The following is a 72,089-nucleotide window of genomic DNA, read 5'->3' as shown; positions in this document are numbered from 1 at the left end:
TATAATAGGATGAGTGGATATAATATTAGTCAAACAATCCAATTTTCGGCCGTTGCATTAAGAAAATTTAGAGGCGATGTCACATTCAAATCAATCAAAGTATTTCTGACGCCAAGAAGATCTTCCGCTGTTGGATATGGTGTTGGTGTAAACACTCCGATCCATCTAATCCCTGAAAAATTTGAGACTATGTTGTAATTAACGTTGTATTATGAAAATAATTACTATAGTGAATATTGGTAAGAACTGATCAAAACTAAGTATACCAAGGTATCCGTTTTGGTATCAAATTTTACACACTTTGGATTTTATTTCATTTTATTAGATTATGACATCTGTTATTTTGTGCGCGTCTGATTGCGCTGGAAACACAATGCTACTATGTTTTTTTGTCTCATTTAACGCATTTGATGTTTCTCGAAACGGGGACTTGAAATATAAGATTTCTACTCACGTTTACTTTCACGCAAAGTAAAAACTAATTTGTTCCCTGCAATTGTTACACTTCAAAAATTACCTTCAAATTTATTACAATCAACAGCAAGAATATATGTTAAATAATCTGATGCAAATAAGATCTTTGTGTTGCTATTCGAATGAGATTCAACTGTAAGAATAAACACATAAGTTATACAAATGTTTGTGTTACAAGTGGTCACGATGGAAAGTAATGTACAAATATTGAATAAATCAGATCATAAAATAGGATTTCCATTAGATTTCTTCTGTTTACTAATGGGTTACTTGGTATATTTTATACCACAGTATCGCATATCGCCTTTTTGTTATGGCGATAGTTTGCAACAGTGCTTAGTTTGTTTTATTAAAAAGGCATAAGTTTCGGTATTTTGTCAAATCTATGACTTTCTATTTTTTAAAACTTTTCCTTAAAGACGCTAAGCTATTATAGAATATCACAAAAACTGTGTTGACGTGCAATATATAGTAAAACTTTTTCAAGATATTTTCTTCAAGATATATTATCGCATGAGGTTTGCAAATTCTCCTTGTAGAACTTAGGTTCATTTGTGTATATCATGTGTCCATGTCCATTTGATTTCGATTGAAAAAGCCTTGGCATCGAAATTTTCTGAAAAAGTTCTTACGCGCAAACCTAAATTCTTCCAACCAAGAGTTAGTTATCGTACAATTACATCCTCACGTAAGTTCGTTTTGGCAATTGAGCAAACGTTCGTTGTTGCAAGACTATATTGGCGAAAAAATTCGGGTTGTCAGTTGTTTTATTTTGGGAAATGTAATTCGTGCTCGCGAAACCATATTCTCGCTTTTCGCATAAAGCTAAAATTTCGCGTAAAATTACATCCTCACGTAAGTTCGTTTCGGCAATTGAGCAAACGTTCGTTGTTGCAAGTAGTTAGGTTGACAGTAGTTTTATTTTGGGAAATGTAATTCGTGCTTGCGAAACCATATTCTCGCTTTTTGCATAAAGCTATATTTTCAAAATCTGGCAGCTACATTTGCCCACGGCCTGCGAACCTGAATTTCGCGAGCCTATCAGTAATGCATTGTGATAAATATTTGTTGTGCAGGCGAATCCTTTTCTTATCGGAGTTGGATCGATAACACAGACACATTGGTGTGGCATGTGAATAGAGTACAAGCATTTAAAATACATTGACTGTTTATGTAAATCATTCGAATGACTCTCTCTATATATATATACATATACATACGCTATATTTTGCTGCAGTTGGGCCACTCGTTTTTTGTGGCATATAATGAGCTACTCGCAGCGTTATTTTTAGCGGTTTTTAATAAAAAAAGGTATGACAAAATGTCACGCAAGTAATACAGTTCGTTTAATATAGTCGAGTTGGTGCCCAATCGTGGCCGGAGTGATTTCAATTACATATTTGACCTTTGACCCCCAAATAAATAAAAATTGTTCTGTTGAAGCTGTACTGAAAATTCTAGTATTCTTGAATATATTTTAATGAAACACAACTGAAAATAGTATTATAATCAAAATTTATTGAATAGTTTTCGAGAAAATTGGGTTCAACATTTTTTTATTCATCGTTTTTTTGTCATAACTTTTGATATAATTAAAACAAACCAAAAATATTGTTATCATTCAATTGGTATTCGAGAGACGCATTCATCGATATATTACTAAATGATTGGATAGCTAGAGAAAAATTTAAAATTTTGAAATTTGCAAATAAATGGGGTTGGGAAACTTATTATCGCATGTCGAATTAAGTTACTAGGGTTTTATTGATTATAATTTAATTTTCCACCTTTGATGTTCGTTTTTGTTGTTGTTGTATTCAAATAAATTGTGCATTGCACGTGCTTTTCATCAACTTTAGGCAAAAAACTCTAAATATCGCTTCAAGATGGATGGTGATGTTATCAAAAGCGCAATTTTCGCCCTAATTATTAGGTTTTCTAGGTATAATAAAATGTATTAGCAATTAAAAGTATGTATATGAGCAAGTTAAAACTAAACCTAGTATTTTGGTACTTCACATCATTAAATCGAACCTTCACCTGATTAATTAACCATTTTTCAAACAAATATAGTTACCATTTTGGTAACGGGAAGAAGAATCGGCGATGTATGAAAACTCGAATTCCCGCAGAATTGAATCCAATAGCCCGGTCTAGGAAGGCAATTAACTTTTCCTTTCCCATTGAATGCAAAGTTTCGTGTTCTGATGACCGTGAGTTTGCCTAATCATATAATTCAAACTGGAGAACAAAGGAAATAAAAGTGGGAAGCGAAATAACTTGGTATCGGCATGAGCGACTTAGACTTGTGGTATAGAAAGTTGTCCTAATTCCTACATTTCCACGAGTCTCAATAACAAGTTGTATCCCATTTGTTAATTAGGAATACAGCCGCTGAAAGGTCACAGAGCTTTCAAATATGCCACGGTTCGTTAGAATAGATTTTAGGGCTAATTACCTCATTGTAATTTGAATTTCAACTGTGCAGCGTTCAATTTCCGATTTTCAGGTAATGTATTTTTCCGAGTGGGATTCGTCCAAAATAGCCGCTGAACTGAAAATATATGGAACGATCTTCTCTCTCGTTTTACGCCGCCGTCTTGGCATCTATGTTCCAAAGTTTCTTCATGTTGCATATGGTTTTGGCTAGTTTTCTTCTATTTTACTACCTAGTGCGCCGCAAATGCATGTATATGCGATACTTCGTGGGTATTCAAATACAATTGTATTCGAGTTGTATTTTTATAGCCTGATGAGATCTCGTTCTTGAAAAAATTTGCTTGTTTAGGTTTAGGCGATTGTCCACGGGGAAGATTTCACCTAAGTCTCCAGTATAGCACGAATAGAAGTTTAGTTGATACAGCCGTGGTCTGCGTACTAGGTTAAGGTTAGGCCATAACTTTATTCCGACTTTTCTTATTTTAGTTCCATTACGAGTTCGGGTACTGTGTGTGTTACCCAAGTGAATATACCCTTCAGTCCCTTTACACAACCTGATGTAAAGTAGGCGAACAATATTAGTTACCTCCATATTGGACAATTTAAATATATATCTCGGGTAGGCCACTACGGCGCCAGGCCACGCAAAATACTTACGGCAATAAAATATGGCCAAATATAGGCAAATGGGGAATCGATTCCGATAAGCTATCTTGGCTGATGTTCTGTGGTCGTTTTTGTTCGCGTTTGACTGATACGTTGGCCATATTAGTAACCACGACTTACGCATATTCATATAACTGCCAAAATTAGACCGTGTGGTGGGCTGGGGTATATTAGCGTTTGGTATATAATGAGAAACGAATCAAGAACATGCGAATATGCAAAAAAAAATCGACGCAAATAATTAATTTCTGTAAAACCCCATAAGATTTGCATTGCGCGCATCGGAAAATTTGGAAGCATATCGTCAAAACGAGAGAAGCTTCAAATGATCCCGCGAAAACGAGAGAGAAGCACACTCTATATTTATATATCTCTGTGAAAATAGCTCACAACGTACTAGAGGTTACCATAATTCATTTGATTATGGATAGTTGGAAATAAGTTACGCCAGTTAATGTAATTAGTATCATGTATTTCCAACAATGCGAAAAATCATAGTGACGTCATATGGTTTTCTGAGTGAAATAATTTTGGCGTCATAACAAAGATGTTCATGTAATATGATGTCATAAATTAATATAAAAATTTCCGTTGTACGGAAGATCTGTATGTTAATCACGCAAGTATAATAAATACTAAGTTGAATATAGAAAACTAATAAACCGCATTACCAGTAAACTTGAAGTCAGAGTAGCTATTTCTATTTGTGCCAAGGGAGCAGGGACTTGACCCAAATCATACCCTTTTTGTATTTTTTATGAAATCGCTCATCTGGGACTTCAAAGAGAGGGGTGCAGGAGTATTATTAAAACGTATCTGGGCATTATTTAATATGTACGATAGAGATGATATGGCAATATTGTTATCAGCGCAATGCAGATCGTGGCTTTTTATAGAAGTATGTTTGGGCAGCAAAAATCGCCCAGCTTTACAAAACTGCCCAAATTATCAAACCAAATGGAAACGTCACAGTAATTACAAGTAAAAAAGCTCTTGTACAAGACCAATCCATCTTTTCAACTGTTGGCACGTCGCCCATCAAGATCCGTCTGTCAAAATCGGTGACAGCAAAATGACTTTCGCTGACCATGCAGTTTAGAGCAGTGCTCTTCAACAGGGGTTCCGCGGAACCCTAGGGTTCCCCAACACATGCAATGGGGTTCCGTGAGTTAATAGGGTTCCTTACGGGTTCCGCGTAAAGGAAAAATTGACTGCTGGGCTAGTAAAGTTGCAAAAAATGATTATTCTTTGTTTCCGTTTTTGGATGAATTTCTAAGTGCGCAACAGCAAGAAGGACTCTTAGATATCCGTAATGATATTAATTCGGAGGAAACTTTCGAAAATCTTGGGAAGGAATATTTTTGGATTTTTTTTCACAAAGAGGGTACAGCCATTGCAAAAGAAGCATTTAAACTTCTGTGTCAATTTCCCAATACCTATTTGTGTAAATCAGCATTTTCTGCTTTAACAACTATTAAAAACAAAAAAGAAGTTGTTTAAAGAGTGTATACATGAGTATGAGAATTGCTTTGAGCGCCGTGGAGCCACGATTCAAGAAGATTGCAAAGGAAATGCAAGAACAACCTAGTCATTGAATTTCACGCTTGTTACCTTCTTTCTGTTTCGTTTGTTGAAGTAGAAATATTTGAATTACATGTATTTCGTGTTTAATTTTTATTTTTGTTATTTGGGGTTCCATAAAAAACGAAAAATGATATCAGGGGTTCCGCAATAACAAAATGGTTGAAGAGCACTGGTTTAGAGTGACTGTTCTGTACCATTGACCGACAAACAATTCCATTGTGACAAGATATTACAAGTCATCGTTGTATTTAAATCTCCTGTTTGCTGTATCAAATAGACACGGTGGTAAGTACCGCACGATTTGGGCACAGATAGCAAACGTCAGCTTCAATAACAGATGCGTCGTATGCAATGAAAATTACAAGATTGCAAAAAAATCTTAGCCCGCTGCTTCAGGCAAATACTTGCTTCACCTATGTTTGAATATTGTGACAAATGCCCACGTCTAGGCAAAAAACAAACGTGGGTGGAAATATGTTAGAAATCTTTCACGTTCATTATTATTCTGGTAATTGTAAATAAAATTGCAAGCTGGTTCATATTCCTACACATTGCCATAAGTTTATTGGATAAATATTCCCGTAGTATGTGAACTGGGTTAGGGTTAATAAGCCATAACTTTATTCAGATTTTCCCTCATTTTTGTTATATTTTGAAATTGGACTGCCTGTGTTGGCCAAGTAAATATACCCCTTACCGTAGGATTCAGTCCTTGATGTAAAGTTGGCAACAAAATTAGTTACCTCCATATTTGTACACACACTTCTGGAGCGCCGTTTATGGGGCTTGAGCTGTCATTTTCAAACCTTGCAAGCTTTGAATGACTGACTTTGGGTTAAATACCTATCTTAAGCAGAGACTTAAATTAATTAATTAACGACGTAACATGTTACAGACAAAGTTTGTTTGTTTTATTTTGTATATATTTGACCGTGTTTATTTTAAGAGATATCGGTCATTGAGCTTTGTTATATGGTTGACCGCTCATAAATGACTCCCTTTTTAAAACAATTTCACCATCTGTCCGTGGGCAGGAATAGGCATGTCGGCGTAAACAAAACCCTTCATCAGTCTTTTCATTTTCTTGTTTATTTATTATTTCGAATCATTGCCAGTTGGCTGTTTACTATTTATTTAGTGTTAGGAGTTTGCCGTTTAGTAGTGCTAATTTACTACGCAATGAGCGGATATGTTTGCTTGTTTTTAGGTCAAATGATGAGGTTTGATTTGTTTTGCCTAATTTAATGTTGCTATTGTTTGCATATTTTAGAATAAAGTATGTTAATAACCTGCCTGTTGGGTTTGCCGTAAACTTTAGCAACCCTCAACATTACTATATATTTATTTGGACCTCTACATTGCAAGAATTATTTACACGTCTATATCTACGATACTGAAATCATTTGTTTTTGTCACCACACAATTTCGTCGTTTCATTCATCACATTTACATATTCAAAGTGGTGAAGTTGTTAATTATCGTGAAACCTGGCAGGGATACATCAAAGGAAGTTAATAGCCCGAAGTGTCACCGCCCAACACGTTATAGGCTTATTGTAGTGCCTCATCATTAATACTAAGTCGCTTATATTCTACATAACATATTGACACACGCTGTTGTATTAGCTTAACATATATGTACAAAACTGCGTGACGAAACTATGGATTGGCTGGTACAAATTGTCACGTTTTTGGTTTAAATAGCAAGATCTTGGCCAAAGTGACCATAGAAAGAAAATTCTCTGTGCATGACATTACAAAGTAAACTGAATACGTGCATTCATGCATAACATTACAAAGTAAAACTGACTACGCTCACTCATGCATGACGTTACAAAGTAAAACTGACTACGCTCACCCATGCATGAGGTTAAAAAGTAAAACTGACTATGCTCACTCATGCATGAAGTTACAAAGTAAAACTGACTACGGTCACTCATGCATGTCGTTACAAAGTAAAACTGACTGCGCTCACTCATGCATAACATTACAAACTAAAACTGACTACGCTCACTCATGCATGACGTTACAAAGTAAAACTGACTACGCTCACCCATGCATGAAGTTAAAAAGTAAAACTGACTACGCTCACCCATTCATGACGTTACAAAGTAAAACTGACTACGCTCAGTCATGCATGATGTTACACAGTAAAACTGATTACGCTCATCAACGCATGAAGTTACAAAATAAAACTGATTGTGCTCACTCATGCATGAAGTTACAAAGTAAAACTGACTATGTGCTCACTCATGCATGAAGTCAGAGTAAAACTGGCTACGCTTACTCATGCATGGCGTTACAAAGTAACCCGACTACGCCCACTCATGCATGACGCATGAAGTTACAAAGTAAAACCGACTACGCTCACCCATGCATGACATTACAAAGTAAAACTGACTATGCTCACCCATGCAGGACGTTACAAAGTACAACCTCATGAATGAACTGACTACGCTCACTCATGCATGACATTACAAATTAAATGGAATTGCTAAGTAAAACTGCCTGTGCCCACCCATTCATAAGGTTGCAAAACTGCCATTCGAAGTTGCAAAGTAAACTGACTATGCTCATCCATGCATGAAGTTGCAAAGATAAACTGACCATGCTCACCGCCCATGCATGAAGTTTCTTGGTGGCCTCTCACTGCATTTCTTCTGGTGATAGTCTTTCGGCATATCTAATATCACTTATCACTTTAACTGTGGACTAGCTCTGCCATTTCGAAACGGAATAGAACAAGACAGTCAAAATCGATCAAAGCAAATAAATTCTTTTTATTATACAGATATATTTTCTCTATTTATTATATATATGCAAAATACAACTAAAACATATTGCAAAGTAAGTGGAGTAGTCACATATTTAATTAAATATTCTAAATAGATTTGTAAGTAATATATAATCAATTGCATATAGTAACATTTCATTTTTTATTAATTAAAATAAAAAAGTATTTTGTAAAATGTCAAAATATAATACCGAGCTTCCATGTGGACCCAAGGGGTGTCGGTTTTTCCACTCGTTAGGACTTGTTGATGGGGTCCTATCGCGCTCCAGAAAAATCTGAAACGCCCTATGCCCATATTTAAATGCCAAACGGATACATGACTATACCAATAAAACCACAGTTAACACTCAAAACGTTGACTCCCACAAATAGTGGCTTGTCAAAATTATAAAAACCCACCCAGTCATTATTAATGCATCATATTACACCTCATCGTGATTGTCTTCACAGATCTTGTTCGGCTTCTTCTATTTATCGGTAAGAAATCTTCTGAAAACAAAAACCATTTAATAAAAATTTTCGATAGAATCGAAATTATTAATAAAATTCCCTTAATTGAACTTCTTATCATTAAAAATATAAATTCGTAAAAATATTTACATGTAATGTGTAGATTTTCCTTGTATCTGTCTTTAATTTCTTCAGTGCCTTTGAAGTTCTGTGCCTGAGAAACTAGAATACCATTAAAAAAATCTTAAGCCTAATGGAAACCCTATTGTTCCTAATCGCGGGAATGGGTCCAAATCTATCTATACCGAATAAAATATTGAAAACAAAAAAGCCATGGCTAGACTTGTTAATACTTTTCTTCTTTTGTCGGTGTCACGATGTCCTGGTTCCTGTTGAAAATATCTTAAAAATAGAAGAGAAATTAATGACTATGACAAACACAGATAGGTAAATATGAATAAAGCATATTACTAAAAAAGCTTTATTAATAAATATTCAATATCAGCAATAAACATAATACTTCGTGCATTATTGTATCAGTATTAATGAACACCAGATGGCAAGAGTAATCCTGCCTAATGAAACACATATAACATATTTACCGGTATTTCAGATTTGTCTCTGGTTCCGTCTTTTTTAAATTTCTTCAGTGTCTTCATAATTTTGTGCCTGTGAAGCTAAGATAACATTAACAATATCTAAGCCTAATTAAAATTTGTAAGAATATTTACATTCAATTTGTAGATTTCCCTTGTATCAGTCTTTTCCTAAATTCCCCATTGCCGTCATAATTCTTTGCCTGAGAATCTAGAATACCATTAAAAATATCTGAGCCTAATAAAACCCTATTAATCCTAATGGCGGGTATTTCTAACGGTGGGAATGGGTCTAAATATCTCTCTAACAAAGAAAATATTAAAAAAAAAAATGCCATGGTTAGCCCTGTTAATACTTTTCTTCTTTGGCCGGTGTCACGAAATTCTGTTTCCTGTTGAAAATACCTCAAAAATAGAAGAGAAAATAATGATTAAGACAAATAAGATAGACAAATATGAATAAAGCATATTACTGAAAAAGCTTTATTATTAAGTATTCAATATCAGAAATGAACATAATACTTCGTGCGTTACTGTATCAGTATTAATATAATCAAAAAAGTATTATATCGAACTATAATCAAAATGAACACTAGATAGAAGGAGTAAGCCTGACTAATGAAACACTTGTAACATACTTACCGGAATTTCAGATTTGTCTCTGATTCCGTCTTTTTTCAATTTCTCCAGTGCCTTCAAAATTTTGAGCCTGAGAAGCTAAGATAATGTTAACAATATCTAAGCCTAATTAAAATTTATAAGAATATTTACATTCAATTTCTAGATTTCCCTTGTATCAGTCTTTTCCTATTTTCTTCATTGTTTCCTTGTATCAGTCTTTTCCTAAATTCCCCATTGCCGTCATAATTCTTTGCCTGAGAATCTAGAATACCATTAAAAATATCTAAGCCTAATAAAACCCTATTAATCCTAATGGCGGGTATTTCTAACGGTGGGAATGGGTCTAAATCTATCTCTAACAAAGAAAATATTAAAAACAAAAATGCCATGGCTAGCCCTGTTAATACTTTTCTTCTTTGGTCGGTGTCACGAAATTCTGTTTCCTGTTGAAAATACCTCAAAAATAGAAGAGAAAATAATGATTAAGACAAATAGGATAGGCAAATATGAATAAAGCATATTACTGAAAAAGCTTTATTATTAAGTATTCAATATCAGAAATGAACATAATACTTCGTGCATTACTGTATCAGTATTAATATAATCAAAAAAGTATTATATCGAACTATAATCAAAATAAACACTAGATAGAAGGAGTGAGCCTGACTAATGAAACACTTGTAACATACTTACTGGAATGTCAGATTTGTCTCTGATTCCGTCTTTTTTCAATTTCTCCAGTGCCTTCATAATTCTGAGCCTGAGAAGCTAAGATAATGTTAACAATATCTAAGCCTAATAAAATTCGTAAAAATATTTACATGTAATTTATAGATTTTCCTTGCATCCGTCTTTTCCTTTTTTTCTCAGTCCCTCCATAGTTCTGTGCCTAGGAAGCTAGAATAACATTAAAAGCATCTAAGCCTAATAGAAAACCCTATTATTCCTAATGGCGGGAATGGGTCTAAATCTATCTCTAACAAAGAAAATATTAAAAACAAAAATGCCATGGCTAGCCCTGTTAATACTTTTCTTCTTTGGTCGGTGTCACGAAATTCTGTTTCCTGTTGAAAATACCTCAAAAATAGAAGAGAAAATAATGATTAAGACAAATAGGATAGGCAAATATGAATAAAGCATATTACTGAAAAAGCTTTATTATTAAGTATTCAATATCAGAAATGAACATAATACTTCGTGCATTACTGTATCAGTATTAATATAATCAAAAAAGTATTATATCGAACTATAATCAAAATAAACACTAGATAGAAGGAGTGAGCCTGACTAATGAAACACTTGTAACATACTTACTGGAATGTCAGATTTGTCTCTGATTCCGTCTTTTTTCAATTTCTCCAGTGCCTTCATAATTCTGAGCCTGAGAAGCTAAGATAATGTTAACAATATCTAAGCCTAATAAAATTCGTAAAAATATTTACATGTAATTTGTAGATTTTCCTTGCATCCGTCTTTTCCTTTTTTTCTCAGTCCCTCCATAGTTCTGTGCCTAGGAAGCTAGAATAACATTAAAAGCATCTAAGCCTAATAGAAAACCCTATTATTCCTAATGGCGGGAATGGGTCCAAATCTATCTATACCAAATAGAATTAATAAAAACAAAAATGCCATGGCTATCCCTGTTAATACTTTTCTTCTTTGGCCGGTGTCACGAAATTCTGTTTCCTGTTGAAAATACCTCAAAAATTGAAGAGAAAATAATGATTAAGACAAATAGGATAGGCAAATATGAATAAAGCATATTACTGAAAAAGCTTTATTATTAAGTATTCAATATCAGAAATGAACATAATACTTCGTGCATTACTGTATCAGTATTAATATAATCAAAAAAGTATTAGATCGAACTATAATCAAAATGAACACTAGATAGAAGGAGTAAGCCTGACTAATGAAACACTTGTAACATACTGACCGGAATTTCAGATTTGTCTCTGATTCCGTCTTTTTTCAATTTCTCTAGTGCCTTCAAAATTTTGAGCCTGAGAAGCTAAGATAATGTTAACAATATCTAAGCCTAATTAAAATTTATAAGAATATTTACATTCAATTTCTAGATTTCCCTTGTATCAGTCTTTTCCTATTTTCTTCATTGTTTCCTTGTATCAGTCTTTTCCTAAATTCCCAATTGCCGTCATAATTCTTTGCCTGAGAATCTAGAATACCATTAAAAATATCTAAGCCTAATAAAACCCTATTAATCCTAATGGCGGGTATTTCTAACGGTGGGAATGGGTCTAAATCTATCTCTAACAAAGAAAATATTAAAAACAAAAATGCCATGGCTAGCCCTGTTAATACTTTTCTTCTTTGGTCGGTGTCACGAAATTCTGTTTCCTGTTGAAAATACCTCAAAAATAGAAGAGAAAATAATGATTAAGACAAATAGGATAGGCAAATATGAATAAAGCATATTACTGAAAAAGCTTTATTATTAAGTATTCAATATCAGAAATGAACATAATACTTCGTGCATTACTGTATCAGTATTAATATAATCAAAAAAGTATTATATCGAACTATAATCAAAGTAAACACTAGATAGAAGGAGTGAGCCTGACTAATGAAACACTTGTAACATACTTACTGGAATGTCAGATTTGTCTCTGATTCCGTCTTTTTTCAATTTCTCCAGTGCCTTCAAAATTCTGAGCCTGAGAAGCTAAGATAATGTTAACAATATCTAAGCCTAATTAAAATTTATAAGAATATTTACATTCAAATTGTAGATTTCCCTTGTATCAGTCTTTTCCTATTTTCTTCATTGTTTCCTTGTGTCAGTCTTTTCCTAAATTCCCCATTGCCGTCATAATTCTTTGCCTGAGAATCTAGAATACCATTAAAAATATCTGAGCCTAATAAAACCCTATTAATCCTAATGGCGGGTATTTCTAACGGTGGGAATGGGTCTAAATCTCTCTCTAACAAAGAAAATATTAAAAACAAAAATGCCATGGTTAGCCCTGTTAATACTTTTCTTCTTTGGCCGGTGTCACGAAATTCTGTTTCCTGTTGAAAATACCTCAAAAATAGAAGAGAAAATAATGATTAAGACAAATAAGATAGACAAATATGAATAAAAAAAGCTTTATTATTAAGTATTCAATATCAGAAATGAACATAATACTTCGTGCGTTACTGTATCAGTATTAATATAATCAAAAAAGTATTATATCGAACTATAATCAAAATGAACACTAGATAGAAGGAGTAAGCCTGACTAATGAAACACTTGTAACATACTTACCGGAATTTCAGATTTGTCTCTGATTCCGTCTTTTTTCAATTTCTCCAGTGCCTTCAAAATTTTGAGCCTGAGAAGCTAAGATAATGTTAACAATATCTAAGCCTAATTAAAATTTATAAGAATATTTACATTCAATTTCTAGATTTCCCTTGTATCAGTCTTTTCCTATTTTCTTCATTGTTTCCTTGTATCAGTCTTTTCCTAAATTCCCCATTGCCGTCATAATTCTTTGCCTGAGAATCTAGAATACCATTAAAAATATCTAAGCCTAATAAAACCCTATTAATCCTAATGGCGGGTATTTCTAACGGTGGGAATGGGTCTAAATCTATCTCTAACAAAGAAAATATTAAAAACAAAAATGCCATGGATAGCCCTGTTAATACTTTTCTTCTTTGGTCGGTGTCACGAAATTCTGTTTCCTGTTGAAAATACCTCAAAAATAGAAGAGAAAATAATGATTAAGACAAATAGGATAGGCAAATATGAATAAAGCATATTACTGAAAAAGCTTTATTATTAAGTATTCAATATCAGAAATGAACATAATACTTCGTGCATTACTGTATCAGTATTAATATAATCAAAAAAGTATTATATCGAACTATAATCAAAGTAAACACTAGATAGAAGGAGTGAGCCTGACTAATGAAACACTTGTAACATACTTACTGGAATGTCAGATTTGTCTCTGATTCCGTCTTTTTTCAATTTCTCTAGTGCCTTCAAAATTTTGAGCCTGAGAAGCTAAGATAATGTTAACAATATCTAAGCCTAATTAAAATTTATAAGAATATTTACATTCAATTTCTAGATTTCCCTTGTATCAGTCTTTTCCTATTTTCTTCATTGTTTCCTTGTATCAGTCTTTTCCTAAATTCCCAATTGCCGTCATAATTCTTTGCCTGAGAATCTAGAATACCATTAAAAATATCTAAGCCTAATAAAACCCTATTAATCCTAATGGCGGGTATTTCTAACGGTGGGAATGGGTCTAAATCTATCTCTAACAAAGAAAATATTAAAAACAAAAATGCCATGGCTAGCCCTGTTAATACTTTTCTTCTTTGGTCGGTGTCACGAAATTCTGTTTCCTGTTGAAAATACCTCAAAAATAGAAGAGAAAATAATGATTAAGACAAATAGGATAGGCAAATATGAATAAAGCATATTACTGAAAAAGCTTTATTATTAAGTATTCAATATCAGAAATGAACATAATACTTCGTGCATTACTGTATCAGTATTAATATAATCAAAAAAGTATTATATCGAACTATAATCAAAGTAAACACTAGATAGAAGGAGTGAGCCTGACTAATGAAACACTTGTAACATACTTACTGGAATGTCAGATTTGTCTCTGATTCCGTCTTTTTTCAATTTCTCCAGTGCCTTCAAAATTCTGAGCCTGAGAAGCTAAGATAATGTTAACAATATCTAAGCCTAATTAAAATTTATAAGAATATTTACATTCAAATTGTAGATTTCCCTTGTATCAGTCTTTTCCTATTTTCTTCATTGTTTCCTTGTGTCAGTCTTTTCCTAAATTCCCCATTGCCGTCATAATTCTTTGCCTGAGAATCTAGAATACCATTAAAAATATCTGAGCCTAATAAAACCCTATTAATCCTAATGGCGGGTATTTCTAACGGTGGGAATGGGTCTAAATCTCTCTCTAACAAAGAAAATATTAAAAACAAAAATGCCATGGTTAGCCCTGTTAATACTTTTCTTCTTTGGCCGGTGTCACGAAATTCTGTTTCCTGTTGAAAATACCTCAAAAATAGAAGAGAAAATAATGATTAAGACAAATAAGATAGACAAATATGAATAAAAAAAGCTTTATTATTAAGTATTCAATATCAGAAATGAACATAATACTTCGTGCGTTACTGTATCAGTATTAATATAATCAAAAAAGTATTATATCGAACTATAATCAAAATGAACACTAGATAGAAGGAGTAAGCCTGACTAATGAAACACTTGTAACATACTTACCGGAATTTCAGATTTGTCTCTGATTCCGTCTTTTTTCAATTTCTCCAGTGCCTTCAAAATTTTGAGCCTGAGAAGCTAAGATAATGTTAACAATATCTAAGCCTAATTAAAATTTATAAGAATATTTACATTCAATTTCTAGATTTCCCTTGTATCAGTCTTTTCCTATTTTCTTCATTGTTTCCTTGTATCAGTCTTTTCCTAAATTCCCCATTGCCGTCATAATTCTTTGCCTGAGAATCTAGAATACCATTAAAAATATCTAAGCCTAATAAAACCCTATTAATCCTAATGGCGGGTATTTCTAACGGTGGGAATGGGTCTAAATCTATCTCTAACAAAGAAAATATTAAAAACAAAAATGCCATGGATAGCCCTGTTAATACTTTTCTTCTTTGGTCGGTGTCACGAAATTCTGTTTCCTGTTGAAAATACCTCAAAAATAGAAGAGAAAATAATGATTAAGACAAATAGGATAGGCAAATATGAATAAAGCATATTACTGAAAAAGCTTTATTATTAAGTATTCAATATCAGAAATGAACATAATACTTCGTGCATTACTGTATCAGTATTAATATAATCAAAAAAGTATTATATCGAACTATAATCAAAATAAACACCAGATAGAAGGAGTGAGCCTGACTAATGAAACACTTGTAACATACTTACTGGAATGTCAGATTTGTCTCTGATTCCGTCTTTTTTCAATTTCTCCAGTGCCTTCATAATTCTGAGCCTGAGAAGCTAAGATAATGTTAACAATATCTAAGCCTAATAAAATTCGTAAAAATATTTACATGTAATTTGTAGATTTTCCTTGCATCCGTCTTTTCCTTTTTTTCTCAGTCCCTCCATAGTTCTGTGCCTAGGAAGCTAGAATAACATTAAAAGCATCTAAGCCTAATAGAAAACCCTATTATTTCTAATGGCGGGAATGGGTCCAAATCTATCTATACCAAATAAAATTAATAAAAACAAAAATGCCATGGCTATCCCTGTTAATGCTTTTCTTCTTTGGCCGGTGTCACGAAATTCTGTTTCCTGTTGAAAATACCTCAAAAATAGAAGAGAAAATAATGATTAAGACAAATAGGATAGGCAAATATGAATAAAGCATATTACTGAAAAAGCTTTATTATTAAGTAATCAATATCAGAAATGAACATAATACTTCGTGCATTACTGTATCAGTATTAATATAATCAAAAAAGTATTAGATCGAACTATAATCAAAATGAACACTAGATAGAAGGAGTAAGCCTGACTAATGAAACACTTGTAACATACTTACCGGAATTTCAGATTTGTCTCTGATTCCGTCTTTTTTCAATTTCTCCAGTGCCTTCAAAATTTTGAGCCTGAGAAGCTAAGATAATGTTAACAATATCTAAGCCTAATTAAAATTTATAAGAATATTTACATTCAATTTCTAGATTTCCCTTGTATCAGTCTTTTCCTATTTTCTTCATTGTTTCCTTGTATCAGTCTTTTCCTAAATTCCCAATTGCCGTCATAATTCTTTGCCTGAGAATCTAGAATACCATTAAAAATATCTAAGCCTAATAAAACCCTATTAATCCTAATGGCGGGTATTTCTAACGGTGGGAATGGGTCTAAATCTATCTCTAACAAAGAAAATATTAAAAACAAAAATGCCATGGCTAGCCCTGTTAATACTTTTCTTCTTTGGTCGGTGTCACGAAATTCTGTTTCCTGTTGAAAATACCTCAAAAATAGAAGAGAAAATAATGATTAAGACAAATAGGATAGGCAAATATGAATAAAGCATATTACTGAAAAAGCTTTATTATTAAGTATTCAATATCAGAAATGAACATAATACTTCGTGCATTACTGTATCAGTATTAATATAATCAAAAAAGAATTATATCGAACTATAATCAAAGTAAACACTAGATAGAAGGAGTGAGCCTGACTAATGAAACACTTGTAACATACTTACTGGAATGTCAGATTTGTCTCTGATTCCGTCTTTTTTCAATTTCTCCAGTGCCTTCAAAATTCTGAGCCTGAGAAGCTAAGATAATGTTAACAATATCTAAGCCTAATTAAAATTTGTAAGAATATTTACATTCAATTTGTAGATTTCCCTTGTATCAGTCTTTTCCTATTTTCTTCATTGTTTCCTTGTGTCAGTCTTTTCCTAAATTCCCCATTGCCGTCATAATTCTTTGCCTGAGAATCTAGAATACCATTAAAAATATCTGAGCCTAATAAAACCCTATTAATCCTAATGGCGGGTATTTCTAACGGTGGGAATGGGTCTAAATCTCTCTCTAACAAAGAAAATATTAAAAACAAAAATGCCATGGTTAGCCCTGTTAATACTTTTCTTCTTTGGCCGGTGTCACGAAATTCTGTTTCCTGTTGAAAATACCTCAAAAATAGAAGAGAAAATAATGATTAAGACAAATAAGATAGACAAATATGAATAAAAAAAGCTTTATTATTAAGTATTCAATATCAGAAATGAACATAATACTTCGTGCGTTACTGTATCAGTATTAATATAATCAAAAAAGTATTATATCGAACTATAATCAAAATGAACACTAGATAGAAGGAGTAAGCCTGACTAATGAAACACTTGTAACATACTTACCGGAATTTCAGATTTGTCTCTGATTCCGTCTTTTTTCAATTTCTCCAGTGCCTTCAAAATTTTGAGCCTGAGAAGCTAAGATAATGTTAACAATATCTAAGCCTAATTAAAATTTATAAGAATATTTACATTCAATTTCTAGATTTCCCTTGTATCAGTCTTTTCCTATTTTCTTCATTGTTTCCTTGTATCAGTCTTTTCCTAAATTCCCCATTGCCGTCATAATTCTTTGCCTGAGAATCTAGAATACCATTAAAAATATCTAAGCCTAATAAAACCCTATTAATCCTAATGGCGGGTATTTCTAATGGTGGGAATGGGTCTAAATCTATCTCTAACAAAGAAAATATTAAAAACAAAAATTCCATGGATAGCCCTGTTAATACTTTTCTTCTTTGGTCGGTGTCACGAAATTCTGTTTCCTGTTGAAAATACCTCAAAAATAGAAGAGAAAATAATGATTAAGACAAATAGGATAGGCAAATATGAATAAAGCATATTACTGAAAAAGCTTTATTATTAAGTATTCAATATCAGAAATGAACATAATACTTCGTGCATTACTGTATCAGTATTAATATAATCAAAAAAGTATTAAATCGAACTATAATCAAAATAAACACCAGATAGAAGGAGTGAGCCTGACTAATGAAACACTTGTAACATACTTACCGGAATTTCAGATTTGTCTCTGATTCCGTCTTTTTTCAATTTCTCCAGTGCCTTCAAAATTTTGAGCCTGAGAAGCTAAGATAATGTTAACAATATCTAAGCCTAATTAAAATTTATAAGAATATTTACATTCAATTTCTAGATTTCCCTTGTATCAGTCTTTTCCTATTTTCTTCATTGTTTCCTTGTATCAGTCTTTTCCTAAATTCCCAATTGCCGTCATAATTCTTTGCCTGAGAATCTAGAATACCATTAAAAATATCTAAGCCTAATAAAACCCTATCAATCCTAATGGCGGGTATTTCTAACGGTGGGAATGGGTCTAAATCTATCTCTAACAAAGAAAATATTAAAAACAAAAATGCCATGGCTAGCCCTGTTAATACTTTTCTTCTTTGGTCGGTGTCACGAAATTCTGTTTCCTGTTGAAAATACCTCAAAAATAGAAGAGAAAATAATGATTAAGACAAATAGGATAGGCAAATATGAATAAAGCATATTACTGAAAAAGGTTTATTATTAAGTATTCAATATCAGAAATGAACATAATACTTCGTGCATTACTGTATCAGTATTAATATAATCAAAAAAGTATTATATCGAACTATAATCAAAGTAAACACTAGATAGAAGGAGTGAGCCTGACTAATGAAACACTTGTAACATACTTACTGGAATGTCAGATTTGTCTCTGATTCCGTCTTTTTTCAATTTCTCCAGTGCCTTCAAAATTCTGAGCCTGAGAAGCTAAGATAATGTTAACAATATCTAAGCCTAATTAAAATTTGTAAGAATATTTACATTCAATTTGTAGATTTCCCTTGTATCAGTCTTTTCCTATTTTCTTCATTGTTTTCTTGTGTCAGTCTTTTCCTAAATTCCCCATTGCCGTCATAATTCTTTGCCTGAGAATCTAGAATACCATTAAAAATATCTGAGCCTAATAAAACTCTATTAATCCTAATGGCGGGTATTTCTAACGGTGGGAATGGGTCTAAATCTCTCTCTAACAAAGAAAATATTAAAAACAAAAATGCCATGGTTAGCCCTGTTAATACTTTTCTTCTTTGGCCGGTGTCACGAAATTCTGTTTCCTGTTGAAAATACCTCAAAAATAGAAGAGAAAATAATGATTAAGACAAATAAGATAGACAAATATGAATAAAGCATATTACTGAAAAAGCTTTATTATTAAGTATTCAATATCAGAAATGAACATAACACTTCGTGCGTTACTGTATCAGTATTAATATAATCAAAAAATTATTATATCGAACTATAATCAAAATGAACACTAGATAGATGGAGTAAGCCTGACTAATGAAACACTTGTAACATAATTACCGGAATTTCAGATTTGTCTCTGATTCCGTCTTTTTTCAATTTCTCCAGTGCCTTCAAAATTTTGAGCCTGAGAAGCTAAGATAATGTTAACAATATCTAAGCCTAATTAAAATTTATAAGAATATTTACATTCAATTTCTAGATTTCCCTTGTATCAGTCTTTTCCTATTTTCTTCATTGTTTCCTTGTATCAGTCTTTTCCTAAATTCCCCATTGCCGTCATAATTCTTTGCCTGAGAATCTAGAATACCATTAAAAATATCTAAGCCTAATAAAACCCTATTAATCCTAATGGCGGGTATTTCTAACGGTGGGAATGGGTCTAAATCTATCTCTAACAAAGAAAATATTAAAAACAAAAATGCCATGGTTAGCCCTGTTAATACTTTTCTTCTTTGGCCGGTGTCACGAAATTCTGTTTCCTGTTGAAAATACCTCAAAAATAGAAGAGAAAATAATGATTAAGACAAATAAGATAGACAAATATGAATAAAAAAAGCTTTATTATTAAGTATTCAATATCAGAAATGAACATAATACTTCGTGCGTTACTGTATCAGTATTAATATAATCAAAAAAGTATTATATCGAACTATAATCAAAATGAACACTAGATAGAAGGAGTAAGCCTGACTAATGAAACACTTGTAACATACTTACCGGAATTTCAGATTTGTCTCTGATTCCGTCTTTTTTCAATTTCTCCAGTGCCTTCAAAATTTTGAGCCTGAGAAGCTAAGATAATGTTAACAATATCTAAGCCTAATTAAAATTTATAAGAATATTTACATTCAATTTCTAGATTTCCCTTGTATCAGTCTTTTCCTATTTTCTTCATTGTTTCCTTGTATCAGTCTTTTCCTAAATTCCCCATTGCCGTCATAATTCTTTGCCTGAGAATCTAGAATACCATTAAAAATATCTAAGCCTAATAAAACCCTATTAATCCTAATGGCGGGTATTTCTAATGGTGGGAATGGGTCTAAATCTATCTCTAACAAAGAAAATATTAAAAACAAAAATTCCATGGATAGCCCTGTTAATACTTTTCTTCTTTGGTCGGTGTCACGAAATTCTGTTTCCTGTTGAAAATACCTCAAAAATAGAAGAGAAAATAATGATTAAGACAAATAGGATAGGCAAATATGAATAAAGCATATTACTGAAAAAGCTTTATTATTAAGTATTCAATATCAGAAATGAACATAATACTTCGTGCATTACTGTATCAGTATTAATATAATCAAAAAAGTATTAAATCGAACTATAATCAAAATAAACACCAGATAGAAGGAGTGAGCCTGACTAATGAAACACTTGTAACATACTTACCGGAATTTCAGATTTGTCTCTGATTCCGTCTTTTTTCAATTTCTCCAGTGCCTTCAAAATTTTGAGCCTGAGAAGCTAAGATAATGTTAACAATATCTAAGCCTAATTAAAATTTATAAGAATATTTACATTCAATTTCTAGATTTCCCTTGTATCAGTCTTTTCCTATTTTCTTCATTGTTTCCTTGTATCAGTCTTTTCCTAAATTCCCAATTGCCGTCATAATTCTTTGCCTGAGAATCTAGAATACCATTAAAAATATCTAAGCCTAATAAAACCCTATCAATCCTAATGGCGGGTATTTCTAACGGTGGGAATGGGTCTAAATCTATCTCTAACAAAGAAAATATTAAAAACAAAAATGCCATGGCTAGCCCTGTTAATACTTTTCTTCTTTGGTCGGTGTCACGAAATTCTGTTTCCTGTTGAAAATACCTCAAAAATAGAAGAGAAAATAATGATTAAGACAAATAGGATAGGCAAATATGAATAAAGCATATTACTGAAAAAGGTTTATTATTAAGTATTCAATATCAGAAATGAACATAATACTTCGTGCATTACTGTATCAGTATTAATATAATCAAAAAAGTATTATATCGAACTATAATCAAAGTAAACACTAGATAGAAGGAGTGAGCCTGACTAATGAAACACTTGTAACATACTTACTGGAATGTCAGATTTGTCTCTGATTCCGTCTTTTTTCAATTTCTCCAGTGCCTTCAAAATTCTGAGCCTGAGAAGCTAAGATAATGTTAACAATATCTAAGCCTAATTAAAATTTGTAAGAATATTTACATTCAATTTGTAGATTTCCCTTGTATCAGTCTTTTCCTATTTTCTTCATTGTTTTCTTGTGTCAGTCTTTTCCTAAATTCCCCATTGCCGTCATAATTCTTTGCCTGAGAATCTAGAATACCATTAAAAATATCTGAGCCTAATAAAACTCTATTAATCCTAATGGCGGGTATTTCTAACGGTGGGAATGGGTCTAAATCTCTCTCTAACAAAGAAAATATTAAAAACAAAAATGCCATGGTTAGCCCTGTTAATACTTTTCTTCTTTGGCCGGTGTCACGAAATTCTGTTTCCTGTTGAAAATACCTCAAAAATAGAAGAGAAAATAATGATTAAGACAAATAAGATAGACAAATATGAATAAAGCATATTACTGAAAAAGCTTTATTATTAAGTATTCAATATCAGAAATGAACATAACACTTCGTGCGTTACTGTATCAGTATTAATATAATCAAAAAATTATTATATCGAACTATAATCAAAATGAACACTAGATAGATGGAGTAAGCCTGACTAATGAAACACTTGTAACATAATTACCGGAATTTCAGATTTGTCTCTGATTCCGTCTTTTTTCAATTTCTCCAGTGCCTTCAAAATTTTGAGCCTGAGAAGCTAAGATAATGTTAACAATATCTAAGCCTAATTAAAATTTATAAGAATATTTACATTCAATTTCTAGATTTCCCTTGTATCAGTCTTTTCCTATTTTCTTCATTGTTTCCTTGTATCAGTCTTTTCCTAAATTCCCCATTGCCGTCATAATTCTTTGCCTGAGAATCTAGAATACCATTAAAAATATCTAAGCCTAATAAAACCCTATTAATCCTAATGGCGGGTATTTCTAACGGTGGGAATGGGTCTAAATCTATCTCTAACAAAGAAAATATTAAAAACAAAAATGCCATGGATAGCCCTGTTAATACTTTTCTTCTTTGGTCGGTGTCACGAAATTCTGTTTCCTGTTGAAAATACCTCAAAAATAGAAGAGAAAATAATGATTAAGACAAATAGGATAGGCAAATATGAATAAAGCATATTACTGAAAAAGCTTTATTATTAAGTATTCAATATCAGAAATGAACATAATACTTCGTGCATTACTGTATCAGTATTAATATAATCAAAAAAGTATTATATCGAACTATAATCAAAATAAACACCAGATAGAAGGAGTGAGCCTGACTAATGAAACACTTGTAACATACTTACTGGAATGTCAGATTTGTCTCTGATTCCGTCTTTTTTCAATTTCTCCAGTGCCTTCATAATTCTGAGCCTGAGAAGCTAAGATAATGTTAACAATATCTAAGCCTAATAAAATTCGTAAAAATATTTACATGTAATTTGTAGATTTTCCTTGCATCCGTCTTTTCCTTTTTTTCTCAGTCCCTCCATAGTTCTGTGCCTAGGAAGCTAGAATAACATTAAAAGCATCTAAGCCTAATAGAAAACCCTATTATTTCTAATGGCGGGAATGGGTCCAAATCTATCTATACCAAATAAAACTAATAATAAAAACAAAAAATAGTTCTGTGCCTAGGAAGCTAGAATAACATTAAAAGCATCTAAGCCTAATAGAAAACCCTATTATTTCTAATGGCGGGAATGGGTCCAAATCTATCTATACCAAATAAAATTAATAAAAACAAAAATGCCATGGCTATCCCTGTTAATGCTTTTCTTCTTTGGCCGGTGTCACGAAATTCTGTTTCCTGTTGAAAATACCTCAAAAATAGAAGAGAAAATAATGATTAAGACAAATAGGATAGGCAAATATGAATAAAGCATATTACTGAAAAAGCTTTATTATTAAGTAATCAATATCAGAAATGAACATAATACTTCGTGCATTACTGTATCAGTATTAATATAATCAAAAAAGTATTAGATCGAACTATAATCAAAATGAACACTAGATAGAAGGAGTAAGCCTGACTAATGAAACACTTGTAACATACTTACCGGAATTTCAGATTTGTCTCTGATTCCGTCTTTTTTCAATTTCTCCAGTGCCTTCAAAATTTTGAGCCTGAGAAGCTAAGATAATGTTAACAATATCTAAGCCTAATTAAAATTTATAAGAATATTTACATTCAATTTCTAGATTTCCCTTGTATCAGTCTTTTCCTATTTTCTTCATTGTTTCCTTGTATCAGTCTTTTCCTAAATTCCCAATTGCCGTCATAATTCTTTGCCTGAGAATCTAGAATACCATTAAAAATATCTAAGCCTAATAAAACCCTATTAATCCTAATGGCGGGTATTTCTAACGGTGGGAATGGGTCTAAATCTATCTCTAACAAAGAAAATATTAAAAACAAAAATGCCATGGCTAGCCCTGTTAATACTTTTCTTCTTTGGTCGGTGTCACGAAATTCTGTTTCCTGTTGAAAAAACCTCAAAAATAGAAGAGAAAATAATGTATAAGACAAATAGGATAGGCAAATATGAATAAAGCATATTACTGAAAAAGCTTTATTATTAAGTATTCAATATCAGAAATGAACATAATACTTCGTGCATTACTGTATCAGTATTAATATAATCAAAAAAGTATTATATCGAACTATAATCAAAGTAAACACTAGATAGAAGGAGTGAGCCTGACTAATGAAACACTTGTAACATACTTACTGGAATGTCAGATTTGTCTCTGATTCCGTCTTTTTTCAATTTCTCCAGTGCCTTCAAAATTCTGAGCCTGAGAAGCTAAGATAATGTTAACAATATCTAAGCCTAATTAAAATTTGTAAGAATATTTACATTCAATTTGTAGATTTCCCTTGTATCAGTCTTTTCCTATTTTCTTCATTGTTTCCTTGTGTCAGTCTTTTCCTAAATTCCCCATTGCCGTCATAATTCTTTGCCTGAGAATCTAGAATACCATTAAAAATATCTGAGCCTAATAAAACTCTATTAATCCTAATGGCGGGTATTTCTAACGGTGGGAATGGGTCTAAATCTCTCTCTAACAAAGAAAATATTAAAAACAAAAATGCCATGGTTAGCCCTGTTAATACTTTTCTTCTTTGGCCGGTGTCACGAAATTCTGTTTCCTGTTGAAAATACCTCAAAAATAGAAGAGAAAATAATGATTAAGACAAATAAGATAGACAAATATGAATAAAGCATATTACTGAAAAAGCTTTATTATTAAGTATTCAATATCAGAAATGAACATAATACTTCGTGCGTTACTGTATCAGTATTAATATAATCAAAAAAGTATTATATCGAACTATAATCAAAATGAACACTAGATAGAAGGAGTAAGCCTGACTAATGAAACACTTGTAACATAATTACGGGAATTTCAGATTTGTCTCTGATTCCGTCTTTTTTCAATTTCTCCAGTGCCTTCAAAATTTTGAGCCTGAGAAGCTAAGATAATGTTAACAATATCTAAGCCTAATTAAAATTTATAAGAATATTTACATTCAATTTCTAGATTTTCCTTGAATCAGCCTTTTCCTATTTTCTTCATTGTTTCCTTGTATCAGTCTTTTCCTAAATTCCCCATTGCCGTCATATTTCTTTGCCTGAGAATCTAGAATACCATTAAAAATATCTAAGCCTAATAAAACCCTATTAATCCTAATGGCGGGTATTTCTAACGGTGGGAATGGGTCTAAATCTATCTCTAACAAAGAAAATATTAAAAACAAAAATGCCATGGATAGCCCTGTTAATACTTTTCTTCTTTGGTCGGTGTCACGAAATTCTGTTTCCTGTTGAAAATACCTCAAAAATAGAAGAGAAAATAATGATTAAGACAAATAGGATAGGCAAATATGAATAAAGCATATTACTGAAAAAGCTTTATTATTAAGTATTCAATATCAGAAATGAACATAATACTTCGTGCATTACTGTATCAGTATTAATATAATCAAAAAAGTATTATATCGAACTATAATCAAAATAAAAACCAGACAGAAGGAGTGAGCCTGACTAATGAAACACTTGTAACATACTTACTGGAATGTCAGATTTGTCTCTGATTCCGTCTTTTTTCAATTTCTCCAGTGCCTTCATAATTCTGAGCCTGAGAAGCTAAGATAATGTTAACAATATCTAAGCCTAATAAAATTCGTAAAAATATTTACATGTAATTTGTAGATTTTCCTTGCATCCGTCATTTCCTTTTTTTCTCAGTCCCTCCATAGTTCTGTGCCTAGGAAGCTAGAATAACATTAAAAGCATCTAAGCCTAATAGAAAACCCTATTATTCCTAATGGCGGGAATGGGTCCAAATCTATCTATACCAAATAAAATTAATAAAAACAAAAATGCCATGGCTATCCCTGTTAATGCTTTTCTTCTTTGGCCGGTGTCACGAAATTCTGTTTCCTGTTGAAAATACCTCAAAAATAGAAGAGAAAATAATGATTAAGACAAATAGGATAGGCAAATATGAATAAAGCATATTACTGAAAAAGCTTTATTATTAAGTATTCAATATCAGAAATGAACATAATACTTCGTGCATTACTGTATCAGTATTAATATAATCAAAAAAGTATTAGATCGAACTATAATCAAAATGAACACTAGATAGAAGGAGTAAGCCTGACTAATGAAACACTTGTAACATACTTACCGGAATTTCAGATTTGTCTCTGATTCCGTCTTTTTTCAATTTCTCCAGTGCCTTCAAAATTTTGAGCCTGAGAAGCTAAGATAATGTTAACAATATCTAAGCCTAATTAAAATTTATAAGAATATTTAGATTCAATTTCTAGATTTCCCTTGTATCAGTCTTTTCCTATTTTCTTCATTGTTTCCTTGTATCAGTCTTTTCCTAAATTCCCAATTGCCGTCATAATTCTTTGCCTGAGAATCTAGAATACCATAAAAAATCTAAGCCTAATAAAACCCTATTAATCCTAATGGCGGGTATTTCTAACGGTGGGAATGGGTCTAAATCTATCTCTAACAAAGAAAATATTAAAAACAAAAATGCCATGGCTAGCCCTGTTAATACTTTTCTTCTTTGGTCGGTGTCACGAAATTCTGTTTCCTGTTGAAAATACCTCAAAAATAGAAGAGAAAATAATGATTAAGACAAATAGGATAGGCAAATATGAATAAAGCATATTACTGAAAAAGCTTTATTATTAAGTATTCAATATCAGAAATGAACATAATACTTCGTGCATTACTGTATCAGTATTAATATAATCAAAAAAGTATTATATCGAACTATAATCAAAGTAAACACTAGATAGAAGGAGTGAGCCTGACTAATGAAACACTTGTAACATACTTCCTGGAATGTCAGATTTGTCTCTGATTCCGTCTTTTTTCAATTTCTCCAGTGCCTTCAAAATTCTGAGCCTGAGAAGCTAAGATAATGTTAACAATATCTAAGCCTAATAAAATTCGTAAAAATATTTACATGTAATTTGTAGATTTTCCTTGCATCCGTCTTTTCCTTTTTTTCTCAGTCCCTCCATAGGTATGTGCCTAGGAAGCTAGAATAACATTAAAAGTATCTAAGCCTAATAGTAAACCCTATTATTCCTAATGGCGGGAATGGGTCCAAATCTATCTATACCAAATAAAATTAATAAAAACAAAAATGCCATGACTATCCCTGTTAATACTTTTCTTCTTTGGCCGGTGTCACGAAATTCTGTTTCCTGTTGAAAATACCTCAAAAATAGAAGAGAAAATAATGATTAAGACAAATAGGATAGGCAAATATGAATAAAGCATATTACTGAAAAAGCTTTATTATTAAGTATTCAATATCAGAAATGAACATAATACTTCGTGCATTACTGTATCAGTATTAATATAATCAAAAAAGTATTAGATCGAACTATAATCAAAATGAACACTAGATAGGAGTAAGCCTGACTAATGAAACACTTGTAACATACTTACTGGAATTTCAGATTTGTCTCTGATTCCGTCTTTTTTCAATTTCTCCAGTGCCTTCAAAATTTTGAGCCTGAGAAGCTAAGATAATGTTAACAATATCTAAGCCTAATTAAAATTTATAAGAATATTTACATTCAATTTCTAGATTTCCCTTGTATCAGTCTTTTCCTATTTTCTTCATTGTTTCCTTGTATCAGTCTTTTCCTAAATTCCCAATTGCCGTCATAATTCTTTGCCTGAGAATCTAGAATACCATTAAAAATATCTAAGCCTAATAAAACCCTATTAATCCTGATGGCGGGTATTTCTAACGGTGGGAATGGGTCTAAATCTATCTCTAACAAAGAAAATATTAAAAACAAAAATGCCATGGCTAGCCCTGTTAATACTTTTCTTCTTTGGTCGCTGTCACGAAATTCTGTTTCCTGTTGAAAATACCTCAAAAATAGAAGAGAAAATAATGATTAAGACAAATAGGATAGGCAAATATGAATAAAGCATATTACTGAAAAAGCTTTATTATTAAGTATTCAATATCAGAAATGAACATAATACTTCGTGCATTACTGTATCAGTATTAATATAATCAAAAAAATATTATATCGAACTATAATCAAAGTAAACACTAGATAGAAGGAGTGAGCCTGACTAATGAAACACTTGTAACATACTTACTGGAATGTCAGATTTGTCTCTGATTCCGTCTTTTTTCAATTTCTCCAGTGCCTTCAAAATTCTGAGCCTGAGAAGCTAAGATAATGTTAACAATATCTAAGCCTAATAAAATTCGTAAAAATATTTACATGTAATTTGTAGATTTTCCTTGCATCCGTCTTTTTCTTTTTTTCTCAGTCCCTCCATAGTTCTGTGCCTAGGAAGCTAGAATTACATTAAAAGTATCTAAGCCTAATAGAAAACCCTATTATTCCTAATGGCGGGAATGGGTCCAAATCTATCTATACCAAATAAAATATTAAAAACAAAAATGCCATGGCTAGCCGTGTTAATACTTTTCTTCTTTGGTCGGTGTCACGAAATTCTGTTTCCTGTTGAAAATACCTCAAAAATAGAAGAGAAAATAATGATTAAGACAAATAGGATAGGCAAATATGAATAAAGCATATTACTGAAAAAGCTTTATTATTAAGTATTCAATATCAGAAATGAACATAATACTTCGTGCATTACTGTATCAGTATTAATATAATCAAAAAAGTATTATATCGAACTATAATCAAAATAAACACTAGATAGAAGGAGTGAGCCTGACTAGTGAAACACTTGTAACATACTTACTGGAATGTCAGATTTGTCTCTGATTCCGTTTTTTTCAATTTCTCCAGTGCCTTCAAAATTCTGAGCCTGAGAAGCTAAGATAATGTTAACAATATCTAAGCCTAATAAAATTCGTAAAAAAATTTACATGTAATTTGTAGATTTTCCTTGCATCCGTCTTTTTCTATTTTTCTCAGTCCCTCCATAGTTCTGTGCCTAGAAAGCTAGAATAACATTAAAAGTATCTAAGCCTAATAAAAACCCTATTATTCCTAATGGCGGGAATGGGTCCAAATCTATCTATACCAAATAAATTATTAAAAACAAAAAAGTCATGGCTAGACTTGTTAATACTTTTCTTCTTTTGTCGGTGTCACGATATCCTGGTTCCTGTTGAAAATATCTTAAAAATAGAAGAGAAATTAATGACTATGACAAACACACATAGGTAAATATGGATAAAGCATATTACTAAAGAAGCTTTATTAATAATTATTCAATATCAGCAATAAACATAATACTTCGTGCATTATTGTATCAGTATTAATGAACACCAGATGGCAAGAGTAATCCTGCGTAATGAAACACATGTGAAATATTTACCGGTATTTCAGATTTGTCTCTGGTTCCGTCTTTTTTAAATTTCTTTAGTGTCTTCAAAATTTTGTGCCTGTGAAGCTAAGATAACATTAACAATATCTAAGCCTAATTAAAATTTGTAAGAATATTTACATTCAATTTGTAGATTTCCCTTGTATCAGTCTTTTCCTATTTTCTTCATTGTTTCCTTGTGTCAGTCTTTTCCTAAATTCCCCATTGCCGTCATAATTCTTTGCCTGAGAATCTAGAATACCATTAAAAATATCTGAGCCTAATAAAACCCTATTAATCCTAATGGCGGGTATTTCTAACGGTGGGAATGGGTCTAAATATCTCTCTAACAAAGAAAATATTAAAAAAAAAAATGCCATGGTTAGCCCTGTTAATACTTTTCTTCTTTGGCCGGTGTCACGAAATTCTGTTTCCTGTTGAAAATACCTCAAAAATAGAAGAGAAAATATTGATTAAGACAAATAAGATAGACAAATATGAATAAAGCATATTACTGAAAAAGCTTTATTATTAAGTATTCAATATCAGAAATGAACATAATACTTCGTGCATTACTGTATCAGTATTAATATAATTAAAAAAGTATTATATCGAACTATAATTAAAATGAACACTAGATAGAAGGAGTAAGCCTGGCTAATGAAACACTTGTAACATACTGACCGGAATTTCAGATTTGTCTCTGATTCCGTCTTTTTTCAATTTCCCCAGTGCCTTCAAAATTCTGAGCCTGAGAAGCTAAGATAATGTTAACAATATCTAAGCCTAATTAAAATTTATAAGAATATTTACATTCAATTTCTAGATTTCCCTTGTATCAGTCTTTTCCTATTTTCTTCATTGTTTCCTTGTATCAGTCTTTTCCTAAATTCCCCATTGCCGTCATAATTCTTTGCCTGAGAATCTAGAATACCATTAAAAATATCTAAGCCTAATAAAACCCTATTAATCCTAATGGCGGGCACTTCTAACGGTGGGAATGGGTCTAAATCTATCTCTAACAAAGAAAATATTAAAAACAAAAATGTCATGGCTAGCCCTGTTAATACTTTTCTTCTTTGGTCGGTGTCACGAAATTCTGTTTCCTGTTGAAAATACCTTAAAAATAGAAGAGAAAATAATGATTAAGACAAATAGGATAGGCAAATATGAATAAAGCATATTATTAAGTATTCAATATCAGAAATGAACATAATACTTCGTGCATTACTGTATCAGTATTGATATAATCAAAAAAGTATTATATCGAACTATAATCAAAATAAACACTAGATAGAAGGAGTGAGCCTGAGTAATGAAACACTTGTAACATACTTACTGGAATGTCAGATTTGTCTCTGATTCCGTCTTTTTTCAATTTTTCCAGTGCCTTCAAAATTCTGAGCCTGAGAAGCTGAGATAATGTTAACAAATCTAAGCCTAATAAAATTCGTAAAAATATTTACATGTAATTTGTAGATTTTCCTTGCATCCGTCTTTTCCTAATTTTCTCAGTCCCTCCATAGTTCTGTGCCTAGGAAGCTAGAATAACATTAAAAGTATCTAAGCCTAATTATAACCCTATTATTCCTAATGGCGGGAATGGGTCCAAATCTATCTATACCAAATAAAATATTAAAAACAAAAAAGTCATGGCTAGACCTGTTAATACTTTTCTTCTTTTGTCGGTGTCACGATATCCTGGTTCCTGTTGAAAATACCTTAAAAATAGAAGAGAAATTAATGACTATGACAAACACAGATAGGAAAATATGGATAAATCATATTACTAAAAAAGCTTTATTAATAAATATTCAATATCAGCAATAAATTAATGAACACCAGATGGCAAGAGTAATCTGCCTAATGAAACACATGTAACATATTTACCGGTATTTTAGATTTGTCTCTGGTTCCGTCTTTTTTAAATTTCTTCAGTGTCTTCCAAATTTTGTGCCTGTGAAGCTAAGATAACATTAACAATATCTAAGCCTAATTAAAATTTGTAAGAATATTCACATTCAATTTGTAGATTTTCCTTGTATCAGTCTTTTCCTATTTTCTTCATTGTTTCCTTGTATCAGTCTTTTCATATTTACCCCATTGCCTCAATATTTCTTTGCCTGAGAATCTAGAATACCATTAAAAATATCCGAGCCTAATAAAAACCCTAACAATCCTAATGGCGGGTATTTCTAACGGTGGGAATGGGTCTAAATCTATCTCTAACAAAGAAAATATTAAAAACAAAAATGCCATGGCTAGCCCTGTTAATACGTTTCTTCTTTGGTCGGTGTCACGACATTCTGTTTCCTGTTGAAAATACCTCAAAAATAGAAGAGAAAATAACTATTAGGACAAATAAGATAGGCAAATATGAATAGAGCATATTACCAAAAAAGCTTTATTAATAAATATTCAATATCAGCAATGAACATAATACTTCGTGCATTACTGTATCAGTGTTAACATAATCAAAAAAGTATTATATCGAACTATAATCAAAATAAACACTAGATAGAAGAAGTAAGCCTGACTAATGAAACACTTGTAACTTACTTACTGGAATGTCAGATTTGTCTCTGATTCAGTCTTTTTTCAATTTCTCCAGTGCCTTCTAAATTCTGAGCCTGAGAAGCTAAGATAATGTTAACAATATCTAAGCCTAATAAAATTCGTAAAAATATTTACATGTAATTTGTAGATTTTCCTTGCATCCGTCTTTTCCTAATTTTCCCAGTCCTTTCATAGTTCTGTGCCTAGGAAGCTAGAATAACATTAAAAGTAAATAAGTCTAATAAAAACCCTATTATTCCTAATGGCGGGAATGGGTCCAAATCTATCTATACCGAATAAAATATTGAAAACAAAAAAGCCATGGCTAGACCTGTTAATACTTTTCTTCTTTTGTCGGTGTCACGATGTCCTGGTTCCTGTTGAAAATATCTTAAAAATAGAAGAGAAATTAATGACTATGACAAACACAGATAGGTAAATATGGATAAAGCATATTACTAAAAAAGCTTTATTATTAAATATTCAATATCAGCAATAAACATAATACTTCGTGCATTATTGTATCAGTATTAATGAACACCAGATGGCAAGAGTAATCCTGCCTAATGAAACACATGTAACATATTTACCGGTATTTCAGATTTGTCTCTGGTTCCGTCTTTTTTAAATTTCTTCAGTGTCTTCAAAATTTTGTGCCTGTGAAGCTAAGATAACATTAACAATATCTAAGCCTAATTAAAATTTGTAAGAATATTTACATTCAATTTGTAGATATCCTTGTATCAGTCTCTTCCTATTTTCTTCATTGTTTCCTTGTGTCAGTCTTTTCCTAAATTTCCCATTGCCGTCATAATTCTTTGCCTGAGAATCTAGAAAACCATGAAAAATATCTGAGCCTAATAAAACCCTATTAATCCTAATGGCGGGTATTTCTAACGGTGGGAATGGGTCTAAATCTCTCTCTAACAAAGAAAATATTAAAAACAAAAATGCCATGGTTAGCCCTGTTAATACTTTTCTTCTTTGGCCGGTGTCACGAAATTCTGTTTCCTGTTGAAAATACCTCAAAAATAGAAGAGAAAATAATGATTAAGACAAATAAGATAGACAAATATGAATAAAGCATATTACTGAAAAAGCTTTATTAATAAGTATTCAATATCAGAAATGAACATAATACTTCTTGCATTACTGTATCAGTATTAATATAATCAAAAAAGTATTATATCGAACTATAATCAAAATGAACACTAGATAGAAGGAGTAAGCCTGACTAATGAAACACTTGTAACATACTTACCGGAATTTCAGATTTGTCTCCGATTCCGTCTTTTTTCAATTTCTCCAGTGCCTTCAAAATTCTGAGCCTGAGAAGCTAAGATAATGTTAACAATATCTAAGCCTAATTAAAGTTTATAAGAATATTTACATTCAATTTCTAGATTTCCCTTGTATCAGTCTTTTCCTATTTTTTTCATTGTTTCCTTGTATCATTCTTTTCCTAAATTCCCCATTGCCGTCATAATTCTTTGCCTGAGAATCTAGAATACCATTAAAAATATCTAAGCCTAATAAAACCCTATTAATCCTAATGGCGGGTATTTCTAACGGTGGGAATGGGTTTAAATCTATCTCTAACAAAGAAAATATTAAAAACAATAATGCCATGGCTAGCCCTGTTAATACTTTTCTTCTTTGGTCGGTATCACGAAATTCTGTTTCCTGTTAAAAATACCTCAAAAATAGAAGAGAAAATAATGATTAAGACAAATAAGATAGGCAAATATGAATAAAGCATATTACTAAAAAAGCGTTATTAATAAATATTCAATATCAGCAATAAACATAATACTTCGTGCATTATTGTATCAGTATTAATATATTCAAAAAAATGTTATATCGACTAAAATCAAAATGAACACTATAGATGACAAGCCCTGTTTATACTTTCATTCCTTCGTCGTTGTCACGATATCTTGTTTTCCTGTTGAAAATATCTCCAAACATACAATAGAAAATAATGAATATGACAAAGAAGATAGCCAAATATGCAAACAGCTTATAAAATATACAATATCAGTAATAAACTACAATATAATTAATAAATCAGTAATATACAATAACGATAGTAAAAATATAAGAATAACGTAAAACGAAAGAATCATTTTAAACTTATCATACCAGGACATCAAATACAGGATTGCATTGCAGGTTGTTAGAATACAAATAACAATTGTATTTAGTTTTCTGAGCTATGATTCAATTCATTAATAAATATACAATCCAAAATATCTTTGCAATTATTCAAAATACATAAATAGTTAGTTCCTCACGGGTCGACCCATGTTAAACTTCCGCATATAATCCTTTTACAGTGTGTATGACATTTTGGTATCGTTTTAAACAATAGCCTTATTTGATATAAAAGTCATGTGTGTGCTGCCCAATGCACTTGTTTGCGATCACATATTAGTAATCAGTGCACATGCATACGAGCTTAAAGTACGCATGGCAATGAAATATAGTCTCAAACAACAGTCTATTTTTCTATATCAAAGTCTTGTGTGTGGACTCGATGCATTTGTTGGCTAGCACATCTCACTTATCTTTAATAAAACTCTTCTTCATATTAAATTATTTGAGTTGTATTTTCTTTTGAAAAACAGAAAGATTCGTCAAGTTCCATAATTGAAGAATCCTGTAATAATATATATACATTTAGTTATTATGCACCTTTATAGTAGAGGAAGTAAATTATGAGCAACTTATTACATATGATGAGTCTCTACAAGACGCCTATAACGTGTTGGGCGGTGACGCTGCGCGACATCAACTCCCTTAAGACTTATTACCTGCTAGTTTTCTCGATATTAACAACTCCACATCTTTGAATATGATTGAAGTCTATTACTGGCAATGAAATATCCAGTCTACATGAACAAAGTACGAAAACAAATAATATGTGATGAAAAACGTCAAATAGTGTGCTAATTAAAATGATTATTGTAGAGGTCGTAACGCATAATGTGGATGCCAAAACTATTAACCCTACTTTTCACATATGCCAATATATTGGGACATCTGTCATACTTGGTCATAATGTATTGGGTTGCTAAAGTTTACGACCAACCTAAGTATGTCGACAACATACTTAATTCCAAAAAGGTGCAAACAATAGCAACATTAATTTATGTAATATGAATAAATCCTATCATTTAACCAAAATATAAAACAAGCAAACAATCCGATTATACAGCAATTAAATTAACACTACTTGAGCGACAAACTTCTAATGCGAATTAACCTTTAAATAGCCGACCTGCAATGCTCCGAAAAAACTATAAACAAACAAGAATATGAGGAGACAAGACCGATACAAGATTTTGCCTTAAAGAGAAAATGCCCGATAACTTTCGAAATAACCCCGGGTCAGTTATATATACGGAAGAAAACAATTAAAATTTGTCTGTTGCTGAGGAAATAAATCTTAGTAGTAGTATGTGTAACATACTATTACATGCTTGAGATGGCTTAAAAAGATGCTATTTGATATCATACGAGTTTTTTGGGTTTGCAGTAAAAGAGTACATTGTTTTACAACACATCGTTTGATACAATAACGCATGAAGTGGATATCTATTTTGAACATTACATTAACGGTCATCACAATATACTAGAGATTCCAACTAGAGAGATGTACCGATACCTTTTGTCGCCGATACCGATCCGACAACAACGATAAAACGACGATATTAATATTTTAGAGCAGAAATTGCCGACATTTACATGCTATGTAATTATTATCTCAAGTGTGCAGTCCAAACAAGTTAAAGTAACAGTTTGCAAGCATTATTCATGCCACACAATTTTTCAGATTTGAAAAAGCCATATTTCAGATAAAAAGAAATTAATGTTTTGGATCCTGATACGTTTTTTGATTTAAATACATTGCACACTGATGTTAATTATATCGGTGTTCGGTTAGAAAACTCATCGGGTTTGGCTACTGTAGGTGGTAAAATAAATAAATGTTCACTCAATCTATCCAACTGATAAATCGAGTTGTGTGCGCAGTATTTTATGCCATGCCAACGTCGTATTTTGTATTTTGCACATCGAAAAATTCACATTCGATATATTTCTTCATAGTTTCCATGTAATGTTAAAATTGTCAATATAAAAAATAGGGTGCAAAAATAGCCAAATTAGTTGAGCTAGTTGGGCTGATAAATGGCTAAAATCAGTTCATAATCATATTCCCGTTTCTATTCGCGCGGTTGGGAAACAGCATTGCTCCCACCTAACGAGGCTAATACCGCGAACACGATCACTCCAAGCAAAAAATACTTTTTATATCAGTATTTCAACCTACTTTTTAAAACATTCAGGAATAGATTGAAAGTTAAATATTTTGAAAATATTAGTCTACATTTAGCCGATATCGATACGAATACCGATACCAAAATATTTCCGATATTACCGATACGCGATACCTTTTACTGAAAGCTTTTTATATTAGTTTTGACCAGCATTGACTGCATGTATAACGACATTGATGTTTGTTTTAAGCAGAAGGTAAAACACTCATTTCAAGCATTCCAAACCGAAATTAAAATAAATGAAAAGTCAATATAACGCAAATAATGATAAAATAAAATTAGTGAATTATACACGATAGTAATATGAACATTTGTTAAAAAATCCCTATTCAAGGCAGACAATATTATTGCAAAATGAACATATCATATTGGGTTAGTTTAGCTGTCCTCAGTTAATATTTGGACGTGTAGTAGAAACAAGTAGAACAAGTAGAAAATGCGTGTAAAAATGCAATCTATAATATTATGTTCTTTCTTAAACCAAGAGCAAAAAACTGTAAGTCAAAAACTATCATAAAGTCTTGACAACAAAAAAAAAATGAAAAAGTATGAAACGCAAAGAACTACAGAAACAAATGTTCGTAGAAGTATGTAATAGACAGACATTTTTCTTCTTTACAGGTATCCCCTATTTTCCTCTTTATATTGTTAACGGCGTTCTATATTTTGTACTAAACCCAAATAGGGTTTATTTGATTTGGGAGATTTGTTTTCTCTAATATTTATAGTCACGTTAACATATTTTAAAATATGATTTTTAAACAATCGCACTACAAATAAGAGTTTTAGGATGTACCTACATGAAAGCCAGTAGAACCCGCATTTTAAATTTTTTAAAAGCTCAAACTGATATGATTTTGTCAAAATTACATCCAACACGCGCCTTCAGTTAACAGTTAGTTGGACGTGTTTTATTCTAAAATATTCTAACACTCTCCAACATTAAAATTAGAAGCAAGTTAAAGTAGTAAAACGAGTTTATAAATGTCCACTTATTAGCAGAGGATCAGCTAAAATAGAAGAACAAACGATTAAGCGAAGGCTTAAATAATATGGCTCGGCATGTGTGCAATGTAACTTTTGATATTTTCTGCCTTGCCAGCCTGTTTGGGACTGAAGTCGGAACAACAACCGTTGGAATATCAAGCGCAAAAACCGAGGATAAACAGATCGAGCAATAATCAAACACATCAATTTAATCACAATCAAAAACTATATAAAATATTTTGTACAGAGACAAAATAAAATGTGAAAGGTAAAACTAGCCTTGACAAAATGAAAAATTTGAAATGTTAGGAACTCCGGAAAAACGGCCCGCGAATGAACCCGAACGACTTTCGCGATTATTGTTGCATATAATTGTATTTTATTATTTCCAGTTTCGTGTGCAAAATGACCACTTATTTGCAGACGATCAGCTAAAAAAGAAAAACATACGATTAAGCGAGTGATTAATAAATATGACCTGGCATGCGTGCAGTGTAACTGAGATTTTTCTAGCTTGTCAGCTTGCCTAAAACATGTTAACTTTTCGTTCAAAAATAAACCATTCAATACACATATTAGAAGCTATGAATATTCAGTGTCAGCGTCGGATAAATAACAATTCAGCTAATAAAACAGAACTAGACAGCAAACGACAGAAAATATCATTTTACTTCCTACAGGTATTTTAAAAAGGTAATATTCAGGGTTGAAAATACGATAAAATTCCACGAGAACCTCAATGTTGGCTCGTGAGATACTAAGTAACTACTTTTCACCCAGTTATTTGTATCTGGTCCTTCTGTATTATAATTTGTACAACCCTGCTGTTTGATTTACATTTTTTACCACTAAAACTAAGTCGTGTCTAATGAATTGACCAAGGGAGACAAAATCCGAAAAGTAACTTGCGTTTTTTTTTATGAATCTGTTGCTGTGCAGCTTTCAAACATCTGATCAAGCGTTTTTGTTTGGAATTGTTTTATAGTTTTTTGGATATAGAGGAATTTTGTATAAAAAAGGGTGTTAGAAACAAGAAGTTTGCAGTTCATTTACCTCTCTTCATTACATAGCTTAAGATTCTCGCACAATATCATTATATAATACAGCATTGCTCTGCAAAAGTATTCGCAATTCCTAATGAAGAACAAACTGATCAGTGTCGTTGCGACAAAAACAGAAAATTCTGAAAATTTATCTAAAAGCCCTCATGTTTCATGCTTTAAAATCTACCAATTTATTACGCTTCATCAGAGAATTAGAAGTGATCATTTCATTTCTTTCTTGAATTTGTGGAAACGTCCGACGCTTTTTTGTTGATACGATTTCTTTCATTTCCCCAGCTTAACATTCTTACTTTGCATCTTTACTGTTTTACTCTTACAATAAACATCATTTAGCATTCACAAATGTATTTTTGTACGGCTAAGACATTAACGCGACGCGACAATGACCTAAAAATAAATTATTATTTATCAGAATTCTTTGTATTTAAATAAAAATTTACCAAAGACAAATCTGGGTCGGGCATTCAAGTTAAAAACAGAATTAAATTCAATTCAACGAAAGCATTTATTTCAAAAAACACCACCGAGTGCAGATTTCAATTTTTTTTAATTATTCCTAACCCGAATCCTAACCCAAGCTGGACAACCACTATTTTAAAGCTTTAAGTTTTAAATTCAATTCAATGGAGGCATTTTTTTCAAATCAAATCTCTCATTTTCCAAAGAAACATTTACAACTGTGGTAATATAGCTAAATAATTAGTATATTGCACTATACGTTTTTTCAAAAATACTGAATTATTCCGAACTTTTTCGACCCAGCGGGGAAAAATTTGAATATTCCAATAAATCAATAATTGAATAAATAACTTAATTCAACAGAAAGTTATGGTGGGACAATGTGGTATTCGAAGATGGTAAATTTTACAAAAAATGATTGATTTCAGAAAAATATTCAATTATTTCGATCTAATTTCGGCTTGGGGTTAAAATTTGAATGTACTAATAATTTTTCGAACTATGACATTATGTGAACTATATGAACTATGTCAAGTTTTGGGTTTATGAATGACCAAAAATGTAATTTGATAAATTAGATATGAATTGGATATATATTTAAACAGATCTATTTGTACCTGTCTGCTCTAGCGATATGGCAACATCAAATAAAATAATACACAGTAGATTTTCCAAATTCTAAACCCTAACCATTCCAAGCCTGTCGAACCCCTGCGCTATCCTAAAAGCTCCCGCCAAACCCCATTGTACCAGATGGTTGAAATTAGGAGCCCAATTAAGACTTTATAAAGGGGAAGCATAATTTCGTGCAAGGTTATAGAAAATGAAAAGATTCAGATTGAAAATCCTTGGTTTGCCATAGCAATCGAAGATGTTTAAAAGTCATGAGCAGAAAGCATCAAAGGGCACTATCATATAAGCACAAACACCAAAGCGCACGACATCCGTGGAGATGAGGGGTTCACTAAAACTTACAAACTTACAACTGCGTAACGCTATACAAACAGCAACGCGAATTTATTGGTTGTTTAACGTGTAAGTTTAAATATCTAGGATGAACTGTAGTTAAATTTGCATAATTAGTGAACGATGTGATAGAAATTCCCATATTAGAAAACTGTTTTAATTCAAAGGAACCTCGTCGAACCCCTGTTACCCTAACAAAAAACAAAAAATCGATTAAACCCTGGTTAAAAAGTACTCTTCTAGACTATTGAAAAACTAACAAAACGCTATGGCAACGAAATGAACCCATGAAGTACGAATACAATAAATACTATAAAATGAGGCCCGACCAATTGTATTAATGCAGCCGCAATTGCCCCATTACCAGTATTATAACGCCATTGCTGGCGGACTGCCGCATACTTCGATACTTGTCAAACGATGGGAGAAAGCCCGAAAAGAAACATAACCCGCGTCTTTTCGGGAATTGTGCATACGAAATTAACATAGCAGAAACATTTATTGCATACCAGCTAAAAACTGCACACCTTCCGTGAACTAGCGGGTGGAAACCATTGCATTATATGACTTTACGAAATTATATAAATAAAATTGGGTGGAATATTTTGGACATCTTGTGAGGATAATTTAAATATTTGCAGTTCTTCCTGACTAGCAGGATTTAACATGATATATCAGTTTATACCTGACAAAATATGAATTGAAAGATTTATAAGATTTCATACTTGCTCTTTACTCTTTACACTATATAGGCTTCCATCTCGCTCCGTGAGGCACCAGACTAATAACAATGTCCGTTTGATGCAATGACTCTTTCAATCAGTGATATAGAAAACTGAAAATAAATATATAGTTTTATTATCAAGTTTTGGAGTTACAAATCCCAAAAAATGCTTATTAACAGAGGTAAAGCAAAGGTAAGCTTATATTAAAAATACATAAACAATATTATTTTGACCACGTAGAAATGCCATTATTGCCGATTTATTCATGTGGTTAGTATCAATAAAAAAGTGTTTTAACAAAGTTGAGTTACGTGAACATTCAACAGTGAGTATTGTAGTGATTACCAATTTACCAATGCGAAGTTGTTTAATTAATATTTAACACGAAGGTAACACCGACACAATCTAAAATTAAACGCATAGAAATGTCCAACTATCCGCTTCAAAAATATCGCACCCCGGGGTCAATAATGATTGTATTGTTCGCCTAAAATTGGGACCGTAATTTACAAACTGTGATAGAAATCCTACACAGAAGATAGAAATAATAATAAAATTAATTTGTGTTGTGAATGCACTTGTTGTCCCTCTTTGCCGATGTGAACTCACAATCATGTCCGAAATATAAAAACTACGATATCCGCCGTGATAATTAATATTTAATAGTGAATAAAAAAGGGCTTTAATATAGTCTAACAACATTAATTGGAATGTCGGCCGCCAAAACGATCGCGGTGACTAATAATTCACCGAGGCCTTCGATTACGACAAAATTATGAAATAAAAAACGCCGCACTGTTCTAGTAAAATCCGAACAATGAAGAACAATGAAACCAAGTGTAACAACACTGAATCCGCCCCGGCGCAGGCCTGTCACTCTGATTCTTTTTAAGGTTTCACCGTTTGAAATATCCCAAGATATGGAAAAAATACGAACGATTGTAATTTGAATTATTGTAAAAAAAATCGATCGATATATTTTGCATTAATTATTTTATATATCGTCACATACCGAGAAAAAGTCGTATGCGGCTCAATAGGTAGTTAGTTTCAAAATAGACAAAAGGTACATCGCGTGCCAATTTACTGTGTTTCTGGTATATATTTTAAAGAAATCCTAACATAACACCAAATTTTGTGATTTACAATGTCTAAAAAGCGTTTTCAATCTGCTGCGAGACTGCTAAAACAAAACTTATGGTGATATCTTCCGTTTTATATTTTAATTTTAAAATTTTATAATGCCGCAATCAAGAAATTGGGTTGCGGATTCACCTCTTTATCATTTATTTCTTCACCGATTTTAATAATATAGTATTCTAACTTGCTTGTGATGAATGTAAGTTGGAAGTCAGGTATCCCATATTTTCCTTTTTATAATGTTAACGGCGTTCTATATTTTGTACTAAACCCAAAGAGGGTTTATTTGATTTGGGAGATTGGTTTTCTATAATACCTATAGTCACGTTAACATATTTTAAAATATGTTAACATATTTTAAAATATGTTAAAGCAATCGCACTAAAATAAGAGTTTTAGGATGTACCTACATGAAAGCCATTAGTAGAATTCGCATTTTTATTTTTTTAAAAGCTCAAACTGATATAATTTTGTCACAATTACATCCAACAAGTGCCCTCAGTTAACAGTTGATTGGACGTGTTTTATCCTATTATATTCTAACACTCTCCATCTTTAAAATTAGAAGCAAGGTAAAGTAGTAAAACAGTTTATAAATGTCCACTTATTAGCAGAGGATCAGCTAAAATAGAAGAAAAAACGATTAAGCAAAGGCTTAAATAATATGGCTCGGCATGTGTGCAATATAAATTGGATATTTTCTGCCTTGCCAGCCTGTTTGGAACTGTTTTCTATGCGCTGGAAAATATGAATATCCAGTGTAAGCGTCAAATATACAACAGTACAGCCTACAACAGATTTAGCAACCAATCACAAGAAATCTTCTTTTTACTACATTGAATACCCGACAGCCAGACTGCACCTTCTGAAAAGGAGTCAGAACAACAACCGTTGGAATATCGAGCGCACAAACCGAGGGTAAACAGATCGAGCAATAATCAAACACAGCAATTTGATAACAATCATAAACTATATGAAATGTGTTGTACAGAGACAAAACAAAATGTGAAATAAAAAACTAGCCTTGACAAAATGAAAAATTTGAAATGTTAGGAACTCCGGAAAAACGGCCCACGAATGAACCTGAACGACTTTCGCGATTATTGCCGAATTGTATTGTATTAGCACTCATTAGCAGAGGATCAGCTAAAAAAGAAAAAACATAGCATTTGAGCGAGGGATTAATAAATATGACCTGGCGTGCGTGCAGTGTAACTAGGATTTTTCTGGCTTGTCAGCTTGCAAACATTTTAACTTTTTGTTCAAAAATAAACCATTTCAATACACATATTAGAAACTATGAATATTCAGTGTCAGCGTCGGAGAAATACCAATTCAGCTAATAAAACAGAACTATTCTAAATAATTCGCAATCCCTAATGAAGAACAAACCTATCAGTGTCCTTGCGACAAAATCAGAAAATTCTGAAAATTTAATAAAAAGTCCTCATGTTGCGTGCTTTCGAATCTACCAATTTATTACGCCTCATCGGAGAATTAGAAGTGACCATTTCATTTCTTTCTCAAATTCGTGGAAACATCCAGCGCTTTTTTGTTAATACGTTTTCTTCCATTTTCCCACTAGTTAGCTTAACATTCTTACTTTGCATCTTTACTGTTTTACTCAAAGTAAAAAACAATGCACATCATTTAGCATTCACAAATCTATTTTTGTACGGCTAAGACATTCACGCGACAATGACTTAGAAATAAATTATTATTATTCAGAATTTTTTGTATTTAAATAAAAATCTACCAAACACAAATCTGGGTCGGGCATTTAAGTTAACAACAGATTTCAATTCAATTCAACGAAAGCATTTATTTCAAAAAACACCTCCGAATGCAGATTTCAAATTTTTTAATTTCTCCTAACCCGAAACCTAACCCAAGCTGGACAACCACTAATTTGTTATTTTAAAGCTTAAGTTAACGACGGATTTAAATTCAATTCAATGGGAGCATTAATTTCAAATCAAATCTCTCATTTTTCAAAGAAACATTCACAACTGTGGTAATATACTTAGATAATTGGTATATTGCACTATAAGTTTTTTCCAAAATATTGAATTATTTTGAACTTTTCCGATCTAGCGGATATAATATTCATATATTTCCATTAAATCGAGGACTAATATAAACAAGAGAGCTGTGCTCAAATATATGGACACGTCACAAGGTGTCGCTATTTTCATTCTGACACATAAAACACGCGAATTTTCCGAGGTCCACAGAACATTTTGAAATGTAAAAGTAATAGCCTTCTGGCAAAAAAACAATATTTAACCCCTGAAAATTTCAAAACAATTGGTCCAGTATTCGAAAAGAAAAGAAATTTCATCATGACGAAAGAGAAGAATACTAACAAGAACAACAACATAATATTGAAACGATCGTTATGTACACTGACGTGTCCAAAAACTTATTTCAACAAAAACTTGCGGTGGCACAATGTGGTATTCGAAGATGGTAAATTTTACAAAAAATGATTGATTTCAGAAAAATATTTAATTATTTCGATATAATTTCGGCTTGGGGCTTAAAATTTGAATGTACCAATAATTTTTCGAACTATGACATTATGTGAACTATATGAACTATGTCAAGTTTTGGGTTTATGAATGACCAAAACTGTAATTTGATAAATTAAATATGAATTGGATATATATTTAAACAAATCTATTCGTACCTGTCTGCTCTAGCGATATGGCAACATCAAATAAAATATTACACAGTAGATTTTCCAAATCCTAAACCCTAACCATTCCAACCTGTCGAACCCCTGCGCTATCCTGAAAGTTCCCGCCAAACCCCATTGTACCAGATGGTTGAAATTAGGAGCCCAATTAAGACTTTATAAAGGGGAAGCATAATTTCGTGCAAGGTTATGGAAAATGAAAAGATTCAGGTTGAAAATCCTTGGTTTGCCATAGCAATCGAAGATGTTTCAAAGTCATAAGTCAAAGTCAGAAAGCCTCAAAGGGCACTATCATATAAGCACAAACACCAAAGCGCGCGACATCCGTGGAGATGAGGGGTTCACTAAAACTTACAAACTTACAACTGCGCAACGCTATACAAACAGCAACGCTAATTTATTGGTTGTTTAACGTGTAAGTTTAAATATCTAGGATGAACTGTAGTTAAATTTGCATAATTAGTAGACGATGTGATAGAAATTCCCATATTAGCAAATTGTTTTAATTCAAAGGAACCTCGTCGAACCCCTGTTACCCCAACAGAAAACAAAAAGTCGATTTTACCCTGGTTAAAAAGTACTCTTCTAGACTATTGAAAAACTAACAAAACGCTATGGCAACGAAATAAACCCATAAAGTACGAATACAATAAATACTATAAAATGAGGCCCGACCAATTGTATTAATGCAGCCGCAATTGCCCCATTACCAGTATTATAACCCCATTGCTGGCGGACTGCCGCATACTTCGATACTTGTCAAACGATAGGAGAACTCCCGAAAAGAAACATAACCCGCGTCTTTTCGGGAATTGTGCATACGAAATTAACAAAGCAGAAACATTTATTGCATACCAGCTAAAAACTGCACACCTTCCGTGAACTAGCGGGTGGAAACCATTGCATTATATGACTTTACGAAATTATATAAATAAAATTGGGTGGAATACTTTGGACATCTTGTGAGGATAATTTAAATATTTGCAGTTCTTCCTGACTAGCGGGATTTAACATGATATATCAGTTTATACCTGACAAAATATGAATTGAAAGATTTAAAAGATTTCATACTTGCTCTTTACTCTTCACACTATATAGGCTTCCATCTCGCTCCGTGAGGCACCAGACTAATAACGATGTCCGTTTGATGCAATGACTCTTTCAATCAGTGATATAAAACTGAAAATAAATATATAGTTTCATTATCAAGTCTTGGAGTTACAAATCACAAAGAATTCTTACAGAGGTGAAGCAAAGGTAAGCTTATATTAAAAATACATAAACAATATTATTTTGACCACGTAGAAATGCCATTATTGCCGATTTATTCATGTGGTTAGTATCAATAAAAAAGTGCTTTAACAAAGTTGAGTTACGTGAACATTCAACAGTGAGTATTGTAGTGATTACCAATTTACCAATGCGAAGTTGTTTAATTAATATTTAACACGAAAGTAACACCGACACAATCTAAAATTAAACGCATAGAAATGTCCAACTATCCGCTTCAAAAATATCGCACCCCGGGGTCAATAATGATGGTATTGTTTGCCAAAAATTGGGATCGTAATTTACAAACTGTGATAGAAATCCTACACAGAAGATAGAAATAATAATAAAATTAATTTGTGTTGTGAATGCACTTGTTGTCCCTCTTTGCCGTTGTGAACTCACAATCATGTCCGAAATATAAAAACTACGATATCCGCCGTGATAATTAATATTTAATAGTGAATAAAAAAAGGCTTTAATAATATAGTCTAACAACATTAATTGAAATGCCGGCCGCCAAAACGATCGCGGTGACTAATAATTCACTGAGGCCTTCGATTACGACAAAATTATGAAATAAAAAACGCCGCACTGTTCTAGTAAAATCCGAACAATGAAGAACAATGAAACCAAGTGTAACAACACTGAATCCGCCCCGGCGCAGGCCTGTCACTCTGATTCTTTTTAACTCTTTTTAAGCCTCAAGCCCTGCCCATTTTATGGGTATTTTTAAACTTATTTTTTTATGTCAACCAATAAGCCCTAAAGCTTCACTCATTGGTTTTTAAAAGCGTCTGCTAGAGTTCTATTCAGCAATATATCTTTAAAACACACCACTCGAAAAAAATTTTTGCAAAAAAATTTCAAAAATTTCTAAATTTTACCATTAATTTTACGTTTTTTTTACATACAAAAAATCTCCATATCTCTGCCAACTATGGAGCATTCGAAATATGTTTATCAAAACAACACAGCGCCAGGGATGGTCAGGGATAGTTAGTGTGACTGAAAATACATGCTAAAACAATAATAAGTCGTTATAAAGGAGTATTTCCTGTCTGAGCTGAGTCACATTTTTTAGAGTCTGACAGGTGATTTTGAAATCCAGGCTATTTATACGATTCGCACTTTGCGTCACGGCTGGAAGGTTTTATCGCTTCTCTCATATCAGGGCATTACGTCGATAAACACCTAAGAGCGATATTCACCCTACAAGTACCGAAATTTAAAAACTATAGAGAAGTACACCCATATGAGCGTTCCGGCTGTAGAAGGGTTGTAAGGTTTCACCGTTTGAAATATCCCAAGATATGGAAAAAAATCGATCGATATATTTTGCATTAATTATTTTATATATCGTCACATACCGAGAAAAAGTCGTATGCGGCTCAATAGGTAGTTAGTTTCAAAATAGACAAAAGGTACATCGCGTGCCAATTTACTGTATTTCTGGTATATATTTTAAAGAAATCCTAACATAACACCAAATTTTGTGATTTACAATGTCTAAAAAGCGTTTTCAATCTGCTGCGAGACTGCTAAAACAAAACTTATGGTGATATCTTCCGTTTTATATTTTAATTTTAAAATTTTATAATGCCGCAATCAAGAAATTGGGTTGCGGATTCACCTCTTTATCATTTATTTCTTCACCGATTTTAATAATATAGTATTCTAACTTGCTTGTGATGAATGTAAGTTGGAAGTCAGGTATCCCATATTTTCCTTTTTATAATGTTAACGGCGTTCTATATTTTGTACTAAACCCAAAGAGGGTTTATTTGATTTGGGAGATTGGTTTTCTATAATACCTATAGTCACGTTAACATATTTTAAAATATGTTAAAGCAATCGCACTAAAATAAGAGTTTTAGGATGTACCTACATGAAAGCCATCAGTAGAATTCGCATTTTTATTTTTTTAAAAGCTCAAACTGATATAATTTTGTCACAATTACATCCAACAAGTGCCTTCAGTTAACAGTTGATTGGACGTGTTTTATCCTATTATATTCTAACACTCTCCATCTTTAAAATTAGAAGCAAGGTAAAGTAGTAAAACAGTTTATAAATGTCCACTTATTAGCAGAGGATCAGCTAAAATGGAAGAACAAACGATTAAGCAAAGGCTTAAATAATATGGCTCGGCTTAAATAATATGGCTCGGCATGTGTGCAATGTAAATTGGATATTTTCTGCCTTGCCAGCCTGTTTGGAACTGTTTTCTATGCGCTGGAAAATATGAATATCCAGTGTAAGCGTCAAATATACAACAGTGCAGCCTACAACAGATTTAGCAACCAATCACAAGAAATCTTCTTTTTACTACATTGAATACCCGACAGCCAGACTGCACCTTCTGAAAAGGAGTCAGAACAACAACCGTTGGAATATCGAGCGCACAAACCGAGGGTAAACAGATCGAGCAATAATCAAACACAGCAATTTGATAACAATCATAAACTATATGAAATGTGTTGTACAGAGACAAAACAAAATGTGAAATAAAAAACTAGCCTTGACAAAATGAAAAATTTGAAATGTTAGGAACTCCGGAAAAACGGCCCACGAATGAACCTGAACGACTTTCGCGATTATTGCCGAATTGTATTGTATTAGCACTTATTAGCAGAGGATCAGCTAAAAAAGAAAAAACATAGCATTTGAGCGAGGGATTAATAAATATGACCTGGCGTGCGTGCAGTGTAACTAGGATTTTTCTGGCTTGTCAGCTTGCAAACATTTTAACTTTTTGTTCAAAAATAAACCATTTCAATACATATATAGAAACTATGAATATTCAGTGTCAGCGTCGGAGAAATACCAATTCAGCTAATAAAACAGAACTATTCTAAATAATTCGCAATCCCTAATGAAGAACAAACCTATCAGTGTCCTTGCGACAAAATCAGAAAATTCTGAAAATTTAATAAAAAGTCCTCATGTTGCGTGCTTTCGAATCTACCAATTTATTACGCCTCATCGGAGAATTAGAAGTGACCATTTCATTTCTTTCTTAAATTCGTGGAAACATCCAGCGCTTTTTTGTTAATACGTTTTCTTCCATTTTCCCACTAGTTAGCTTAACATTCTTACTTTGCATCTTTACTGTTTTACTCAAAGTAAAAAACAATGCACATCATTTAGCATTCACAAATCTATTTTTGTACGGCTAAGACATTCACGCGACAATGACTTAGAAATAAATTATTATTATTCAGAATTTTTTGTATTTAAATAAAAATCTACCAAACACAAATCTGGGTCGGGCATTTAAGTTAACAACAGATTTCAATTCAATTCAACGAAAGCATTTATTTCAAAAAACACCTCCGAATACAGATTTCAAATTTTTTAATTTCTCCTAACCCGAAACCTAACCCAAGCTGGACAACCACTAATTTGTTATTTTAAAGCTTAAGTTAACGACGGATTTAAATTCAATTCAATGGAAGCATTAATTTCAAATCAAATCTCTCATTTTTCAAATAAACATTCACAACTGTGGTAATATACTTAGATAATTGGTATATTGCACTAAGTTTTTTCCAAAATATTGAATTATTTTGAACTTTTCCGATCTAGCGGATATAATATTCATATATTTCCATTAAATCGAGGACTAATATAAACAAGAGAGCTGTGCTCAAATATATGGACACGTCACAAGGTGTCGCTATTTTTCATTCTGACACATAAAACACGCGAATTTTCCGAGGTCCACAGAAATTTTTGAAATAAGTAAAAGTGATAGCCTTCTGGCAAAAAAACAATATTTAACCCCTGAAAATTTCAAAACAATTGGTCCAGTATTCGAAAAGAAAAGAGATTTCATCATGACGAAAGAGAAGAATACTAACAAGAACAACAACATAATATTGAAACGATCGTTATGTACACTGACGTGTCCAAAAACTTAATTCAACAAAAACTTGCGGTGGCACAATGTGGTATTCGAAGATGGTAAATTTTACAAAAAATGATTGATTTCAGAAAAATATTTAATTATTTCGATATAATTTCGGCTTGGGGCTTAAAATTTGAATGTACCAATAATTTTTCGAACTATGACATTATGTGAACTATATGAACTATGTCAAGTTTTGGGTTTATGAATGACCAAAACTGTAATTTGATAAATTAAATATGAATTGGATATATATTTAAACAAATCTATTCGTACCTGTCTGCTCTAGCGATATGGCAACATCAAATAAAATATTACACAGTAGATTTTCCAAATCCTAAACCCTAACCATTCCAACCTGTCGAACCCCTGCGCTATCCTGAAAGCTCCCGCCAAACCCCATTGTACCAGATGGTTGAAATTAGGAGCCCAATTAAGACTTTATAAAGGGGAAGCATAATTTCGTGCAAGGTAATGGAAAATGAAAAGATTCAGGTTGAAAATCCTTGGTTTGCCATAGCAATCGAAGATGTTTCAAAGTCATAAGTCAAAGTCAGAAAGCCTCAAAGGGCACTGTCATATAAGCACAAACACCAAAGCGCGCGACATCCGTGGAGATGAGGGGTTCACTAAAACTTACAAACTTACAACTGCGCAACGCTATACAAACAGCAACGCTAATTTATTGGTTGTTTAACGTGTAAGTTTAAATATCTAGGATGAACTGTAGTTAAATTTGCATAATTAGTAGACGATGTGATAGAAATTCCCATATTAGCAAATTGTTTTAATTCAAAGGAACCTCGTCGAACCCCTGTTACCCCAACAGAAAACAAAAAGTCGATTTTACCCTGGTTAAAAAGTACTCTTCTAGACTATTGAAAAACTAACAAAACGCTATGGCAACGAAATAAACCCATAAAGTACGAATACAATAAATACTATAAAATGCGGCCCGACCAATTGTATTAATGCAGCCGCAATTGCCCCATTACCAGTATTATAACCCCATTGCTGGCGGACTGCCGCATACTTCGATACTTGTCAAACGATAGGAGAACTCCCGAAAAGAAACATAACCCGCGTCTTTTCGGGAATTGTGCATACGAAATTAACAAAGCAGAAACATTTATTGCATACCAGCTAAAAACTGCACACCTTCCGTGAACTAGCGGGTGGAAACCATTGCATTATATGACTTTACGAAATTATATAAATAAAATTGGGTGGAATACTTTGGACATCTTGTGAGGATAATTTAAATATTTGCAGTTCTTCCTGACTAGCGGGATTTAACATGATATATCAGTTTATACCTGACAGAATATGAATTGAAAGATTTAAAAGATTTCATACTTGCTCTTTACTCTTCACACTATATAGGCTTCCATCTCGCTCCGTGAGGCACCAGACTAATAACAATGTCCGTTTGATGCAATGACTCTTTCAATCAGTGATATAAAACTGAAAATAAATATATAGTTTCATTATCAAGTCTTGGAGTTACAAATCACAAAGAATTCTTACAGCGGTGAAGCAAAGGTAAGCTTATATTAAAAATACATAAACAATATTATTTTGACCACGTAGAAATGCCATTATTGCCGATTTATTCATGTGGTTAGTATCAATAAAAAAGTGCTTTAACAAAGTTGAGTTACGTGAACATTCAACAGTGAGTATTGTAGTGATTACCAATTTACCAATGCGAAGTTGTTTAATTAATATTTAACACGAAAGTAACACCGACACAATCTAAAATTAAACGCATAGAAATGTCCAACTATCCGCTTCAAAAATATCGCACCCCGGGGTCAATAATGATGGTATTGTTTGCCAAAAATTGGGATCGTAATTTACAAACTGTGATAGAAATCCTACACAGAAGATAGAAATAATAATAAAATTAATTTGTGTTGTGAATGCACTTGTTGTCCCTCTTTGCCGATGTGAACTCACAATCATGTCCGAAATATAAAAACTACGATATCCGCCGTGATAATTAATATTTAATAGTGAATAAAAAAGGGCTTTAATATAGTCTAACAACATTAATTGAAATGCCGGCCGCCAAAACGATCGCGGTGACTAATAATTCACCGAGGCCTTCGATTACGACAAAATTATGAAATAAAAAACGCCACACTGTTCTAGTAAAATCCGAACAATGGAGAACAATGAAACCAAGTGTAACAACACTGAATCCGCCCCGGCGCAGGCCTGTCACTCTGATTCTTTTTAACTCTTTTTAAGCCTCAAGCCCTGCCCATTTTATGGGTATTTTTAAACTTATTTTTTTATGTCAACCATTAAGCCCTAAAGCTTCACTCATTGGTTTTTAAAAGCGTCTGCTAGAGTTCTATTCAGCAATATATCTTTAAAACACACCACTCAAAAAAAATTTTTGCAAAAAAATTTCAAAAATTTCTAAATTTTACCATTAATTTTACGTTTTTTTTACATACAAAAAATCTCCATATCTCTGCCAACTATGGAGCATTCGAAATATGTTTATCAAAACAACACAGCGCCAGGGATGGTCAGGGATAGTTAGTATGACTGAAAATACATGCTAAAACAATAATAAGTCGTTATAAAGGAGTATTTCCTGTCTGAGCTGAGTCACATTTTTTAGACGTCTGACAGGTGATTTTGAAATCCAGGCTATTTATACGATTCGCACTTTGCGTCACGGCTGGAAGGTTTTATCGCTTCTCTCATATCAGGGCATTACGTCGATAAACACCTAAGAGCGATATTCACCCTACAAGTACCGAAATTTAAAAACTATAGAAAAGTACACCCATATGAGCGTTCCGGCTGTAGAAGGGTTTTAAGGTTTCACCGTTTGAAATATCCCAAGATATGGAAAAAATACGAACGATTGTAATTTGAATTATTGTAAAAAAAATCGATCGATATATTTTGCATTAATTATTTTATATATCGTCACATACCGAGAAAAAGTCGTATGCGGCTCAATAGGTAGTTAGTTTCAAAATAGACAAAAGGTACATCGCGTGCCAATTTACTGTGTTTCTGGTATATATTTTAAAGAAATCCTAACATAACACCAAATTTTGTGATTTACAATGTCTAAAAAGCGTTTTCAATCTGCTGCGAGACTGCTAAAACAAAACTTATGGTGATATCTTCCGTTTTATATTTTAATTTTAAAATTTTATAATGCTGCAATCAAGAAATTGGGTTGCGGATTCACCTCTTTATCATATATTTCTTCACCGATTTTTATAATATAGTACTCTAACTTGTTTGTGAAGAATGTAAGTTGGAAGTCAGGTATCCCATATTTTCCTTTTTATAATGTTAACGGCGTTTTATATTTTGTACTAAACCCAAAGAGGGTTTATTTGATTTGGGAGATTGGTTTTCTATAATATCTATAGTCACGTTAACATATTATAAAATATGTTAAAGCAATCGCACTAAAATAAGAGTTTTAGGATGTACCTACATGAAATATAGTAGAATTCGCATTTTTATTTTTTTAAAAGCTCAAACTGATATAATTTTGTCACAATTACATCCAACAAGCGCTTCAGTTAACAGTTGATTGGACGTGTTTTATCCTATTATATTCTAACACTCTCCATCTTCAAAATTAGAAGCAAGGTAAAGTAGTAAAACAGTTTATAAATGTCCACTCATTAGCAGAGGATCAGCTAAAATAGAAGAACAAACGATTAAGCAAGGGCTTAAATAATATGGCTCGGCATGTGTGCAATGTAAATTGGATATTTTCTGCCTTGCCAGCCTGTTTGGGACTGTTTTCTATGCGCTGGAAAATATGAATATCCAGTGTAAGCGTCAAATATACAACAGTGCAGCCTACAACAGATTTAGCAACCAATCACAAGAAATTTCTTTTTCCTACATTGAATACCCGACAGCCAGACTGCACCTTCTGAAAAGGAGTCAGAACAACCACCGTTGGAATATCGAGCGAACAAACCGAGGGTAAACAGATCGAGCAATAATCAAACACAGCAATTTGATAACAATCATAAACTATATGAAATGTGTTGTACAGAGACAAAACAAAATGTGAAATAAAAAACTAGCCTTGACAAAATGAAAAATTTGAAATGTTAGGAACTCCGGAAAAAAGGCCCACGAATGAACCTGAACGACTTTCGCGATTATTGCCGAATTGTATTGTATTAGCACTTATCAGCAGAGGATCAGCTAAAAAAGAAAAAACATAGCATTTGAGCGAGGGATTAATAAATATGACCTGGCGTGCGTGCAGTGTAACTAGGATTTTTCTGGCTTGTCAGCTTGCAAACATTTTAACTTTTCGTTCAAAAATAAACCATTTCAATACACATATTAGAAACTATGAATATTCAGTGTCAGCGTCGGAGAAATAACAATTCAGCTAATAAAACAGAACTATTCTAAATAATTCGCAATCCCTAATGAAGAACAAACTGATCAGTGTCCTTGCGACAAAATCAGAAAATTCTGAAAATTTAATAAAAAGTCCTCATGTTGCGTGCTTTCGAATCTACCAATTTATTACGCCTCATCGGAGAATTAGAAGTGACCATTTCATTTCTTTCTTAAATTCGTGGAAACATCCAGCGCTTTTTTGTTAATACGTTTTCTTCCATTTCCCCACTAGTTAGCTTAACATTCTTACTTTGCATCTTTACTGTTTTACTCAAGTAAAAAACAATGCACATCATTTAGCATTCACAAATGTATTTTTGTACGGCTAAGACATTCACGCGACAATGACTTAGAAATAAATTATTATTAATCAGAATTTTTTGTATTTAAATAAAAATTTACCAAACACAAATCTGGGTTGGGCATTTAAGTTAACAACAGATTTCAATTCAATTCAACGAAAGCATTTATTTCAAAAAACACCCCCGAATGCAGATTTCAAATTTTTTAATTTCTCCTAACCCGAAACCTAACCCAAGCTGGACAACCACTAATTTGTTATTTTAAAGCTTTAAGTTAACGACGGATTTAAATTCAATTCAAAGGAAGCATTAATTTCAAATCAAATCTCTCATTTTTCAAAGAAACATTCACAACTGTGGTAATATACTTAGATAATTGGTATATTGCACTATAAGTTTTTTCCAAAATATTGAATTATTTCGAACTTTTCCGATCTAGCGGATATAAAATTCATATATTTCCAATAAATCGAGGACTAATATAAACAAGAGAGCTGTGCTTAAATATATGGACACGTCACAAGGTGTCGCTATTTTTCATTCTGACACATAAAACACGCGAATTTTCCGAGGTCCACAGAAATTTTTGAAATAAGTAAAAGTGATAGCCTTCTGGCAAAAAAACAATATTTAACCCCTGAAAATTTTAAAACAATTGGTCCAGTATTCGAAAAGAAAAGAGATTTCATCATGACGAAAAAAGAATACTAACAAGAACAACATAATATTGAAACGATCGTTTTGTACACTGACGTGTCCAAAAACTTAATTCAACAAAAACTTGCGGTGGCACAATGTGGTATTCGAAGATGGTAAATTTTACAAAAAATGATTGATTTCAGAAAAATATTTAATTATTTCGATCTAATTTCGGCTTGGGGTTAAAATTTGAATGTACCAATAATTTTTCGAACTATGACATTATGTGAACTATATGAACTATGTCAAGTTTTGGGTTTATGAATGACCAAAAATGTAATTTGATAAATTAGATATGAATTGGATATATATTTAAACAAATCTATTCGTACCTGTCTGCTCTAGCGAAATGACAACATCAAATAAAATAATACTACGTTGATTTTTCAAATTCTAGTTAACCTTAACCATTCCGAGCCTGTCGAACCCCTTCTTATCCTGAAAGCTGCCGCCAAATCCCATAGTACCGAACGGTTGAAATTAGAAGCCCAATCTCAACTTTATAAAGGGGAAGAATAATTTCGTGCAAGGTTATAGAAAATGAAAAGATTCAGGTTGAAAATCCTTGGTTTGCCAAAACAACCCAAGATGTTTCAAAGTCATAAGCAGAAAGCATCTAAGGGCACTATCATATAAGCACAAACACCAAAGCGCGCGACATCCGTGGAGATGACGTGTTCACTAAAACTTACAACGCTACACAAACAGCAACGCTAATTTATTGGTTGTTGAACGTGTACGTTTAAATATCGTCAAACCCGTTACCCCAACAAGAACCAAAAATTCGATTTAACCCTGGTTAAAAACTACTGTTTTAGACTATTGAAAACGAACAAAACGCTATGACGGCGAAACAAACCCATAAAGTACGAATACAATAAATACTATAGAATGCGGCCCGACCAATTGTATTAATGCATACGCATTTGCCGCATTACCAGTATTATAACCTCATTGCTGGCGGACTGGCGCATACTTCGATACTTGTCAAACGATGGGAGAACGTCCAAAAAGAAACATGACCCGCGTCTTTTCGGGAATTATGTATACGGAATTAACAGAGCAGCAACATTTATTGCATGCCAGCTAAAAACTGCACACCTGTCCGTGAACTAGCGGGTGGAAACCATTTCATTACATGACTTTACGAAATTATATAAATAAAATTGGGCGAAATAATATGGACATCTTGTGAAAATAATTCAAATATTTGCAGCTCTTCTTGACTAGCGGGATTTAACATAATATATCAGTTTATACCTGACAAAATATAAATTGAAAGATTTATAAGATTACATACTTGCTCTTCACTCTTTACACTATATAGTCTTCCTTCTCACTCCGTGATGCACTAGACTAATAACAATGTTCATTCCGTTTGATGCATGACTCATTCAAGCAGTGTTTTAGGAAACTGAAAATAGATATATAGTTTCGTTGTCAAGTTTTGGAGTTATAAATCACAAAAAATGCTCTTTGAAGTAAAGCAAAGGTAAGCTTATATTAAAAATACAGAAACAAAATTAATTTAATGTCATGGTTATGTGTATGCCGAGTCTATCTAACTTTAGGTGGAACCAAATTTCGTTGACCTAGGACATTATCAAGTTATTTAATTCACAAAAAATGCTATTTGACAAAAATACAGAGAAGAGATATAGTTGTTCGAACTATGTCATTATCAATCTCTGGAGTTGTAAATAACTGGGACACAGGAAGCTAAGCTTCTACTAGAAGTATAAAAAATATATATATATATTAATTTTCCATTTATTCTAAAATTATTTGCTGATCCCTACAAAAATTACAATCTTGACTTAATTTGAATTATCTGTCAGTGCATTATATTGTAACTCATCATATAAATATTGACTAGTCAATTGACGTCAAGAAGACTAGACGTTAAGCTGATTGATGAAACTTAAAAAAAAAGCATAAAATCTTGTTCGCCTCATTTCCCAATTCATTTCGTTATTTACCTACGTTCCATCCACGTATTTGCAACGTACTTCTTGACTAAAACTTCCGCCCTAACTATCTGGGTTTTTGCACATTGTTAACTAGTAATTTTGAGGTGGGGCGCGAGACTTGAGAAATTCCAAACTTAGGCGGCTTAAAATGTTTGTGTACCACAGGCATTGTGCGTTATATTTACCTTAATTTCAAGGTCCTCCTGTATATTATAGGAACTTCAATTTTAGGACATGAACCATATTTTTTAAACCAGTACGGTGTGAGACTTATGTTACTATTATGTACTATCCTATGTACTATTATGCACTATTATGTTATCGCTACTTGAAATATAATTCAGCTTCCAACGCTCAACTGAGTATCGATAAGGGTATCAACAGACTCGGGTTTAACAATCACATATATGTGATGTAGGTATACCCTCTGTCAGATCCACTTACATAGTATGGTACTTCGCGTGATCTATCATTTGTGGTGAAAAACGGGTGTCAAGAATAATAAAAAAATGGTATATGGTATGCAGAATGATAAGAACTATGCTTTTAACGAAGTTAGACATGTTAGCTTGGGTACCTCATGATAAACGATTTTAGAGTCGTAATTTTTGCATTATTACAGCGTCATACATATTTACATACACGCATTAATATAATATATGAATACTCGCACTTAATAACAGCGCATTAGGAATATTGCCAGCTTCAACACTTATCAACATGAAACGTTTGATTACTTGGAATAACAGGGATTACCAGCTTCGAACACTTATCAATATGAATTGTATGGTTACTTGGACTACTGAGAATTGCCAGATTCGAATACCCATCAATATAAATCGTATAGTTACTTGACTACCAAAAATTGTCAGATTTGAACACTTAATCAATATGAATCGCATGGTTATTTGAACTACTGAGGATTGCCAGATTCGAACACTTATCAATATGAATCGCATGGTTACTTGAACTACTCAGGATTGCTGGCTTCGAACACTCATCAACATGAATCGTATGGTTACTTGGTACCACGGATTGCCATATTCGAACACTTATCAATATGAATCGTATGGTTGCTTGGACTACCAAGGATTGCCAGATTCGAACAGTCATCAATATGAAGGGTGTAGTCGGGTGTAGGGAATTTACGGCTAAATTGGTGCAATTGGCCGGGTCTCATTATATAAAATTTCAGCTTGGGACACGAATTACATGGTTAACCAGTACCGAAGGTAGTAAGACTTACGATTATATGAATGTGCTTGATTAGACTCGATCCAATATTACCAGTATTAAAAATTTATTGAGATTCTGGATAGGAACATGAATGGCATGGTTATTATTAACTGTTTACAACCAGGTGGTATAAACCAGTGATTTCCAAAGTGGGCGAAATCGATACAGAAGGGGGTGATTTCTTGTAATCTGCTTTTGTTTGCGCACTGTGCAGTTGATTACTGTACTCTGTGCGAGTTTGCAGATTTGAGTTGTGAGGGGGATAATCACATGCGATAATATTGCTGGATTCTTCCACGTAGGTAGTTTGCGTAGCCCATGGGTCGGAAAACAACAGCCCGCGTGCCTGATACGACCCTCGGAGTAAAATAATCCGGCTAGCGACGCTTCACTTTAATTATAGGGACGAAACGGCGGGTTTGAATTAATTATTCAATCTACACTCGAAGAATAGATTGTTTTTTTACGTAACAGAATTTATTATAACCTAATAGTTTAGTGAACAGTTAATCGTTTAACGAGCCTACAATTTAAATATAATTGGACAAATGAAAACACGCAAAAAAGTTGGTGCTGAATGCACTGTGCAGGAAATAGCGCAGAAAATATTCAAATGGAGCTCCTTGAAATGCAATGAAATGAGGAAATAAAATTCATGTTATATTCGAGAGATACATCACTGCTTGATTTATATATATGTAAAATGTATCTTTTCAATTGAAATATCTCATAATTTGGCAAACCATGTAATTTTTGTGAAGGCAGAACCCTGGATTCTTTCATTTACGACCTCTTATATATGGTGGAGAAGGGTGTTGCGTTCGATTCTATGTAGCCTGGTTACTTCTCACGCTCATTAAGAGATTGGAGACTTCAAAAACGCGTCCCAATACCCCAGTCCTGACCCCAAACCTATATCGGTTAATTGTTACAACTAGTCCGTGCTTTCATGCAATAAAAGTTTGTAAACAGCGGTTAAAGTGCCCCCAGATTCTGCTGTGCCTTTTAAGTGCTACCCCAATATAATTCAACGAAAATGTTGTTAATGGAACGTAACGTAAATCTTGATACCGGGTATAAGGAACATATATGGAACGGTTTTCTGTCAATAAATAGCTTATATGGCACAATTAATCAAATATAACAGTATTACCATTTTTACAAGCAATAACAATTCAAAGCAATTAGCAGATAACCATATGTCACAATTAGGTACAGATTAAATCACATAGGATAAAATAGTATTCACAATACTAAAATACAGAATAAATCATACAAGATAAAACAATATTTACATACCGAATGTTTAGGATCTCCAGGCAACTCAATTCAACAAATTATAATCCAAAGTAAATACAACCTAATTTATGTGACTAAATACGAAGAACAGCAGTTATCCTTCTATTTGGACTATAATGTATCCCTACATTATATTACAACTCCAGTAAAAACCCTTGATTAAACCCAATTAATAATTTCAATCCGAATCGTTTATCCTGACCGCGAATAGTAAACCCAATATTAAACAAGATAAACAACTCCTAGCGAAATAGATTACACTGGATACAAGACAGAAGGTGTTAACTCATCGAAGCAGCGTGGTGATAATTTAGAATTCCCGGGATTAATCGAGAAACAGAACCATGTCGCAATAGTGCTGCGTCGAGACGTTTGCAACGGCTGCGTAACAACGTAAAACGTCATCAAATTATAAACACGTAATGATTCTCGCTAACAAGGGGGTTTGTAACAATGAAACTAGTGCTATCAAAACATCGAAATTGCCATTCAATTAGTAAACGGGGTGTTGAGATTGTGGCTGACGCAAATGTCACCAAAATTAAAAAAAAAACTCTCTGGAAGACCACTGAGTTAATTTATCTCATTGAAAACACTATAAACTATGATTTATCTTGTTCATTTGTTCTGTATTATATGCGTTTCTGACCTCAAATGTTTTTGTAAACTTGGGGGTGAAGTTGTTTATATTGCTGTAGGAAGGCGACTAAAATGTTTGGGGATCATAATTTACAGTTACATTTATGAGCTTAGTCGAATTCTTTTTTATAGTATGATAATTTTATTGGGTTCTTTGTTACTCGAATTTTAGTCTAGAAAACTTGAAAATCACTTTTTTAAACTGCATGCCAAACTGCCAACTATAAGTAGACAGGAATCGTTTTTTGAGATTAGTCAAATCCATGACCAATGCGGGGGGGGGGGGGGGGGTTCACATTTTATTAATTCAAATCACAGCGCATTGAGAAGCGAGTTAGAATTTATTAACATTAATTTACAACGAGTTACGGGAAGGAATTTACCAAAGGCTATCACTAATAGGTAGAAACGATAAATGTGAAAAAAAATTACAACCTGTTACAAGTAAGAATTTACCAACGGCTATCGCTAACAGGTAGAAACGAAAAATTTGAAAGGAAATTTTGAAAAAAAAATTTTCTGCTATTTTTCGTCATATTTTTCAATTCCTAATTTTGCATATATCGTTTGAACACCGTTTCTGTAAATTTAGAAACGTCGAACCAGATAAGTGACACAGGTAAATAATGTATTTTATGGAAATTTCTCGAGATATTAGGAAAAATATTATTTTGACCACGTAAGAATGGCATTATTGCCGATTTATTCATGTGATTAGTATCAATGAAAAAAGTGTTTTAACAAAGTTGAGTTACGTGAACATTCAACACTATGTATTCTAGTGATATCCAATTTGCGAAGTTTTTCGATTATTATTTAATACTAAAGTAACACGGACACGATCTAAAATTAAACGCATAGAGATGTCAACTATCCGCTTCACAAATATCGCATCCCGGGGTAAATAATAATGATATTGTCAGCTTAAAGTTGGGACCGTAATTTACAAACTGTGATAGAAATCCTACACAGAAGATAGAAATCATAATGAAAATAATTTGTGTTGTGAATGCACTTGTTGTCCCTCTTTGCCGATGTGAACTCACAATCATGTCCGATATATAAAAACTACGATATCCGCCGTGATAATTAATATTTACTAGTGAATAAAAAAGGGCTTTAATATAGTCTAACAAGATTAATTGGAATGTCGGCCGCCAAAACGATCGCGGTGACTAATAATTCACCGAGGCCTTCGATTACGACAAAATTATAAAATAAAAAACGCCGCACTGTTCTAGTAAAATCCGAAAAAAAAATAAATATTGTCACCGCGGTGGTTTCGGCGGCCGACATCCCAATTGATGTCGTTCAAAATGACAATACTGATTATTCGGTGTCCGTTAAAAATATTCGGTTAACTGAATTAAAAAACACGATTTTGCCCGCTACTGATCACGGCGCAAGTAATTAATCATTGAATGGAAATAAAAGTTCAACTTCATACCAATAATTCCAAGTAATAGTTTCACATTTCATGCATTTGATCGGCGCTACATGCGAGCGTATTTTTGTACATATAAACCATTATGACACTACTGACATCTGCGAGTTTTAGTTCTCTCTGAAATTAATTTTCCCGAATTTTTGATGTTTTATTTCTACGGGTACCCGCTGACTACGGATTAATAGTCGACGTTTGAAATACGACTTGAAAAATATTCACCAACACCATCAGGCAAAAAGAGACGGGCTACAACGTAACTGTGAAATTTCGCTGTGAACGACCATACATTTTAGTTCATTAAACGCATTACGTCGTCGTGAATTGCACTTTTGGCGCACATTTTCAATTTCATCGTAACCCCCATCGGAAAATCCTGGCTGCGCCCCTGGATGCGACAATATTTAAAATGCGGTATTTTTTGGCTTAATTGTGTTCAATGAAACCTGTAGTTGCGACGACTTACGTCTTACGACAATATAAAATCATTACTCAAACTTCACAACTCAAAATTACCGCGTCAATCAGCGGACTTGAAATGAAGAACAATGAAACCAATAGTAACAACAGTGAATCCGCCCCGCCGCAGGCCTGTCACTCTGATTCTTTTTAAGGTTTCATCGTTTGGAATTTCCCAAGATATGGAAAAAACACGAACGATTGTAATTACGATCCCCTAACTATCGATCGATAAGTCTTCGGTTTCCAACCGATATTCTCGTTTTATATATCGTCACATACCGAGAAAAAGTCGTATGCGGCTCAATAGGTAGTTAGTTTCAAAATAGACAAAAGGTACATCGCGTGCCAATTTACTGTGTTTCTGGTATATATTTTAAAGAAATCCTAACATAACACCAAATTTTGTGATTTACAATGTCTAAAAAGCGTTTTCAATCTGCTGCGAGACTGCTTAAACAAAACTTATGGTGATATCTTCCGTTTTATATTTTAATTTTAATATTTTATAATGCCGCAATCAAGAAATTGGGTTGCGGATTCACCTCTTTATCATTTATTTCTTCACCGATTTTTATAATATAGTATTCTAACTTGTTTGTGATGAATGTAAATTAGCAAGATTCAGAAGATTTTAGTAACATACTTGCTCTTTAGACTCGATGTATCCACCTCCCTCAGTGATGCATAATCGGACAAATAATTCCGTATGTCTTTTGATGTATAATGATAAACTGTCTTTCCCGCTTTCAAGAAGAGTTTCAGAAAGCTGAACTTTATGCGAGATAATGAACTGTAAGTAAATTTTGTATAATATTGATTTGAATAAATATAGTTGTTCGAACTAAGTCATTATTAAGTTTTAGATTTATAAGTTACGGAAAATATGATTTGACAGGAGCACAGAGAAGCTATGCTTATACTTTGGATACATAAACTAAAAATAATAATTTTCAGTTCATTGACAAATTATTCAGATTTCCCCCTTATTTACTAACATTACTTTGGAATGATTTGTCAGTGTATAATATTGAAACACGTCATATAAATTATATTTATATTCATTGAAAAGCACGTTGAAGATACGGCTATTAAGAAATGTAAATATCAAAAATAAGGCGGAAAAGATAAAATTTAACAAATATTTCTGTTTCTAATTACCTTTACGCCCCTCAAAAAATTGTCCACGCTATTGTGATAAGCTATGCTTATTCGAAAGATACAAGGACGACAACTTGTACTGATATTCATTTACGTTCATTCTATATTATTTGCAGATTTTCAATATTATAAACATTACTTATTCGAAATGATCTGTCAGTGTGCTATGTTGTATCTCATTATCTAAATTTTAACTAGTGAATTATTTATTAGTGTGTTATATTTTACCTTCAAGTTCCTTGTCTTTCCTTCCCATCCCAGAGACCTGAAAATATACATTTATAAATAACTTCATCCAAAGACATTTTAGACATTATATATATAAATATAAGAACATGACAGATCATAACTAGGGAATAAACGATAGAGAAATAAGGAATATATTCCCAGATTCAAACACTTATGAACATAAGGCTACTAGCAATAGGGATATAGGCTGACTATAGTAGATTTACAATTGGTGGGATCTCATGTATATATATAGTGACCTTCGAAATTTTAGTTTGGGACACAAATCCCATTTAACCAGTACTAAAGGGTGTACGATTCCCGGTTATATTGATGCATATAGATGCACTTGATTCTACTCACTCATATAATACCGTTATTGGAAACTTAATGCGATTTTAGTTCGAAACACATGTGACCACGAATGTCATGGTTAACTAGTACCAAAGGGGGTAAGATACACGATTAATCAAGTCAAGTCAAGTTTATTTTTTCCAACCAGTAAAAAGTATTACAACCATAAAATACGACACAAAGAAAATTTACACCGTTTTACTGGGGAAGGGACGTCGCGGGGAACTAAACTGGCTATCGAGCAGCGACACCCAAGTTCCTAATATCTAATTTAAAAAGTAAGAATTCTAGAGTTTTGAAATTACTATATCTTATATTGACGGTGAGTGCCGTATATGAAAGAGACCATTCAGTAGAAATTATGTTGGAGAGTTTACATTAATTAAGCTCTTCTTAATACACATGATTAGGCATAACATGACGTGACCCGCACTAACAATAGGGAAAATATGACACATATTTCTATGTCTCTGTTTTTAAATAATTATGAACATGGATGATATGATAAGTTAGGACTTTTAGCAAGGGGATAAGAATCAAAAAGAAGTTTACGCTTGGTTGAATATAATTTATACAGTATCGTTTTTGGAAATTGTAGTTGAAACACGAGTTCTTTAAGGTGTAAGATTAACGGCTATCTTAATTCACATAGTATGGCTCACTCTTATAATATCATTATGGGAAATTTGGGGCGATTCCAGTTTGATCTAGTTGGGAACATCATTGGCATGAATATCAACTGTGAACTACCAGAGCGTACAGGTCACATTTAAAAAATTGGTGCTCCTGAAGTATGCGAACCAAGATGGCGGACATCGAAACGTAGCATGGGTAACAGGGTTAGGGTTAGGCCATAATTTTATTCCAATTTCCCTTATTTTAGTCCTACTATGAGTTCGAAGACTAGCCAAGTGCCTCTCGTAGTATTTGTACCTAAAATTATGGCCTAACCCTAACCTAGTACACATATTACATTCCGATGTCCGCCATATTGGTTCGCATACTTCAGGAGCCCCAAAAAATTAGCCTGATTACTTTATATAGTATGGTAGTTAGTGTCAATTACCATTTGTGGCAAAAACGCTCATCAGATTAATGAAAAAGGCCAGAACTACGTTTCCAAACATGTCAGACAAATTAGTATATATAATCATCCTATGATAAACAACAAGTTAAACAATGAGTTTTAATATTTGCATGGTTATTAAGTTGGGTTGTGTTTTAACCGAATTGCACTCAACGAGGCATAGTTCAAATTCTTCCAGTATCTCTGCAGATATACACTGCTGAACTAAAAGTATCACTAGGAAAAAATTTCACTGTTTGTCGTAATCATAACGTGACACTATATTACGGTGAAATGCCTTTTATTTATGTTGGCCTAATAACCTTTAAATAGACTGAAATTACAAGATAGTAATTGGCCTTTCGGTTTGGACGATTAAACGAAACGACAGCAGATGGGACAACACAGCAGTTAGCCCCTGCGCTATACTGACTATGCCAATATTCACCGGATATTGCTATAGTTAATTCGTAGGACAGAATATTTAATTCCGCGATTCTACGAAATGAGCATGGTTTGGTTTAACAGATTTTGCCATAAACAATTATGAGCGCGCATTGGTGCCCAAACTGACAAAAATAAGATAATTTATTGCATTCTTGTACCTCGACTATTGGGCGGAACGAAAAAAGCTTAATTTTTATTTCTAAAACATGGCCCTAGCCTTATTCACTGGACCGACTCAACAGCCAGAATAAAACGGTAGTTGTGCAAATCATGTTATGATGAAATTTTGAGGTTGTAATTTTTAGAAAATTTCATTTGACCCACAAACCAAAACTGAGCTTATACTCAATATATTGAAAGTAATATTTGTATGTAGATTTCCCGAAAAAAAAAAAAATATATCATTTATTTATACTATAGACATCTAAATTGAAAATATTTCAAATGATTTAGTTACATACTTGCTCTTCAGACTTGATAGGCCTCCATCTCACCCAGTGATGAAAAGCTGGCACTTGACGAATTTCCTTTGGACAATGATAAATTGTCCTGTCAACTTTCAAGCAGTGTTTTAAAAAGCTGAGAATCAATATATATGTCATGATTTTGTGCAAGCCAATTCTAAATTTGAAATTAACTAAATTTCGTTGAGCCAACTATGTCATTAGGTTGTTAATTCAGACAAATGCTATTTGACAGAGACACTGCAAAGCAAAAAAATAGACGTTAGTTTAAATAAAATACGTAATGGGTAAATTTCGACATTTGATTTCATAAAAGCCAAACTTTTCTCCGATTTTTTTTTCAATTAAATACACAGAACTAAGAAAATTTAGACGAATAAAATTTATTCAGCGATTGCCATTAAATTTCAAATATTATAGATTACCATAGAAATAGCTTTTCATCGACTCTACAGTTACAGGCATATGTAATCATTCAATTTCATCAATTCAGCTTAATATTTTATGAAATATCAGGTGTAGTTTTCAAACTGCACGAGTTGCAAATATTACAATAACAGTAAAACACCCACATCAAGTATATGACTAATTAACTCTGATCAGTAACTTGTAGAATTATCACATTGTTCACGGTGGGGATCGCAAACTGGAGATCGCTATCCATCAGAGAAGCGAGCAACGAATTTTAGGGGTCGCAAAGAGTACACCAATTTGATACAAGGTACTATATTTATAGTACTATTTCGGACTTCTGCTTCAAAACACAATTATTGAAGCTTGTACAGAATCTACATCTTAAATTTCGATAGAATGCACAGGATCAAATAAGCAGCGTAACAATGTTGGCTTGCATCGAACTATTAAGCATTTTAATAAACGTGAACTTACTCTTTTGGAATTTTGATTCGAAAGACAATTATTAAAACTTGTAAAAATATAAATCTTACAATTTCAAGGGAAAACACACGATCAAATAAGTGGCATAACGATGCCGACTTTGATCGCAAGACCCGAGACACGGTGCGCTCGCATCTAATTGTTTAGCATTCTAAACGAAAACAGTGGTGTACAGGAATAAAATAGGCGTCGAAAGTCAAATAAAATGTTTAAATAATATTTACTTGTATTATTCCTCGTTCGTTACTTTGTGTCTTTGAATCACCAACCTTTAATAGTTTTGCATCTGAAAAAAAGTTAAAATATTGATAAATAAACTGTCGCAGAACTGTAGCTAGCATATTCATATCGGATCTTTTACACAAAGCTCCCGCCACTTTCTAAAATGACATAATAGTAATTATCCATTCGGGGTTAGGAATGATTTAAAAAGTTGAATTTCCAGCGCAATCTGCATTCCTAACTTAAACTGGATAATTCTTAATTCTCTCATTTTGAACGTTGATAGGGTCTTTGTACAAAGATCCAATCTGTACATGGCGATCCGGTAGTATTCGTACCAAGATGGCGCACAACCTGAACCCTAACCAGGTACACATACTGTGTTCAGGTTGTGCGCCATCTTGGTACGAATACTATGGGAGCACCCTATACACAATAAAATATGAAAGTGAAAATGCTACTGCGAATCTCTAATAAACCATTGATTTTGCGCTACATTTGCGAAAGTTTTGAAAATTATGCATTACATTCATGTAAATCTTGTCCTGTTGAATGCAGCTTACGTAGTGACGTAGATTAGTATATTACGTTTAAGTTTCTTAATATGATAAGTCTATGTATTGCCATATAGTTTTTAAGTTCGACCAGTTGTGAGAAAACGATGGAACCCGATGTTAGTGAGTTCGATATTAAAAAGAATCACCCACCAATCTAGACTTCTGTATTAGGTTAATAATTCCAATTCCGAAAACCGAAAACCTCTAATTTACCACTTATACAATAGTAAAAGGAAAGCAATAGAATAGCAATGAAAACAATAAGTATAAAGAACATTTACCTCACATGAATATTGTTTCGAACTCGCTGTCATAACCCAACAGTCAGCTTATCCATACATACTACACAAAATCAAACCTTATCCTACGACGAACATTTGTGACTGCGATGTCGCTTGTGGCTTCCCGCGCACAAATATTTGACGAAAAAGGCTAACTGATTGTTGTAATCAAATATTTTTAACTGATTACTTTAATTACTCCAGGTTGCCGTTACGAGCCGACCACGCTTCTAACGCCTGATCTCAAAGTTGCAGAATGAAGATGACGGTTGGGATTTGCTTCATACATTCGATCGCATAATACCTAGTTCATAGTATTTTCGGGGGTGTTTATCTCGGTGACCGTACATTTGAACCCACGTACATTTGAACCCATGTGTATATCCGCAGGTTCAATCTATATGCAGGAGCTAAAACCCATGGGTTAGGGTTAGTATGGGTTCAAATATCCGTAAAACAAAAAAAAATTCCATAAGTGCAATAGCACGCAGGTGCAATTGTCGTGGGTTCAGATGTACGTGGTTCAAATGTACGTGGGTTCAAATGTACACGGGTTCAAATGTAATGGAACCGTTTATCTCAGATCTCACATTTTTACATCAGTGACGGGAGCTTAGTACAAAGAATTCAGCATTTCCATTATATTTGTCTGTTTTGTTTGTCGAGTAAACGCGCACGTGGATGTCATCAAAAATGTAACCTTCCTTCCACTCAATGAAAGAATAACGGCGTGTTTAGCTTTATATCAATGCATTCTCCAAATTGACGTACAAATCTTAGCTCATTGACTTTCGCAGCCAAGAATGTTTATATACAATAACGTGCCGGCGATGTCCTTTAAAGTGGAGTCACAATGTGACGCTGTTTCGATGCCTACTGCTCTACAGCTACAGTAAGATAATTTCTCCGCCCAAACCAAACGGCAGAGAAACATCAGCAACAGCATTAATCACGGTTCTATGTGAAGTAAATACGTTAATTGACTGCTCAAGACAAGTGCATATCGACAACGACTGATTCACATATTTAGTGTTATGAAGCTCGTGAAGAGGTAGACTGTTATTTACGGAGCCCCACAATAAGAACGTAACAAAAAACAAATTGTTACTTACCGATTAATATTAATGAGTGATTTGAAATTACTCTATAACTCGGATGTATTTGCTGCTTCTTAAATTTTATTAATGTCATTTTGAGTAAACGAATAGTTCGCGGAGACTCTGGCTCTGTATGAAGCACTTTGAGTCTGTCGCTACAGTAGACCTCTTGGTAAAAAGCGATCATGATACAGGTATGCACGGCCATAAAGAACAATCCTGAGATTTTGTCATCCAGCGTAAGGGTATAGACGTATATCAATGTGTTTAGTATCTATGTCAGCCAATGCACTGCAGTTGACTACGTTCGCGTTGAGTGGCGCATCGTGCTAAGCCTTAGGACTACGCTTGATTTCTAACCTAAGATTAGCGCTTCCCAAACTTTTTTCGCCACGGAATATTAATACTTTTTATGATGTAATTTCAGTTTTGTCTCTACTTTCGCTTGAGGCACATAATATGCAGCACCTACGCCAAATGGATTTTTCGAAACGTCAGTAAACACTTGTACATAGTCTCGATAGTTTTCGTGTATATGGTCAAGAAATGACGTTTGAAGTATTGTTGGTGAACATGTTGTACCATAAATAGCTAACGATGTATCAATTTGCGATGGCTTCATTATCCAGGGAGGAATCTTGAAATTGACATCTTTTGCAACAGAGAAGTCGGTAAAAAAGCTGTTGGTTGTTTTCATAATAAACGTTGCAAATGACGGTTTGTCAGGAAAATATTCTTCCCACGACTGTTTGAATAATTGTGCTGTAATTTCGCTGTCATGAGGAATCATTCTGCATTTGTAATGTAGACATTTTCTAGGCATTTCGTTACACTGGGATTGTAACGCTATAATAGAAGTACTTTTTAATGCAACCAAACACTGTGATTGGATTACAGCCTGTTTCCGCAATATAGTCGTTGTTCTTATTGCTCCTGTTCTTGTTCTTTGACACGTTTTTGAAAAGTCGCGTTTTTCTTTGATTACTGGACCAATTGCTTTGAAATTTTCAGTAGGTAAAGATGGAATTTTTTTCTAGAAGGCTATTACTTTTATTAATTTCAAATATTCCTGTGAGCTTTATGAGCTTTTTATTTTGAGCTATGACGTCATCAGAATTTGCCACCATGTGCCGATTCCGCAAACATATATCGATCACTTGATCAACGAACAGGTTCCGTGGTCAAGCCTGCTGGTAAGTTACCGTACCGTACAACAGTGAATTTCAGCGTAGCGTGTCTATATATTTGAGCATAGCTCTCTTGTTTATGATCTAATCCCTTCAATATTTGTATACAGTAAGTAAACAATTACTTTCGACTGTGACCCCTTGTAACACAAACATTTGTTTAATTTTTGTGTTTATTATCACAGCTGAGTCCTATGAAAATGGCAACACGAAGATCGTGTTTGCATCGGATTATTTAACATTTATCCTGACTGTTGATTGTAATAAATTTGAAGGTAATTTTTGAAGTTTAACAAGTGCAGGAAACAAATTAACTTTTACTTTGCATACAACCGCAAGTTTAGGAACTTGGGCGAAGATCTTATTTATTAAGTAACCGCTTCAGGAAACATCAAGCGCATTAAATAAAATAAAACTATAGTATTTTTTCAGCACAAAATAAATGATGCCTTAATCATATAAAATGAAATAACTCCGAAGTGTATAAAATAAGGTCTTAAAACTGACCCCGTGGCGCCGTGATTAGTTCATACCAATATTCACTATGATAGTTATTTTCAAAATACAACGCTATTTATAACATAGTCTCAAATTTTTCAGGTATTCGATGAATCGGAGTGTATACACCAACATCATATATCCAACAGCGGAAGATCTTCTTGGCGCCAGGAATACTTAATTGATTTGAATGTGACATCACCTTTAAGCAGCGCCGGATTAACCATTAACAATATAAGCACGTGCTTAGGGCACCAAGCAAGAGGGGCACCACAGAAATTTTAGAGCAGAGTTTTATATAGTTTATCGGTATTTATTAAAATATTACGAGTTCACCAGACGACTCAAACTTCAAAATGTTCGCTTATTTTTTGTCTTCAAGTATCATATTAACCTTCTTTACTAAAAATAAACACTGAAACTTATTTATTGGACACGAAATGGGCCTATGAGTCGTTTTCTTAAATTGTTGTTGTTTTTTCTTTCTAGTTTTCACCTTGTTGCTGCATTTTTATTTTGAAAAAATTTCTATTCTCTTCAACAATTGGATCAATGAACTATTTACACTATGTGGCGGTTCCACGATTGCATTTCAACGATATATTGGTCAGCAAAGTCGGGAGTTTCTTGATAAGGCAGACCGTGGTGGTCCAAACTCGGTCATGCTGATACATTCCGTGCGGCTTACAGAACAATTTTAGCGTATATTTGTATCTAATGGAGTAACGTTTTTGAGTTTTTTTTTAGATGGGGTTGGTATCCCGAAATTCAAACCCTTTTTCTAACGCTTTGTGCCTTTATTTTAGTAAAAACACTCGCGTCGGCCATGTGACAGTAGTGACGAAACGCAGAGCCGACTTAACGCCGCGTAACCCAGTTTTTTTTTAGCTAGGTCCCGAAAACCAACTTAGACTGACTTGGTTGGTATTGGTATGACGATGTCACTAAGCTTGCTGATGCTGCAAGTTTTTAAATTACTCAATATAACAATTCGTAATAAAATGAGTGTCGCAAGAAAGATGACATAAGAAAATGTATTTCCTTGTCCATCACGCAGTGTCTGGTTTGATTTCAAGTAATATCTGTCACGAAAGAATATAATTTGGAGCGACATTAAACGCGAGATGCGCAAAATACAACGGTAATTCTCGGGAATTAACTTTAAAATAACTGAAGGCTTAATATATCTTTTTTAAACGATCGCCACCCACAGGTACCGGTGAAATTTCAAACTGCAGTTGTGACTTGTATCCTTTGGTATTTCGATTCACGTTGAGACTGGAGCCATGAATCTTTATTGTCACACTCCCTCAGGATTAGAGCCCAACTGATATATCGGCCCGATATTGCGTGTTTGCATATATTTAATATTGTCAGTAAACGGCCGATATATATATCGGCTATATATAACAGTTGAAAAACCTAAAAATGTTCGTAAAAGTTTTATTTACTGTTGGTTGTGATTATTTTTAATGGATAATACACTTATGTGGTTTATAGTTTTTATAATTAAATTACACATGAGGGGGCACTAAAGTCTTCAGTGCTTAGGGAACCAAAGAGGCTTAATCCGCCCCTGCCTCTAGGTATTTCTCAATGCTCAGAGGTTGCTGTTGAAACCGATATC

The 72,089-nt window shown here is 32.9% G+C and overlaps 1 long non-coding RNA gene across 2 annotated transcripts; it reads right to left on the bottom strand.

The window, feature by feature from the left end:
• Positions 1-33,557: 33,557 nt before the first annotated feature.
• On the bottom strand, positions 33,558-67,786 carry LOC144425286 (uncharacterized). 2 transcript variants are annotated; one of them, XR_013477429.1, is made up of 10 exons: positions 67,681-67,786; positions 66,845-66,906; positions 65,721-65,838; positions 63,393-63,429; positions 62,650-62,796; positions 56,257-56,370; positions 50,899-51,006; positions 45,435-45,542; positions 40,526-40,635; positions 33,558-34,643 (listed from the first exon to the last, which is right to left on the bottom strand). It is a non-coding gene; the product is annotated as an uncharacterized LOC144425286 (long non-coding RNA). The 2 variants fall into 2 exon arrangements; XR_013477428.1 differs by having other exon boundaries at positions 67,686-67,786.
• Positions 67,787-72,089: the final 4,303 nt, after the last annotated feature.

Source organism: Styela clava, chromosome 7 (genome assembly GCF_964204865.1).
Source record: "Styela clava chromosome 7, kaStyClav1.hap1.2, whole genome shotgun sequence".
Lineage (NCBI taxonomy): Eukaryota > Metazoa > Chordata > Ascidiacea > Stolidobranchia > Styelidae > Styela > Styela clava.
This window is presented reverse-complemented; position numbering and strand designations above follow the sequence as displayed.